The sequence below is a fragment of the Magnolia sinica genome, chromosome 19, assembly GCF_029962835.1.
Source record: "Magnolia sinica isolate HGM2019 chromosome 19, MsV1, whole genome shotgun sequence".
Taxonomy (NCBI): domain Eukaryota; kingdom Viridiplantae; phylum Streptophyta; class Magnoliopsida; order Magnoliales; family Magnoliaceae; genus Magnolia; species Magnolia sinica.
The window spans coordinates 22867258-22939346 of NC_080591.1; the positions used below are offsets into that span (position 1 = coordinate 22867258).

The 72089-nt window shown below is 41.7% G+C and overlaps 1 protein-coding gene across 3 annotated transcripts; it reads right to left on the reverse strand.

Annotated features, from left to right (window-relative positions):
- Positions 1-26332: 26332 nt before the first annotated feature.
- On the reverse strand, positions 26333-57094 carry LOC131234760 (uncharacterized). Of its 3 annotated transcripts, XR_009165772.1 has the most exons (6): positions 56807-57094; positions 44965-45100; positions 43905-44660; positions 29022-29193; positions 27589-27688; positions 26333-26810 (listed from the first exon to the last, which is right to left on the reverse strand). XR_009165772.1 is itself a non-coding variant. In XM_058231699.1 (5 exons), exons 1-5 carry the CDS (start codon positions 56881-56883, stop codon positions 26785-26787), a joined length of 1167 nt encoding a protein of 388 aa, XP_058087682.1. In that variant the 5' UTR covers positions 56884-57092; the 3' UTR covers positions 26333-26784. The 3 variants fall into 3 exon arrangements, 2 of the variants coding, with proteins under 2 accessions (XP_058087682.1, XP_058087681.1); XM_058231699.1 differs by lacking the exon at positions 27589-27688 and having other exon boundaries at positions 56807-57092; XM_058231698.1 differs by lacking the exons at positions 26333-26810; positions 27589-27688 and adding an exon at positions 26897-27217.
- Between the last annotated feature and the right edge of the window lie 14995 nt (positions 57095-72089).

Below are 72089 nucleotides of genomic sequence, written 5' to 3' on the forward strand. Positions count from 1 at the left end.
TGCTTAGTTATCTTTGTCAAAGGTTAGCTTTAGCCCATTTCGTAGTCTACCGCAACCACAACGAACTTGGTCTGACCTTTGCCTGTTGGGAGAGGACCGATGATGTCGATTCCCCACTAGAAAAATGGCCATGGCCCGGTCATATGAGTGAGTTCTTCGGGAGGCTGCCGAGGTACATTCACGAAACGTTGGCATTTGTCACATTTCCATGCGAACTGTTGAGCATCAACCTGGATTGTCGGCCAGTAATTTTCTTGCCAAATGACCTTGTGGGCTAAGGCTCGTTCTCCTGAGTCGTTTCTGTAGATGTCGTCGTGGGTTTCCCTTAGGACGTACTCTACTTTGTCTGGTCGGAGACATTTGAGATATGGGAGGTAGAGGATGTTGTTGACCATGATGTAGTGAGCTGCTTTGGTCCGTAGTTTACGTGCTTCCATTCGGTCTTTGGGTAGCTTATCTTCCCAGAGGTACTTGACGATTAGATCTATCCAAGTAGGTTCCATGCTTACAGAAAGAGCTAGGGCGAGGTCGGCCTCGTCAATGCTCGGTTTAGTAAGGAATTCAATTGAAACAAACCTTGGAATATTGTCTTCATCCGCAGTGGCTTGCCTTGCTAACATGTCAGCTTTGGAATTTTTCGTTCGAGGAATCAAAACTATGTGAAAATACAATCTTCCAATCAATTCTCTTGCTTTCCATAGATAAATTTTCATGCTTTCCTTCTTAGCTCAATATGCTTCCGTTATTTAATTGAGGACTAACTGGGAGTCGCTGAAGACTTCGAGGTATTGAGCTCTCACGTTGGCTATTAACCTTAGTCTGACGAGCAAAACTTCGTATTCTGCTGCATTATTAGAGGCTTGAAATTCGAATCTTAAGGCATATTGTATGCATATATGACATGGGGTCTCCAAGACTATCCCGGCCTCACTTGCCTTAAATTTGGATGAGCCGTCAACGTATAGAGCCCACTTGGGTAGGACGAGACCAACTTGGGAGTCGTGTGCTTGATTGGGTGGAACGTCCCAAGTGGGTTCTAACCTAGGTGGGTCAGTTTCTTGTCCGGATGAAGGAGTTAGTTTGACAATGAAGTCAGCAACTGCCTGACCTTTAATAGTTGTTCGGGGTCGATATTTGCCCATTTAGTCAGTTTTCCCGAAGCTTCCGGCTTTTGGAGTACTTAACGGAGTGGTTGATCAGTCAAGACGATGATGGTGTGAACTTGGAAGTACGGCTGCAATCTTTGAGAAAATATGACTAATGCCAACGCTAATTTCTCTAGACTTGGGTATCTGGTTTCAGCCGAAACTAGGGCTTTGCTGACGTAGTACACCGGAAATTATTTTCCTGTTTGTTCCCAAATTAAGGCCAAGCTAACTGTTGCATCGAAAATAGTCAAGTATAATAATCAAGATTCACCTTGCTCAGGTTTGGAGAGTAGTGGTGGCAATCCTAGATATTGCTTGAGCTTTTGGAAGGTTATCTGTAACGCCCCGAAAATCGAGGGTCGAGTAGAAGCTCAACTCCCGAGTTTCAACACATCACTTATGCAACATAGATAATAATGATTAAATATTGTTCATATTAGTGCATTAAAGATGAGTGAGATTATACTAAAAACAACATATCAAACTCCAGAGAGAATTAAGTTAAGCAAGTGGAAGACTGAGATAGGTATATAATGCATATAAGCAGTTATAAATCCCCAGAGTATGATCATGTCACCAGGCTGAATACATACATGTCTGTTCCAAAATATATAAAATACAAAATGTGAAAGTCCAAATAAATCATATAATCCATGTAATCTCATCGATCAGCACATGGTCTACATAGACCCGCCTGATAACTTCATATAGGAGAACTCCTCCTCATCATCGCAGAAGTCAGGCTCTGCTTCGTAAGCCTCGCCATCATCTGCAGCTAATACAGAGTCTGGTTGGTGTTTTAAAACACCGTCCCAGAGTGGGAGTGAGTAATCAACTCAGTGGTACTATAAGGTAAAGGTTAACATGTTATCAATTCAGTCAAGCAGTAATAATAAAGTAGTACAACAATCATGTCCTAAATACTCTTGTTAATGTAGGAATGATATGCTATAATGATGCATGCCCTCGCCTGCACTCCCTCAGCGACACCATCTCACGGTCGCACATGCTACTCCCATTGTGCCTTCATCGCCAAAGCACAAGCAATGCAGTGCATGCACGTGTTAGCCGAGTTCTTGATTAGGCTTATTTATACAGCAAATTCCGAAAGCTAATGTACATCCCTTTATATCATTTACCCAAATAATGATCCATCTAGGGTCGTCAATCCTAGTTAATCACATACAATAGGCAAGTTATAGGGCAACATCACCCCTGATTGAAAAGCAGTGGATAGGCAAGTTCAGGTCGCTACAGGAGGCTCGTCACCTCGGCGTAGGCCTAGTTTATACTCGAAGTCACTACGGGAAGGCTCGTCACCTTAGCATAGGCCGACAGCTCGAATACAGTGTCCCATACCACCGTATTCGACTCACGAGTTTGAATTGCTCACTAGACACTACAGGGAGGCTCGTCACCCCAGCGTAAGCTGACAGCTCTACCACAGTGCCCCATACGACCATGCCCGGCTCAAGAGTCTTAGCGGATCGTGGTACCAAGGTTGAAACGGGCTTTACATTGGTAAGTGGTACCTTAGATTCAAGCAGTAACGTCTATACATGGTAAACACACAATAAGCCAATCAGGTTACTTAACAAGTTCGATTAGTACGAGCGCATGCTGAATTAATCGACATGGAATGCATGAGCACTCCTCGTGGCCTAACCACTGTCGATAATCACCGTACGGCTCAGATTCACAGAACATATCCCTTGTAGCGAGACTAGTTCGGCCACTTGATAGAAATCTGTTACTAATTGCCTGGACCACGTAGTAGTCAGAATCAAACTCAAATACAATAGGTAATCACATGTGATAGTCATAACAGTAACTAACAACCAATTCATATATGATTCTCATTTGAGCATTTAACAAACATATTGAACATGTTATCATACATAGGCATTTCATCCATAAATCACGTAATAGCAAAATAGGTTACATGAAGGAAACTGTAACTATAGATAAGGCAATTGAGAATCCTATCTCAACACCCTCATTAAGTACATTTCAACAAGCAATTTCTCATTCAGACATTTTATCAAACACTTAGACTACACATCTCAACATGTGTGTAATAAATTAGTTATAACACATTATGGCAAACCTTTCACAAAGGAGTTGTCATACGTACAACAAACATGCAATATAAATTAATAATTAAGGGAAGCATAAATCATAATTTCTTATTCATTCAAACATTTCAACGAACACATAGAATGCATTTTAGTATACAACTTAGTTATACACATACATGTTATATCGAAAACATCGTAACTAAGATGATATGGCAGCAATCAAGTCAGACATAAATTATTGCTAACATTGAAAGCCTTGAAAACCATAACCTAAACGTTTATAGTCCGCACCTTTCGTCGGTATGCTCGTTACAAACTCGGTTCGTACACCATATCTTTATCTACGGCACAACGGCTACCTAAACATTGAAATAGGTTAGCTATTTCACTAGTTCCTTTATTTGGATTATAAGAACGAGATTAGGGTTAGGATTTCTTACTCAAATCGAGGAGCAGTGAGAATGAATCCCAGTAACGATCTCCTAAACTCTCTCTCTTCTCCTCATTCATTTCTTCTCTTTTCTCTCTTCTCTCTCATAGGGTTAGAAAAATTCGTATGGAATGAGAGAGCAGTGGGTTAAGGTCCTTATATAGGCCCAGAAGTGATGTCAATGGCCCTAGGGCCATGGTGTACTTAGGTTATAGCCAAAAGGCATCTATTTCCGGCCAACAGAGTTCATCTGGAGGCCCATTGCTCGCATACGGTCTGGAGAAAGTTCCCTGACCATGGATCTAAGCTAGGTTAAGGTTTCGGTTCGATCAGATTAGTGGATCGATCGTGGAGGACCTGTTTCAGTTTAACGGTGATCGTCTCTCGATCAAGGCCACAAATATACCAATTAGTGTAGGAAAATTTTTCTAATCCAAGGGTGTAGTTGGGTCAGAATCTGACGGTTTAAAACCTTAAGTTTAGCCTGTAAGCAAACGGCCCAATTCACTTAAGTTTGAGTTCATTTTCTAAAGATATTCGTGTTTCTCACACACTTCGCTCTAAGCTCAAGTTGTGCGTTTCTGGATACTACTTGGACTCGATTCCTGCATTGCTTGTCAAGCCCAGTAAGGTGGTCATAACCTTATAGTTTCATAGTCATTGGACTTTCAACGCATGGTCCAGGCCCGATACCGAGTTTCAATGTACTCCCAAAATCAACTGAGTTTTGAGATTGATCCTAGGTTTTTAGGTAATGTTGGGTTAGCGATTCTAATGGTTTTAGGTCTTGTAGTTCATATAAAAAGTGGTTGGAGCTAATTCTCTGATTTATTTAGTTTAGTACTTAATTAATTTTTACTTAATTTCTAAAGAATTCGGTCCTTAGTGATTTTTGCCTGCAGTCATACTCGGGTCTTTATACAATTTTTTTCGAGACGTTACACTGTCTCACATTCTTCTGTCCAATTTACGACCTCCTTTAGCTTATTAAAGAAATGGAGAGATTTGTCTGTAGCTCGGGACACAAAGCAATTGAGTGCAATGATTCTTCCTGTAAGTCATTGGATGTCTTTGATCATCCTTAATGAATCCATATCAAACAGAGCTTTGATCTTTTCAGAGTTTGCTTCAATTCCTCGTTGGCAGACCAAGAAATCAAAAAAAATTTCTGAGCTAACCCTGAAGGCACATTTGATCTGATTCAACTTCATCTTATATTCACGGAGAATGAGGAACATTTCCTCGAGATCAGAAGTATGATATGTGGCCTTGATGCTCTTGACGAGCATATCATCAGCGTAGACTTCCATTGTCTGCCTTATTTGATGGGCGAACATCTTATTGACCAGCCACTAATAAGTGGCTCCGGCGTTTTTCAATCCAAATGGCATGACCCGATAACAATAAGACTTTTGTTAATGACAAATATTATTTTTGCTTTATCATATAGATACATTGCAATTTAATTATAATCTGAATAAGCATTTATAAAACTAAGTAGTTCATGCCCTGCGGTGCTGTCGACGAGCTGATCAATTCGAGGAAGAGGGAAACTATCTTTGAGACAGGCCTTGTTCAGGTCTGTATAGTCAACACAGACCCACTATTTTCCATTGGACTTTTTGACCAATACTACGTTGGCTATCTAGTCCGGATAGTAAACTTCCTCAATGAATCTGGCCTTAAGAAGTTTGTCGACCTCTTCTCTGATCACCACATATCCTTCGGGACCGAGTGCGCGTTGCTTTTGTTGAATTGGTCGGTGGTCGGGGTCGACATTCAGGCGATGCGTGATGACTTTTAGGTCAATGTCGAGCATGTCTTCATGAGACCATGCCAAGACGTCTGCATAACATTGAAGGAGGGCTATCATTTTATCCCGCAGTGGAGGTGTCAAGGACGACCCAATTTGGACTGTTCTTGATGGGACGGAATCGTCGATTGGGATGAAAACAAGGTCCTCCATGGGAGACCCTCTTTCTTTAGAATCCTCACGAGGGTCCAGAGAGGCGACGTTCATCGGTTGGTGTGAAGCCCTTAGCGCCATAGTGTAGCATTACCAAGCTTTATGTTGGTCTCCCTTAACTGATCTGATGCCTTGGTCGGTCGAAAATTTCATCGCTAAGTAGTATGTCGAGACCGTGGCTCACAGGGCGTTGAGGGATGGATGGCCGATGATCGCATTGTAAACTGATGGGCAGTCCACTACTAGGAAGTTGATCTTCGTAGTCACCTGGTTCTGCCCATCTCCGGCTGTTAATGGAAATTGTATTGATCCTTCTGGTACGACCTTGCCACTAGAGAAACCGAGCAGTAGAGTCTTGACAGGTCCAAGTCTAGACTGACCAACTCCCATTTTATCAAATGCCTGTGTGAAGAGGATGTTTGCCAACGATCCAGTATCCACAAGGATTCGGAATACTTTACGATTGGCTATGGTCAAGGTGACCACAAGCATGTTATCGTGTGGACGATGGATTCCTCGGGCGTCCTCTTCGGTAAAGGTCAGACTGCATGTCTCCACCTTTTGCTCTTTCGAAGGTCGGTTGGTTGTGAGGATCTCACGTTCTGAGTCGGAATGAACGATGTTTTATGCGTGGGCTTTCCGAGCCTAATTCGAATCTCCTCCACCCCCAAGTCCCCCGAAGATAGTATGGATTTCCCTCGCTGATTCGTTGTTGACAGGAGGCGCTTCTTTTGTTGCGGCTCATTCTCTAAGGTGAGCGCTATGAATAAGTGCCTCGATTTCCTGTTAAAGGTCAAAGCAATCACATGTCAAATGACCGTAATCCCGATGGAAGAAGCAGTATTTGCTTTTGCTCCTTTTATTAGGGTCAAATTTCAATTTGCTTGGCCAAGTAAGGATGTGCTTGTCCTAAATCTCCAACAAGACATGTTCGGGCGTTTTATTGAGAGGAGTGTACATCTTGAAACTGTTGTCGGGTTGTTTATTCGGTCGATGGTTGTTGCGTGATTGGTCGTCCTTCCTCTTCCTGTTCGTAGTGGCCGAACTTAGTTCTGCCCTCGTCTGCTGCTCTTTGGTCGGGGGAGCTTTATTCTGGATAGTCTCTCATAGGACATGGGCTTCTTCGGCATTAGCATATTTCTGCGACCTATTCGGTAAATTAGCCATTGTCGTTGGAGGGTTTTTGTCTAATGAGAAGAGGAACTATCTGTCTCTTAATCCTCCCATGATCGCGGTTAAGGTGAGCTCTTCAATATGCTTTGGGACTTGCAACGCTTTCAGGTTGAAGCGTTTGACGTAATCTTTCAATAGTTCACCATCCTTCTAAACCACGTGTAGGAGGTGGGAGGTTGGTTTGAATATTTTCTTTCTTCCGAAAAAGTTTGTGACGAAGACTTGGTCGAGCTGGGAAAACAAACTAATGGAGTTCGGCTTCAATTGCTTAAACCACAATCGGACAACTCTGGTTAAGGTCAAAGAGAAAGCTCGGCACATAACTATGTAAGACGCGTTGTGGAGCTCCCTATAGACCCTAAAGGATTCTAAGGTGATCTGAGGTAAACAGAACCTTTCTGGCAATCGTGCCTTCATGATGTCTACAGTAAATGGAGGCTCGGTTTCCTCCATTAATGCTTCCATTGGGGTCGGTGCATTTGTGCGGCAAGCTTCTCGCATGTCTCATATCTGACTGCACAAGTCCTTGAGCTCGGCCTCCCAGGACTCGTCGCTTTCAGCAGTAGCTTCGACTGGGGCTTTGCCGCGCTTCTTTCGGTCTAGCTCATGGCATAGATCGAAAGCAGGCAAAGTTGTTGTCCTGGAAACATGAGTTGAGGCTGGTTCGGTTGAGCCTTGCCTTTGGCTCCTCTGAGAGGCAGCAGGTGTGCTCGAAGGTTGAGGAGGATTGTGGCCTGTATGTTCATCTTCCCTGTTGGTCTTCTTTACGTGCTGAGGTTGCAGTTGTTTCAACAACTACCTCATGGAGTTCATGTTATTGTTCAACATTTCAACTTGTTGTTCGAGGGAGTTCAATCAACCTCCATTGACACAAAACCGCTGACCTTGCCTCCCAAGGCTAGAATCAGCCTGATGTTGGGAAAAGGAACCCCGATGACTATCAGGCTGCTCCGGGGGTGATGTTAGATCAGGCGCAACTAGGGAGATCTGGGTTTTCCTCTTCCCTCTGGCCATTATAGTCTCTTTGGTAAAGTAGGAAATGGCTCTAATCTCGTTTCCCACAGACGGCGCCAAACTGTTAATGCAATTTTTCAGTAGACCCTCCTTAGTTGACCCTCGAGAACTTGCACAAAGAAAAGAAAGAGACAAAGGAGACCCTGACTAGTACAGGGGACCCTCTGATGCCTAAGTCAGGACCTTAGGTCTTTGAATGAGATGATCTCTCTAGAAAAGAGTCACCAGTCATGTTTTAGATAGAGAATACGTACCTTTCACTGGTTAACGGCCTCCCTATTTATACAAGTGGGAAGACCGGATACGTCGGAGATCTTTCCGTGTGGATCTATGGCTATGTCGGAGATCTCTACGAGATTACGGACGTCTGAGATCCTCGGGATCCGTTCTTATCCCCCGAAGATCTTGGGAGAGATCCTCGGGCTGGTAGAGAGATCTTCGGGTCAGTTGTTCAAGTAACGGTCGGTAATGGCAAGTGATACTTTAGAGGTAAGTAATACCGTGCTGTTACATTCACCTGAGGTCTCGAAAGATCAACATTCACTCGCTGTCGATATCGCCTACCGATTCTATCGGAGGATGTGCCGAGCTATGGCCGACTTGTAGCTTTCCTATGCTTATGCTAACCTATAGCCGACCTATAATTGAACCGGCCTACTAGGCTTGAAAGTCGGGCGGGTTGGATTGGGTTGGTGCTCAACCCTAGCCCAACCCAAGGTTCCTATACCTCAACCCTAACCCAACCTCGGGTTGGGAATTCTTAACCCAAGCCCAACCCAAGCGCGCTCGGTCGGGTTGGCTGGATTGGTCGGGTAGATATATGCTAATATTTTCATTATTATATTAGTCTATTATATTTTCAATACACATCTTATTTTTTGTACTTATAATTTTATTAATTATATGTGTAGTTATTTATCGTTAAAAAAAGTTAATTTTTTCTAAACAAACAAGCTAAAATATACGACAACTACACTTTTAAAAGTCGTATTGTGTATCAAGCAATCTATTTGGGAGAGAAATATAGCGTATCTTGTTAGCTTGGGTCATTGGAAATGACGTGGACCAATGAAACCCGACGGCATTGGAATTTCCTATGCCTTCAACACAGACGATCCACACTCAATTGTAATTAATTTATAAGGAACTTATATATTGATTGGGTTCGGGTTGGGTCGGGCAACCCGAAACCTCAACTCGAGCCCAACCCAAGTTTTATTGGGTTGGTGTTTGTATGGCCCAAGCTCGAAACCAAACCTGATACATCCTACCCAAGCCCAACCCAATGTCGGGTCGGTCGGGTTGAACCCGCCCAACTTTCAGCCCTACGGCCTACTCAATAGATCAGCCAGTAGTCATGTGGACCTATGACTATACCGGCCTATTCTGTGGTCGAACTTTCTTTGCTAGTAGGTACCTTGTGAGCAGCTTGACCCATTGGGTCTACGCCGGTTGTAGTGTCGACCCTTTTTATAGGTCGTTCCATTTTGCCCCCGACAATTATCATTTTTAGTTTATCAATGGTAAAATAATAATAATAATAATATTTTATTATTTTAATGTCAAATTATCACATTCTTGTATTATTGTGCCAGTTTGGATTAGAGATTTTTATAGTAATATACTTGAAAAGTAAATTGATTATAAGTTTCTTTATCTCCCCTGAAAACATTTGTATTTAACACTAGACACCCCACCCAAGTTGAGAAAAGCCATTCCTTGAATCATTGATTGTGTTTTGATAAAACTGTCCTTAAGCCACTCGACGACCATTAAAAAATCGGTAAATATCGAAGACAGGACCCTTGGCAAATCGGGAAAACAACCGTCAGACCCAATTGAGAGATCCCTAGCCTTGGAAATCATAATCGAAGCCAATAAACTCACTTATTCCAAAAAATTGCACACGTATGTCATCTCGACAAAACAACACATGGACACTAATAGAAGCATGGGAAACCAATAAAAAAGGGGAGGGAATAGAACCTGAACACCCCTGAAGACACATAACAGCTTTAATCAGGCGATCCTAGACCCTGTAAACCTGAATTCAACTAGGAAGTAAACCCTAAAGGATAACAACCCCCCTATTCACAACCAGGAGCAAAGGAAAGATAAAAGTAGGTCGTCGGCTCGCCGCACACTGATGGACACCTGACATACTTTTTACTTAATCAAGATCTCACTCCCTTATCATAAATGTTAAATCGGTGAAAAAATGACAAATGTCACACCATTGGCCCGCCATAAGTCGACTGATTCCTTCTATACATTCAACCCCATAATAACCATTTAGGGGGACCCAGAGACAGAGGGCATGGAGAGAGTAAGAAAGTCAAAGAGGGTCGGTGAGAGGAATGCATTAGGCTGGTTCTTTTCTCCGAAGACTTTAGAAATTCCCGATTGGTGCCGAGGCCCTACCCAATTTAGGAGATCAACTCCGAGAAAAATCGTCTATAAAGAAGCCAGTCGAATCAGGAGCAAGGTTAGAATCGAGACGTTTGATCATCCCTTTTGAGTAAAAAATTGGTTCCCGATTTTCCTTTTTTTTTTTCCCTAACATTTCAGTCAAACTCATATTGCGTTCTAACTCCACACATTCCCTACCTGCTCCTAGTATTAATTCAGGTTTTGCACTCTTATTCTTACACTGCCTTACTTTATTGTATGTGTCTGTCCGAGTCTTAAACCTGCGAAGAAAGGTTAGTTGCACATATCATTTGATTAGCTAAGCCTTTATTATTATTATTATTATTCCACTTATTACACGCCTACCCAGGGTCACTTGACCTCACAAAGTCATGATTTTTTATTTTTTTTAATTTTTTGTTTCGCCTACCCAACCCCTTTCAGGGGCTATACAAAGCATGGCTAGTCATAAAACGCCACAAAATAATTAAACTTTCCAAAAAATATTGTAAAGCCAGTGGAATAAAGACCGCACTTTATGCAGGTAGAAGAGGATGCCTAATTCATTTCTCTTTTGTTGTCGAGACTCTTATCCAAAACTTACAGTTGTAGACCAACCATATGAGTCACTGAAGTCAAAAAATTTTACGATTCCCCAATTCTTAAGTGATTTTACAGTTTCTAGCCAGTCATGAATTTGATAGCTTGATTGGCTAGTGGCAACTTTAATTTTCAAAATGTATTCCTTACCTACCCATTTTAAGTAATTACACAACAAAGACAACAAGAAGGCATCCAAATCAAACCATTAATATCTCACACTTCCAAAAAGTGACATGCACAGGAGCATCCTCTTCCTTCCTCTTGACTGACCAAAGCCTGCAGGCAGCATTCACATTAACCACCGATTGTTTTGTTTGGTTTAACAGTGGTAAAATCCTAACGATGACACATTTCCATCATATCATTGTATTAATCTTCAAACCAAACCAAATCTAGAAAGAAATTTGAAGAAATAGAGATTGGTTGTCACTACTCATCCATTGATAAAATTGAGTACAATGTGAGATTTTTTAACGCAAACATGCTAATTTATATACTTACTTGAAAATGAAATATTTGATAGAGGCAAATAACACCATTCAACTATACACACACACACACACACATGTAGAAATTATAATTATTTTAATCTTATTTTTGTGTAATATATAGATGCATATGAAACTGTATAATTTTTTCCACTAGTTTTTTTACTCCAACCTATATTAAAGGCGAGCTTCTCATCTCTAAAATTTTAACCAATTGTTATTGAATTATACATGAACATTACCTATATCATTTTTCGCCGTTTGTCATTTTTCTAAATGATGCAGTGGCAATGGTTGTTACGAAAGCTTCAAAACTGTGAATTTGAAAATCCATGAACCTACAAAATTCATGATATTGCATTGAATTTGGCAAATTCCAAATTCTATTGTTTGAAAATCAAACTATAAATTTTTTAATTTGGCAAGCATTTGTTGCAAAGAAATTATTTCTTTTTTATTCTTGTTTCGAGGATACACCTAAGTCTTTAATTTTTTTTTGTGGAAATTTGGATTTGCCTTGGATCCATAGAATTTTAAGGTTGTAGATTTCAGAAATTCATAGATTTGGCAAATCCCCATGAAAAACAATAAGGGAGATTTAAAATCCATGGAATTCCCATATCCCCTAACCACAAACAAATTTATTTGGAGTAAATAAATTATTAAAAGATATTTATTATAAAATAATAAATGTTTTTAAAATTTAGAAAATATAGCTATAAAATTATATATTTATCATAGCTTTTAATCATTTTTGTATTAAAATTGCAATAATTCATCAATAAATTCATGAAAAAAAATTAAACTTGGGAGATTCTGAAACCCATGATATTAGTGTGATAATATGTATTTTATGATATTAAATAATATAGTGAGATTTACAAAATTTCAAAAAAATTTGTCATAATGGTTGAGATAAGTGATGTGAACATTTGTAAAATGATCAATATAAGTGGTTTAGAAAATTTAAATTGCCTGTTAAAAATGACTTTTACAATGATGGACTATTAATGGTACAATTTAAAAAAACTTGTCAAAAACAAAATATTATATTTTTATTATAAATTAATAAATAATAATAATTATTTTTTAAATATAGGTATAAAATGATTTCATCAAACAATTATTTCTCAAAATCATGATACTCAAGTTTTGCAATAATGACTTTTACAAATGATGGACTCCTAATGGTACTATTTGAAAAAAAAAACTTGTCAAACATAAAATATTAAAATTTAATATAGGTATAAAATGATTTCATCAAACAATTATTTTACAAAATCATGACACTCGAGTATTGCAATACTTGGTAATTAAATACTTTGATCATCCAAAACCAAATTCACAAATACGACAGCCTTTAATATTTTAATATCAGAATTGGGCGTGCACCAACATTTTTTCATTTTTAAAAGCTAAAAGGCGTTTGGTGCGCACATATCTTGCAATATTTAAACTTGGCGGGGATCTAGGAAGCATTTCAAATACGATTTTTCAGAATCCTGTTTCAAAATGTGTGAGATCCCAGCTTTCCCAAATGATATGGATTGTGATGTGAGGGCTGGCGCTCTTATTAAAAACAGCTTTATTTTAGAGATTTAAAAATATCACCCTCACATTTTGCTATATACCGAAAATCATTTTCCTTCTTTGTAATGTCAAATAAAGCCTCTATTTTATATCATATTATAAAATATTTCATTCTTGACCATCATCAGTGATTTTCATTTTAGGTGTGATCCAAATCACTTGGTTATGTGGGCCCCAACATGATGACATGATCCAAACCGTCCAAGTGGTGGGTCATTGATGGCATTTAATTAAAACCATTAAAATAAAATCCTCCAAATGTTGTGGACTATCAATTTATGTTTACATGGGTGTATAATGATTTTATTTTATTTTTATCTATATAAAATTAATGACAAAAGTATCATTTCATGTGATTAATAGTTAAATTTAATAGTTTATTTTATTTTAACAATCAACTTTAATGAAAGTTATATACTTTTTTAAAAATAATCATAAGGAGAGAAAAGGATTCTTTGGCAATACTAAAAGAGAGGGGGTTATTTGATATGTAACTAAGTTAGAGGATGCAATGGGACAAAAGCTCTTTATTTTAATGGATTAGGTAATGGGACGGCTTTAAGAAGTTGAAAGATGGTTGGGGAAGCGGATTGGTGTACCACACACATCCACCTGGCTGGTGTGTTGACGTCACCAAGTTCGGTAGGTCCCATCATGAGGTATGTGTTATATCCAAACCGTCCGTCTCGTCATGAGGCTTGAGCTGAAAAATAAGATATATTCAAAGATCAATTAGACCATATTGCAAAAAGAAGTGGGAGATTGAATGTCTACCATTAAAATCCTTTTGGGGTCACAGAAGTTATGATATTTGCTTTTCCTCTTAATCCACGTATGTGTGACCCTATGAACAGATTGGATGGAAAATAATGTTACGGTGGATCCTACAAATGAGAATCATTGTCCCATTTTAATTTATGGTGTGGTCCACTTGAGCTTTGGATATGACTCATTTTTTATCTTATGCTATAAAATGATCTCGTCAAATGGATGAACAGTGTGGATATAATAAATACATCATTGTGAGGTCCATGTAACTTTCACCTCCTTAGAACCGTTCGTACAACTCAGAGCTCGAGTCTTCGTACGACACGTAACCACACTAGCCAGGTCGGTGGTGTGTGGTACACCAGCCAATCCGCTTCCATGGTTTGGGTCATGTATCACTTGTTTGCAGAGGCCAAGGCCGTCTTTTGGGCCCAGATGACATGATAGGGCCCATAGAACCGGTAACATGGTAGAGCCATCTCTCCTCATTAGATCACACGTGTGGCTGGCTAATATATCAATCAGAACCATCCATCTAGTTATCCATACCGTGGATTGAAAATCATTCCAAATCCACATCCATCAGATGACTTGGGCCTTCTGATCAATGACCTTCAAAGCAATGGCAATAGATAGAAATGATCAATGGCCTACATTTAGTGTCAGAGTGGGAAGAAAAGCTGGGTAATTGTTTATTGGAAAAAAAGAAAAGCGAGGTTATTGTTTATTGAAAATAAGAAAGTGGGGGTTATTTAATACAACAGCTGAGTGTGATGGTTCATATGCATGCACTTAAAAATTATACAAGTGGCATAACTCGAGCAAAACTTTCTAAATAGTGGGGCCCACCAATCTTAATCATGATTTGTAGACACTTGCCTCTGAATTCACATCATTGGCTATTTTTACATCAAAACCGTCCATTAAATGTCCATCGATCAACTGATTTGAAGTGATCAAATCATTATAACTTTCGTTTATGATGTATCAAAAGTGAGGCTTATAATCTGAACAGTTTAATTTGAATTAGTTATATCACACACACAATATCTTAGTATATGTGTATCAACCATCAGTAGGGGTGTACATGGGGCTGAATCGAGTCAAACTGGGCTCAACCCGGCCCGGCCTAGTCACCAGCCAAACCTAGCCCGAACCCGACCCAACCCGGTCACCGGGCCAACATATCCAGCCCGAACTCGGCCCGGTCAGCAATCGAGCAAGTTTAGGTCAAGTTCGAACCTTACAACAAGTTCGTAGGAAGGGCTTTGATAAGTTCAAATGGTTAGGGTAAGGATTTAAGAATATACACACACACACACACACACACACGGAAATGCTCACCTGCGAACCAGTTCGTACGTACTACGTACAAACTTTTTTGAGAACCCATCATATGTGATGTGGATCCAAAATCCGAACCGTTCATATGAAGCAGCACCTTGTGAAACCCCCTGAGCCCAAGTTTTATTTTGATCTAAAACTTTAATGGGCCATGAAAAATGAAAATAGTTTCCTCCCTTGATTTGCATTTCTCTTTACTATGGCCCACTAGAATTTTCGATCAGGTGAAATTTATCACATGGGGTTTCATGGGATTCCGCATCACATGGACCATTTAGATTAGACACCCATGACACATGTGCAAAGGTGCGCATGTGCGTAGGTGCGCAGGGGAGCATGACTTTCTTTATATATATATATATATATATATATATATATATATATATATATATATATATATATATATATATATATATATATATATATATATATATATATAAACGCCGCCATCTCTTTGTAGATGAAGCAGGCTCAGTTTCGAGCCGAAAAAAATGGTTCGTCTTGGATTGAACTCAGTTCCGGGTCGGGTCGAGTCAAGCGAGTTAACCGAGCTAGCCCGGTTCGTGTACACCTCTAACCATCACAGTCCGACAAAGTATCAAAGCTTTTCCCCTCGTGAACATGGGCGCAGATTGGGTACTATGCCCACCACGGCTTAACTAGATACGGACGGTCTTGTTACGGGCTCTTTATGATATATATGTTTTATCCACGTTGTTCATTTATTTTGAAATATCATTTTAGCCCATGATCCCAAAAAGGAGGTAGATTGAAGGTTCAATTGGGCCACACCACGGGAAATAGTGGGGATTAAATTCCTACCATTGAAACTTCCCAGGGGCCCTGTGATGTTTATTTGTCATCCAATTTGTTTTTTTTTTTTTGAGGCTCATAACTAAAATAATATGCTAAAATGGACAGATAGTGTGGATAAAATGTATATATCATGGTGGGCGCACATAGCTCCTAACCGGGGGTGTACATGAACCGCGTTAGCTTGGTTAGCTCGCTCGGCGCGACTCAACTCAAAAAAGATCGAATCCACTTGGTTTGAAGTTGAGTTCGAGTTGGGTCGACTGATTTTTTGAGCTCAAAAAAATTTCAAACCGAGTTCAAGCTTGTCCGAGCTCGACTCAACTTAGATCAAACTTTTGGAGACTTGGTTACCTTTATATTAATGTTGCTCAACAAGTGTTCAATGAAATGACTCAACCAAGTGTGGGCTGATGGCAAGGAAGGTAAGTATACGAAACAAATACCACTTTTTCTTGATTTCGATGTTGCTTACAAAGTTTTTGATGAAATACTTGTTAACACCTGCTGCTGATTTACATACAGCCAAAAATTGAAAGTGCACATAGCATGTGTTTGCGAAAATGCCGCAGAGGCTCAATTTTGATTCGAACTCAGTTCAAACTGGCCCGAGTTGGCCAGTCAAGCTCGAGGATCGAGCCAAGCCGAGTTTGAGCCAGGGTTAGCTAGCGGCCAAGCCAAGTCGAGCTGAGGCCAGCTCGACTCGGTGTACACCCCTACTCCTAACAGGACCGTCCATCTCTAGCTAGGTGTTAGTGGGGGCCGCACCCAATACAGGCCTCATAAGCATGCATGACTTTCAAGACATGGACCATCAATTATAAGTATGGATGACAGGACGACCTCTCTAGCTATGTGATGGTGGGGGCAGTACCCAATCTGCCCCCATGAACATGCAGAACTTTTGAGACATGGACCATCAATGACAGGTATAGATGATAGGACCATCTGTCTCAATCCGCAACCCACGAACATACGTGACTTTAGATACATAGACTATTAATGATAGGTAGGAATGGCAGGACCGTCTGGCTCTAGCTAGGTTCTGGTGGGGCAGCACTCAATCAGCACCCTATGAACATGCATGACTTTGAGAGCCATGGACTATCAATGATAAGTACGGATGGCAAGACTGTCAATCTCTAGCTAGGTGATGGTGGGGGTAGCACCCAATCCGCGCACCCCATCAAGACGAATTACTTTTGAGACATGGACCATCAATGATAAGTACTGATGGTAGGACCGTCAATCTCTAGCTACGTGCAGGTTGGGGCAGAACCCAATTGGCACCCCATGAACATGCATAACTTTGAAGATATGGATAGGGGTGTACGCTAACCGAGTTAGCTCGGTTAGCTCGCTAGACTCAACTTGAAAAAGCTCGATTGGACTCAGTTTGAAACTGAGTTTGAGCCGAGCCGAGCTGATTTTTGAAGCTCGAGTTTGACTCGACTTGGATTGAACTCCAACTCGATTCGAACTCGGATCAAACCAGTTCGGTGACTCGGTTATTTTGATATTGATGTTGCTCAACAAGTGTTTGATGAAATGACTTAACGAAGTGTTGGTCGGTGGCGATGAAGGTATAGATATGAATTGTACCTTGATTTTTTATGTTGTCTACTGCGTGTTTGATGAAATACTTGTAAACTACCTTGTTGACTGAACCTAGCTGAGTTGGCCAGTTAGGCTCGAAGATAGAGCCAAGCCGAGTTTGAGCTAGGGTCAACTAATGGCAGAGCCGAGTCGAGACGTGCCAAGCTTGACTCGTGTACACCCCTATTGATGGTCCATGCTGCATGGACCATCAATGATAGGCACAGATGGCAGTGGGTAGGATTTGAACTGGATTAGGCCCAGGCCCCATCTGACACTTAAGACCTAAGCTCAAGCCCAACATGGACCAGGCGCAACAAGTCAAAGCTCAACCCACCCCCCCCCAAAACATGCACGCAGAGTGGGTATTACGCCCACCACGACCTAACTAGATACGGATGGTCCTGTTAGGGGCTCTTTATGATTTATATGTTTTATCCACGTTGTTCATTCATTTTGAAATATCATTTTAGGGCATGATCCCAAAAAGGAGGTAGATTGAAGGTTCAATTGGGCCACACCAAATAAAATAACTAATTAAGGATTAAAATGATATTTGTTAGATATAACAGTTGTACATATAAAGTGGGGTCCAGCTGAGTGGGCTGGTTAGAGTCAAATTAAGTTAAATTGATTTTAGCCCAAGCCCAACTAGACAATTGATAAGACATTGCATGTGAGGCCCAAGCCCAGCCCATGGGCAAAGAAAATCAGATTATTGGCCATCTAGTCTTCATATGGTGTGGCCCATCGATGAGTGGTTGAACCTGTTTTCTGTGCTATGTGATGGAGCCCACCTTTTGGACAACCAGGATGTTGTACACGTGTGACACAAACTTGAAAGTAACGGATAAGATTGTCTAATAGGTTTTGTTTTTGAAATATAGGTCATCCATGCTATGGCTTAGTAGATGGATGGAACAAAAAAAGTCACGTGGACCACATAATTTGAAATAGTATATATAGGGTAAAGTTCACCCTCCAAACTATTTCTCTTGGTGTGGCCCACCTGAATTACGAAAGGGCCTAAATTTTGGGCCTCGATCCTATGTTTTAGTGTGACATCTGATGGTTGGAGTGGATTTCATATAATCATCACGATTGGCCATGTAAAAATCAAGGGTGCACATCTGTGGAACTTTGACCGCACGCGAGCGGGTCAGTCCACTCCTACCAATATGGATCATCCATTTCCCTCAAGTAATTTTCAACGGTGGATGGGCAATTAATGTTGGGATCACATGATGAATGATCTAGCTCAATGTTTGAAATAGCCTTTTGCCTTGTAAGGAATGCTAATTTCCAATGCCCACAAGCAGAAGCTATCTGGGGACCCCAGAGATTCCTGTGAGAAATCAACTACGTCCATTAGTTTCTCAAGCTCATAATAGGACAGGAGTCCAAAAATTAGGCAGATCTTTTACTCAGGTGGACCACGCCACACGAAATGACAGGACTGAATTCCACCATTGGAACCTTTGTGGGGGCCAACAAGATTTGGATCAGGATGATATTTGTAGTTACAGGTGATCCCAGTGGTAATGACCTTATAAAGGGTTTGGATGGGATGTAAACATCGTGGTCGGCTCTATAAGGTTCCAGGAAGGTTTCAACAGTGGATGTTTCCATTTTCATTGTTTCTTGTCGTGTGGCCCACTGGAGTTTTGGATCTGCCCGATTTTTGGACTCCAGTCTTATTGTGAACTTGAGAAATTGATGGACAGAGTGAATTTCTCACAGGAATCTCTGTGGTCCCACAGAGGTGCCGACCACAGGAACTTCGTGTGGTGAGGTAACAGTGTAACGTCATGGATTTTCACTGTTTTGGATTTTGAAAAATCCTTGAATTTTTTTTATTAATTAACTTAAAATATCACTTAATGACCATTAACACTCAATGTTAGTTTATACGGGGGTGGAACCAGTAAAGAACCGCACAACTCCAATTAATCAATCGAAGGTAGGCAACGAATCCGCCGATCACTTGAACATCGAGTTTAGTCCCATGATTTACTCACATAAGGCCCAAATCTAATCAACCCATCGCTAAGTAATCAAGACAAGCATAACTAAATTAAAGATCTAACCCAAGCCGAGTCAGATAAGGTCCGGATCTTGAGTAATAGACCAAATTAACCCCGTTACTTTTTTAGCCTAAAACCGACGGTTTAGAGTAATCATGACCAAATCTTTACTTTCACTAGTTATAAATAGTCCACAATATAAACATAACTAATCCAAAACCTAATCATTGCCCATGAGAAATCTCACTACCAAATTCACTCCAAAAATGCCATGATTTTCCGAACAAGCTCTAGACAGCTCGTTAGTGGGTCACTAGTTTCAAAACTATAGAATAATGTCTGTCTTACTGGGCTTGACATCCATCACGGGAGTCGGACTTGGTTACTATCCAGAACTGCTCAACTTAAGCCAAAGGACGAGTGCATGAGAAGTGCAAATACTCTAAAGAAAGAAGCTGAAACTTAAGTGAATTAGGTCGTCCACTCTTATGCAAAGTTGAGGATTTCAGACCGTCGGTTTATGACCAAACTTCACACGTGGAGTAAGGATATTTTTCCGCTCATATTCGTAGAGCCACGGCCCCGATCGACTATCGGTGACTGTTGAAAAGACTTCTAATCATATCTGTCGATCGGCGCATCCAAATGGCGGGCCGATCATATCCATACGTAGATCATCATTAGGGCCAACTATCTTATGGTGTATATCGACATGTACTCCCCATAGTGGGCCTTAGAGGTTAGAAAGAACCTCACATAGGGCTAATATGGTAAAAACCTAGCCATTGGGGCAATTTACACCAAATCTGGCACTATAAAAGGGCCTCATTTGGGCACCCCTTCTCCCCATACGAATTTGCCCTAGAGAAAAGAAAGAGAGAAAGAGAGAAAGATGAGAAAGAGAGAAGGAGAGAAGGAAGAAAGGAGAGAAAGGTGGGCCCAAGGGAGGTGAGATCTAGAAAGCCCTCTTCCCTTTCCTCAAGAAACCCCACATTCACAAATACCAGCGATTTCCATCCAATTGGGGAGGTAAGCACCCATTCTTTTTGTAATCCTTTGTGTTGAGCTAGGATTTGTATGGAATCCTAACATGCAAGTGCATTGTCTTAGGATTCCGGCCGATCAACATCGATTTCAGCGCTTTTAGGTCGTTTTCCAAGATCTCAACGATGTATAGGTGCGGACTATTATCCTTAGGTGGTCTAACACCAATTATACTATGAGTCTAATGATTTTGATTGCTTGGATGATGTATTTGGAAAATCTAGAGAAAACCTAAGATTTGGATGTTTGTTTGGGGATTGTATGTTTTGTTTAGTTCTCATATGATGTTGTTCGTGCTTCTCACATGATTAGGTTACAATGGATGATTACATGCTCATGTTTTGTTTGATTTTCTCATATGGTGTTGCTTTGTAACATGTACGATTCGTTAACTCTTGTGCATTTGATCTACGAGACGTAGGAAATGCTTAACTTCCTCACTAACCCGCACAACACACATCCACCTTTGTCCATGATAATGTTAGCTTTGCTCGTTAAAAGATTTGAATCATATGTTGAGAAGTATGAAAACATGATATGGTTTATGCCAGTTGATACATTGATAATCGGCATGTTATGGATCACCATCAAAACCCTTGGGTTGGTCAGGAACATAAGAAGAGCGAAGGTGGTCCCGTTGGTAGGACTATTCTGAGGCTAAACTCATGGATTTGGGCAGGTGCGTGTAGGCGACAGTAGTTAGACTACATGGGTCGCCCGTACCCGATGTCGTCTGTCACGTACTTGCCTGGACTCGTGCGGTCTAGTCTACTGACTGACCAACCTTATTTGCTAACCCTGTTTACTCACCTATGTATGGAACCTGGAACACCCTATAACCGTGGTAGCCCATTGATAACCAATTGAAGCCGATCCACCGACTCGTGAGCCGGATATGGTAAAATGGGACACTGTGGCCGAGCTATCGGCCTACGCTGGGGTGACGCGCTTCCCCGTAGTGACCGCGAGCGACCCCTTTCTTAGCACTCCCCATGTGCTTGAAGTCGGGGATGGGAACCCGACGGGATCAAGGATCGCGGTGCCCTGGCCTCACACGTTGAGAGGCCTTGGCATCACAACCAGTTGAGGGCATTGATACGTGGGGTGTATCAGTTTTCCCAACCTGCTGGATGAATGGAATTAATTAAGAACTCGGCTAACATTATCATCGCATCGCACTAGCTAGGTTGGCGACTCGGCAGTCGAGGTCGCAATGAGGGAGTGTTGTTCATGCGCGATCGTTAGACGGAGTCGCTTGAGGGAGTGTTGTGGCGAGGGCATGCATCATATCATCTATCATGCATATGCATTAATAAGATTAGTCAGGTGTTTATGAATGATTGTCTTTCATTAAGTTCATAATATAATTGATGTCTGTTACAACTTAAGACAAATAACACCCACTGAGTTGATCACTCACTCCCACTCTGGGACGGTATTTTAAAACACCAACCAGACTCTCTCGTAGACGTGGGTGATGCAAAGCATGAGGAGCCTGACGAGGTGAGTCTCGATGAGGAGGGCGAGCTGTCCTACTTCCAGTTGATGGGCGGTTCTCCATCGGCTTAGGAGATTGGATCCTGGATTGTTGAGTCGTGAGCTCAGCGCACCATTCTTTTGGACATATGATTCTTTTTGTGATTTGGTTGGGCAACGCCTTATGCGACTCGTTTATATTCTTTTGGACCTGTATATATTGATCTCTTTCAGTTTAGTAGACTAGTTATGGATGTGCCTCATGCTTCAAGTAATTCCATGCCGTGCCTTTAAATCTGATTAATCGTAATTCAGTAAATCGGTTATAAGTGACACACAGATCTTTGCCATCTATAGACGCGCATGCCGTGTGGTACGCTACACAATCAAGTCCGTTCCGGAAGGTATCGGTCTTTCCTGGAAACTAGTCTATTTTCTGGGAACCGGTGCGGGAGGGACGCCAACAGTGATATTTTATTAGGTCACACGTTAATGTGTACATGAGATCAAATCCGACCATTATATGTGTAATCAAATCCAACCATTAGATATGTAATTCTATGGTAAGATAGTATCCAAAAAATCAGGATAATATGTTATTAATTTGAGGCACACAAAGGAAAATAGTTGGAGAGAGACGTCCACCCTCAATTTTTACAGGGCCCACTATAATGTGTATGTAAAATTGATTACACCCATTAGGTGAGAAACCAAAAGATTGGCTTAAAGGTTGAAAAATGAAGCTCACATGTGATTCAAGTGGGTCACATTTAGGGTCAGATTTTCCAATAAGTGTGGCCCATCTGAAATAAAGATGGGCAGATTTTTTGACCTTGGGTCAAACAAAGGGTGACTCACTTGATGGTTGGGGTGGATTTCACTTTAACACCACATTGAGGCCCACCCAAGCTGGGTACTCCTTTTGCAAGCTTCTTTCCGCACGAGATCATTTATGGACATTAGTTAATATGTAAATTAGGCTATGGATGTCAGGAGAAAATGGGATGAATTAGGAAGCTGCACACATGTGACATATTTATGCGGTGTAGTAAATGTATAAGAAATCTAGTCCATTAATTAGGTAGGATTTTTTTTAAAATATGTGAAGGACATAAATTATTATTTTTAATGATTAATGATATGATTTTTATTTACAAGAAAATGGAACTATTAGAAATTCATTTTAGTTGTACAAATTCAACTTGAATGCGTGGCTTCATTGATGATGATCGTATATTAAATTTTAGCACATAAAATATAATTAGTAGGCTCTATTTAATGGACAAACCAGATCTTTGACGTATAATTTCTATCATACTTATGTAAAACATGATATTACATATCCTCACATGTAGTATGTTACTTGGGATAGAAAAATAATTTTTTGTTGTTTAATACCAAGCTAGTTGGACCAATTTTTTTTCCCACACACACACAATGCAGTCAAGCTCATGGGAACTTCTCATGCTGTATGTCAAGCATCAACACCGTGCATTTGATGGTTCCCCTTTAAATTATAGGATATCCCAAAATTCAGCCGTATACGTAACTCAAGTGGGCCACCATCTAAAATCATGTGAAGACATGCCTAAAACATATAAAAGCACTTGGTGGGGCCCACATGAAATTTGGATGCATCTGAAACTTGTTCTGACCACTCATCCAAGTGGGACACACATAATGGATGGTTTGGATTTATGAACCACATCTTGGTGGGCCCAATAAATGATTATAAATGTTTTAATGGAGGGTAACCCCTCTCAACTATTGTATGTGGCGTGGCCCACACAAGTCACGGATTGACTTGATTTTTAAGCCCTAAGCCCACCATGGAATGGTGCATCTGACTGATGGGGTAGATGTTCGACATACATCATGGTGGGGCCCACACAGCTCGACCGCATAGAACCTTTTCCCGTGTGTGTATCCAGAATTTTATACCAGAATTTTATATCATGGTGAAAATTTGTCCCTTGGGGTTTCATGGGATTCCGTATATCACATAGACAACTTAGATTAGATGCCCATGACATGTGTACAAAGGTGTGTAGGTGTGCAGGTGAGCATCACTGATTTAATAGGAAAAGACCAATTCAACAATCAATTCTCTCATCGGGCATTGGATTTGGAGGAGCATGGTTAAAAAGTATTAATGACCCTATTTACTGCACATTATCACGTTATTTGGTAATCCAAACACGCCCTAGTATAGATATATTGAAATAATGGAAAATGGAGTTCAAAATTAAAAAGAAAAAGAACAAACGTTCTGTACCATAGTTCTAAAACTCAGTGACTCGACTCAAAACTCGACCGAGTCAACTCAACAGGTTTTAAGCTCAGATGTTGAGAAACTTGCTGAAAGTGGAGACCCGATCTTTCCTGACTGACCAAGACTCGTTGAGATGGATGGTCGACTGGACCCAACTGGGTGAGAGTTCCAATCACTCATTTCAGTTAAATGGCTTTGAAGAAAAATAAAAAATAAAAATAAAAAGCTGAGTTAAAGGCCCAGGCTTGGTGGGTTAGGACCCTTTTCCAATCCGGGGGGCTATGTTAGGGTCATATGATCCCTAAGTGGGCTCACCATACCGACCGCTTTTCAAGCCATTTCTCTTGGAAAATCACCAAAGAGCATGACTCCATCAGGACGACTTGACAGGAATCATCGACTCGACTCAACTCAAAACTCAGTTGACTTAATTGGGCTATGCATGACTCGACCGAGTCACTCACCCAGTCAACTGTTTGACAATTAGAAAAAATGATATGATGATTGACAAGATTCATCGAGTTGACTCGAAAGCTCAGTTGACTTAATTGGGCTACGCATGACTCGACCCAGTCACTCACCCAGTCAACTGTTTGACAGTTGGAAAAAATGATATGACGACTTGACAAGATTCATCGAGTTGACTTGGAAGCTCAGTTGACTTAATTGGGCTAGGCATGACTCGGGCGAGTCACTCACCCAGTCAACTGTTTGACAGTTCAATATATATATATATATATATATATATATATATATATGGAAAAGGTACTATGCGCTCGACCTCACGATAAGCTCCCGTGAGGTCGAGCTGTGTGGGCCCCACCGTGACGTGTGTCAACCATCAATACTGTGCATTTGATGGGTCACCTCTAAATTATGGGATATCCCAAAAATCAGCCGCATACGGAACTCAGGTGGGCCATACCGTTAAAACATATAAAAGTACTTGGTGGGGCCCACCTGAGTTTTGAATGCTGCTGAAACTTGGTCTGAACCCTCATCCAAGTGGGACACACATAATGGATGGGCTGGATTTGTAAACCACATCTCGGTGGGCCCAAAAAATGATTATGAATGTTTTAATGGTGCACGGCCCCTCTCCACTTCTGTATGTGGTGTGGCCAACACAAGTCACGGATTGACTTGATTTTTGAGACCTAGGCCAAAGGTGGAATGGTGCATCTGACTGATGGGGTAGATGTTCGAAACGCATCATGGTGGGGCCCACACAGCTCGACTTCATGGGAGGTCTCGTGAGGTCGAGCGCATAGAACTTTTTCCCATATATATATATATATATATATATATATATATATATATATATATATATACTTGCAATAGGATTCAAACAGTTAAACCTCAATCAATATAGATTTTCTCCCCTGCCCACTTTGAATTTGATTATTAAAATACCGAGTCGAATCTATAAATAAAAAGACTCAGGAAGGCGGTAGAGCATTCGAGGTGACTCGATCTGGCCGGACATCAAGTCAAAGTGAAGTTTCTGAGTTTGAACAATGGGTATAAACTAAATAAAGAGAAGTCACTACAAGTTATAGTGCTCACAAGTTCCTTTGGGAAACTTAGACAATCCGATCCATCGATCCAGATTGTTCATTAGGACCAGAGCACATTTGATGCACTAGCATGCAAAGATCATGACAATCCGAGAGCCGTTATCCTTTTCATCAATGGCCTTTAATATGGACGGTCAAGACCATTTACACAAAAAAAGGGTCCAATCAGCAGGTTAATCCATCTAGTTAGGACCCATGATGGATTGCTTATGATTCTAAGGAGGATTGCTTTTGTAAGGCAATAGTAACTATCCCAGATAGAAAAAAGGCCAAATCAAGGATGGATTGGATCATCTGATCAGTGCAATTTTCGCATGATAGCTCATGAAATGTGTTCTGGACTTAAATGGACGGTACAGATTGTAGACCAATGCAACTAGGAGCACCGTAACTCATAATGCTCTGAGAGCATTGGAGCATCTCTCTAAAATGAAAACCCAAGTATATATCACTTTGAGAAAAACACACATACACACATCCATGGAATCAAAGAGGAACCCAAAACAAAACAAAAGGAGATGGAAAAAGGGAAGAGAGATTTGAATCTCAAGCTTCCAAAAAGATCACAAAACAGAAGGCATTTCCAAAGAAGAATAAAAATACAAAGGGTATGGCATGGTCATCAAGAATCACTCAACTGCCAATACAAATAAACACTAGAGACCTTTAGAATCTGTCGAAGAATACTTACAGCGGGACCCACCTCCAACACCAGGTCAACAACATGCATATGCCCAGAAGCAAATCACCACACAGCTACAAACCATCAAATAGCCCATTTTCAGTTGCCATCTATTCTGTTATTTTTCCCCTTCCCCTTTTCCATTTTCCTTTTTATCAGATAGGACTACTGTTGGAGACAGAGGTCTTATGCTTGGGACAATGGCTTCATCTCGCACAAAATTTGTTAGATAGCTCAGCAACTCGACTGGCCAAAACCCACAAATTTGCAGGAAAAAATGCATCATTTTTCAAGCGGCGCGAAAAAATAAGAGGCCTGCATAGAGAGGACAAACGTTGTGACTTGTGAGACTCAGTGGCAGGCCATGAAGTAAGTTTGATTCCTGGATGTATACAAGCAATAAAGGAATACCGCAGCGATTCCCATGAGGAGAGATTGAAGTGACGATTCACAGCACAAGTGAACTGGTCAAGTGGGAGCTGTATACGTGAGTATAGACCATTGGTTGTCGTTATTCTTTCCATCCATTTTTCTCATACAGGCATGGTCTGCCTGATAAGCAGACCTCTCCGATTTTTGGGTCAGGGCACGTTCAAGGGGAGCCCTCACCTGGCAAATGGGCCAAAGTATCTCACACATGCTACATAGCCATATCTGCCGTGAATAGCCTCTTCAATCACTCCTCCTTCGCATCGCCACAGCACTTGAACGCTCCAGTGGTACTGGCCCATATAATGCATATGTAAAATTCAACCAATTCATCATTGCTGACATGTTACATCCAGGGCCCCAAAATCAGATGGATCTGTGAATTAGGCAGGCCACATGACAGGGAACAAGTTGGGAGGGAACATCCACCCTTGATTAGCTCGGAGGGCCCAAGGTGATGTATATATGAAATCTAGGCAATTCAGACCCTTCATCTTGTCTGAAGGAAGGGTCAGGCCAAAAATCATGTTGTTTGAAAATTCAGCTATGCCCTTGTGGAAATGAAGGGTGGGCATCCCCTCTTCAAACTGTTCCATGTTGTGGCCCACTTGAGTGTTGGATCAGGATGATTTTTGGCCCCTGAGGATTATATGAGGTGACGCACCTGATGGATGGGTTGGATGGCCTTCATACATCATGTAGATCCAACATCAACCCAGTACCACAGTAAGCTTACGGTGGTACCAGTACCACTACAGCATGCCCTACATTAAATATAGTTTGAATAACTCCCTGTATGCTTAGATACATTATATATGCATTTTAAATGCCTCTACATGTCAGGAGGAGATCCAGTCCACCTGGGAGATGTCCTCCCAAGTTTATATAATACACATGGCATATGCTTACGATGCTCTGAACCGTCCATTTATCAAAAGGCTCCAAAAATGGAACACAGACCAAACTCACAATGTTTGTACAATCCTAACCTTGTAAAAGTTATCATTAAAAATCACCAACCAGATCTTAGAGATTTTTGTACTCCATTTTTTAAATGGTTAGGATTGTTTAATGACAGTGATCTCTGGTCCATGAAACCATACTTTTCCCAAATGAATGAACATATGCCACATGTACAGTATAGGACCTGGGATGATGAAAATATCATTGTGCCAGCTGCACCAGATCTCCAATAAAGCTTTGAGAAGTGCATACTCAAGTGCAATAAAGATCATGTACACACTACACATATGCCTGCATGGTACAATAGGTCTAAGATCCAATCCATCCATCAGAAAGGAACCACAAGATTGATGTCCTAGCAAAAGAATCAGGTTGACCCATTATTCAGGTGGGTCACAGTTTGCAAAACAAATGTATGGCCTGAAAAAAAATGGCTGAAGTTTTCTAACCCATCCAACTATTTCCAATATTGGGGTCCACATGCTCAGTGGACCAGATTGATTTTTGGTAAAACATGTAGAAGGTCAGACCAACCTCCTGATGGATGGATTGGGTCTCGCACCAATGTGTGATGCTAGCACAAGTTTGGCGTGTACAAGAGCTTCATTGCACATGCGTGCTCTTAGCAAAGTTCCTCCAAGCATACATATATTTATCTTTTTGGGGCAAAAGATCCAGTGCTATCACTTGTATCGATGTTTTTAAGCACTGTTATCTCCTCAAAATGGCACACATGTAAGAGATCCATGTAATTCTGCTGGGGGCCTACAGTGGCACACCTGCAACTATGTAAGAAGTCTCAGAGTGACAACTGAGGAGCAACTGAAACAATTTTTGGGGCATGACGCATCCATAGCAGGCCCCAACAGATGAATGGTCAGGATCTCATACATGGTATAAATGCTCAGCGTCTAACTTAGATATACATGTCTAGCATGGGATCCTTTCCACATTTATACAGGTGGTTTTTGTGCAGACGCAGGTCCCCTTAGACATAGATTTCCATCAGTGATAGGACAAATCACTTTGATGGCATCCCATCATGTCGCTTGCACCCATCAAACTCGGAAACCAGAAAACCAAGCGTGCCAGATCATTACAGGCCCAAACTGGAAGAAGTAAAGAGAAGCTCACCTAAAAGTATTAGTGAAGCAAATATCACCAATGCTAACCGCAAGGGAACTCGGCTGTATCGGACAATATATTGAAGCCTTTGAAATATCCTCCGGAAAGCTCCAAGGTGGCTAGATGATTGCATGGCGTTTCTCGATCCGTCAAAAGAAAACCCCAACCTAGTAGGTTTACCCTGAGAAACAAAAGAACAGGAATAATTAGCAGAAATGTTGCATTTTTAATGGCCAAGTAGACCTTTAAGTGATATGCGATGCATCTAATATCACATCCCTAAATGATGACGATGACAAGAATTGCTACAACGTCAAATTCATAGGAAAGAAACGCAGAAGGTTGTGGCATTTCACAGTGGATTCTCATCACATAATGAATTCAATGCGAGAGAAACAAAGGAACAGGAATAATTGGCAGAAATGGTGCATTTTAACCCCCAAGTAGACCTTTAAGTGCCATGTGATGCATGTACTATCACATCCCTAAATAATGATGATGACAAGAATTGCAACAATGTCAAAATCATAGGAAAGAAATGCAGAAGGTTGTGGTATTTCCGAGTGGATTCTCACCACACAATGAATTCAATGCAAATTCAATGTGAAAATCATACAAAAGCAATGAAAAAGGACACAATATTTCCCAGTAGAAATTTGCTCCTAGGAACTGGTTCTCATGAGAACCCTTTGAGAACTCATCCCATGTGATGTGTGCACAAAATCCAAATCTGTCGACTAGATGAGTCACCCCATGAAACTTCGTGCAGAAGTCAGCCCGATCCAAAAATCAGGTGGGCCACAGGAAAGTGGGAAGGATGCCCACCCTTGATTTTCACCAAGGCCCATCTGAATTGCAAAACAATGTGATTTTTTGCCTGACCCTTCATCCAAGCCAGATGAAGGGTCTGTATGGCCCGGATTGCATGTGCACATCACGTGGGATGAGTTCTCAAAGGATTTTCATGGGTTCTCATGAGAACCGGTTCCTAGGAGAATTTCTCTAGATGTCGATGTCTGTGCATGCGTTTGTATCAAGGTGTGGGAGAAGGTATATGTGGCAATATGTAGTATGGTATATGTATACAAGTGTCACAAATATCACCGACACTTTGAAATCTCATGATAATATCGCGAGGAATACAAAACAATATTATCGCGAGATTTTCAAAATATCGGCAAATTTTAAAATATCGTGATATTAACTTGAAAAATAGTAAAAACCTTGAGGAATTTGGTATACAAACATATATTTAAAATTTAAATTTATTTACCAATTTAGACTAATTTACAATAAATAATTTTATTTTTGGCAAGATTTACCCGATAATATCCCAAGAAAGACCTCAAATTTTGAAAATTGCTCGAGAAATTGCTGATAGCAAGATTTGTCACTATGATGTATATGCATCTATGTACTGATCAAGTGAATATGCATCTATGTACTGATCGAGTGAAGCTGCATTCTTTTAAAATGTAACTTCTATAATAAAAGAACAAGGAATGCAAATAACAAAACGAACAACAAAAAGATGGATGATAGGAAATCACCCTGACGAGAAAGGCACTAGTCTAAACCCTAGCTAAATAACTTCCTCATACCATTGGCCGTGAGAGGCATTTCAAACATTTAACCCACTCAGAACCCTTTCGCCCTCCTAAAGACTGCATTCCACATCTCCGACTTCTTGTTAAAAACTTGTTTGTTGTGTTCTTAAAAATCGACCACAGCCCAGCCAAAGACAAACACCATAATGAGCTTTGCAGATTACTTCCACATACTCCCTCCCAGTCTACAAACATCATCAAAATCCAACCTGACATCACCTGGGCAGTCTCCGACAGATCGAAATAGCCCCTCCAAATTATCATCATCATCAAAGCCTTATCCCAACTAATTGGGGTCAGCTACATAAATCCTTTTTTTCTGCCATTCCATTCTATCAAGGGAAAATTGTTTGGATTCATGTTGGAAGTAATGTTAAAAGTTTGACGTCGGCAGCCAACAAGATGCGACCCTCCATCTAGGCTGGGATCAGCAATGAGAGCACAAACTCCCATAGGTGCAATGTAATATAGGTTGATTACAATCAAGTGCTATCTAATAGTCTATTATATAGGTTGATAAAAATCAACGAGTTGAAATGACCCCTCCAAATATCCCATGCAATGCATGATACACCCATCCCCAATGAACATAACATGTTTCTCATGTAGTCAATGGGAACACCTTGTTTTCCACAACAAGCCACCACCTTATGGGGGCACTAAACAACCATATCTTGGACATTGGCGCCTCCAACTCTATCTCCGTCATCTCCAAGGGTACAAGTAAAAAAGTTTAAGAGTGAAAAGCACATAAGTTACATTCCACAAGACAAAACAACATTTTTAGAGATTACATTTAGTTCCTATTTAGAGAAAGGTTGTGAAACTTCTCCATTTGGCTCGTGACTCACTGGGGTCAATCCATGCTGAGTTCAAAAGTCTAAAGGTTCATCTCTATGGGCTTATAATTCCATATGACATGGATTTCATGCTTCCACAATGCCTCAGTGAAACTTTGCATTGGCTAGATCACATGGGTTTAACAGCAAAAGGGGGGAAACGCATCAAAACTCATCTCAGAGAGTGTTGTATTACCAAAGTAAGGTATCTAGCATGGCAAAGGTCATCTACATGATCCTCTAAAATCCAAGTTCTTGAGATAAGACTGGACGGACCGGATGCAATCCATAAGTACAGACTGGGGGTCCAATCATTGGCCATTGATCCTTGAAGCAGTTCATCAGAATTGGGGACCGAAACCATTCAGATTCAAAATCTCTTGGTAGAAGATTGAAGGCTTTTCGCAACTAATAAAGGAATGGTGGTCTGGATTCGAAGCGGAAGGATATGTGGGATATAGATTGAGCTACAAATTGAGATCTTTGAAGGAAAAGATCAAACAGTGGAAAGCAAAGGACTTGCGTAAAAGGGAGATGGAAACGGAGTTGATTCTAAACGAGCTTCAGTCGATTGATGTGAGAGTGGAAGAAGGTTTAACAACAACGGGTCTTTTGTCCAAAAGAATTCAACTCATTCAAGATCTTTCCAGTAGAGTGGCAGAAGATGAAATTTCTTGGAGACAACGATCGCGGTCTAAGTGGATTAGAGAGGGCGACAAAAACACTAGATTCTGCCATAGTGTAGCGAGTGCGCGTGCTAGACATAACAGAATCAGCAGCATTGTTGTGAAGGATACCCGTATCGAAGATAAAGATCAAATAGAGGTAGAAGCAATCTCTTTTTTCAGCAACTTGTAACGGGGAGAAGATTGGGAGAGGCCTGGTTTGGATTTTCTCCATGTAGATAGACTGTCGGAAGTCGATTCTTCATATTTAGAGACCCCCTTCACGTTGGAAGAAGTAAAGCTAGCGATAGAAGCTTTGGGAGGAGACAAGGCCCCTAGCCCTGACGGGTTTCCAATCATTTTCTTCCAGACTTTTTGGAAAGTCATTCAGGGTGATGTTATGGAATTCTTTAAGGAATTTCATGATAGAGGGCGTCTGCCTAAAGGCCTTGGGTAATCCTTTATAACATTAATTCCAAAGTTCACTGGGACAGCAAGCTTTAAAGATTACAAACCGATAAGCTTAATTGGAGTGCCATATAAGATTCTGGCTAAAGTTTTGGCAACTCGTTTAAAGAAGGCGATAGGGAAGATCATCTCTGGTAATTAAAATGTGTTTATCCCGGGTAGACAAATTATCGACAGTGCCTTGATAGCGTATGAATGTTTACACTCCAGCCACAGATCCAGATCAAAGGGAATTCCTTGCAAACTCGACATTGAAAAGGCTTATGATCACGTGGATTGGGGTTTCCTTCAGTATATGTTGTCGCGTATGGGTTTCGATGATAAATGGAAAGGGTGGATAGGAGAGTGCATCAGTTCTGCTCACTTCTCCATTTTGCTGAATAGATCTCCAAAAGGATTTTTCAAAAGCTCTAGGGGGTTACGGCAAGGCGACCCATTGTCTCCTTTCCTCTTCCTTATCGTTGGGGAGGCTTTGTCCAAAATGTTATCCAAAGGTCAAGATAAAGGGTATGGACACTCCGATCTCCCATATTCAGTTTGCGAGTGATACATTGCTCTTCAGCGATGCATGTCAGGAGAAGGTAAGCAATCTGCGTACTAAATCCACTGCTACGAGGCGGTCTCCGGGTTTGAGAGTAAATATGTCTAAGTCCAAGATGTATGGGGTGAATCTAGAAGAAGAAGACATTAGGAAATATGCCGACCTGTTTGATTGCTCTATTGGCCGTTTCCCGACCTCTTTTATTGGTCTTTCATTGTGTATTGGTAAGCCTCCGTTATCTCTATGGGACAAGGTTATAGACAGATTCAAGAAGTGCCTTGCAAGATGGAAATGCAGATATTTATCTCTGGGGAGACTTTTAACTCTCATTAAGGTGGCTCTATCGAATCTCCCTCTGTACTTCATATCTCTATTCAGGTGTCCAGCGTCGGTCCTGGCTATCCTAGAGAAATTAAGACAAAATTTCCTATGGAGTGGTAAGGAGGAGAAAAAGAAACTCAACTTGGTAAAATGGAAGGTGTCGTGCAAGCATTTTCAAGAAGGAGGTGCAGGGATAAAAGATCTTAAGACAATGAATCGAGCTCTCTTAGGGAAGTGGATATGGAGATTAGGGACTGAAATTAGGAATCCTTGGAATGTGTCACTCAACAAGTATGGTGGTTCTAAGGGAGGCAGGTGGACAAACGACTCATCATCTTATAGAGCTTTAGCCCTCTGGAGGGATGTTCTATCCATGAAAAAGGAGGTTCTCAAAGGCATTGCTTATGATATTGGTAAAGAAGATAAAGTTCGATTCTGGGAAGATATATGGGTGGGTGACACGGCTTTGAAAGAAGATTTCCCAAACATTTTCCGAATAGTTTTAAACCCAACCTCATCAGTAGCTAGTTGTTATTCTCTAATTGGCGGTGCGTTGGTTTGGGACTTGCAATGCAAAAGGTACCTACATGATTGGGAGATCTCAGAGTGCGTCGCCCTTCTTGATCGGATTTCCAGAAGAAAGCCGAACCACATCAGTGATGATACTTTGTTTTGGAAGATTGATAAATCAGGCTCTTTCTCGGTCAAGTCTTTATATAAAGGCCTGGGTCGTAACGCTTTCCCTAAAGTAGAATCCATGACTAATCATATTTGGAGCTATCCAATTCCTCCTAAGATTGTTTCCTTTGGGTGGTTGGTGGGAAAAAAAAAAAAGGTTCTTAGAGTTGAAAACTTGAGAAAAGGGGGGATGAATCTAGTAAATGTATGCTTATGCTGTATGGCGGATGAAGAGACTGTCGATCATCTTTTTGTCCATTGTTCCTTTATTAGCCAAATCTGGTCAAAAATGTTTAGTCTCTTTGGAATCAAGAGGTCTTTCCCTGATTCAGCAGGTCAGCTCCTAAAGGCATGGCACAGAGTCAGTTTAGGCAAGCAAAGGAAAACTTTATGGAGAATGGCTCTCCTGGCTATTTGGTGGTCTGTGTGGAAAGAGAGGAATGGGAGATGCTTCAGGGATGTCTCCAATTCGGTGGAATTCCTAGTGCGAAAGGTCAAAAAGTATGATAATAGAATGGGCTTCTAATGTAGATAATCTCAAGGGTTGCAATTTGCTTTTTATTGGAGCTTAGGCGGTTCGCTTTCTCAACGGTCCCACTCCTCTTGTTTTGTTCCTTTTTCTCCTTAATACAATTCAGTGATCTTTCAAATAAAAATAAAAAAATTTGACTTGTATGACTGGAATTCAAAAGCCAAGTGGATTTGGAGTTTCAAGTCCCGGGGAACGACGGTGCCTTGTCCAAGTCTTGGTTGCATAAACCTTCTAGGTGCTGCTCCGCTTTGAACTGTTCTTAAAAATTGTGCTCCAGCTCCCACTTCCTAGCTGTTTATACTTGCCAACTTTTTTTTTTTGAAAGGTTACTTGCCAACATTTTAACACAGACAATTACACTTATCCTCTCCCACAACTGAATCCGTTGCTGCTTAGCTTCATACTTCCTGCCACTATAATTCAAGTATTTGAGTTGGAGAGCTCTGCTAAGACCACACGTAGCTCATGCACACACCACATATATGCCATCCACTGTAGGTCCGAGGTCCAATCCATCCATCGGAAAGGTTCCATTATGCTGATGCCAAACCCCAAGAATCATGTTGATCCACTGGTCAAGTGGGACAAAATTGGCAAAACAAATGGACGGCTCTGAAAAACTTGGCAGAAGTTTTCTGACCCATCCACTGGTTTCTGATATTGGTTCCACACGCTGATTAGAACAGATTTTATTTTTGGGAAAACATAAGCTTTATTGCACATGCATGTGCACTTAGCAAAGCTCTTGAGTTGGATCCTGCAATTATAGGAACAATCTAAGTATCATATCTACCATGCAGTGTTGATGTAGGCAGGACTGTTGGATAACCACAACTAGCTCACAATCTCCTTCAAAATGTAATCAGAATGACTTGTACAATGGTCGAAAACCTCCAGCGAAGGGATCTCATCCTCCCCAACATCTGTATCCTCTGCATGGAGGAGAAAACCATCAGTCGTCTTTTCCTCCACTGCCCCTTCACTCACAGAGTGTGGTCTGCCATTCTCTCCAAGTTCAAAGTTTTCTGGGTAATGCCTCAGTGTCAGCTTTGCTCTATGCCTGGCACTTCTTCAGCACTGATAGAAGCCTCTCCAAAGCTTGGAGGCTTCCGATGTTGGTGACTCTCTGGGCGATTTGGCAAGAGAGGAACAGTCATTGCTTTCGTAACATGGCCTTGCCCTTCAGAACATCAAAGTCTAGATGAGTGTGCTTTCCCCAGCCGACTGGTCGTTGATTTCTCATCAGTTGGACTAGTGTGTTTGCTTCTTTTTTTTTGTGTTTCCAGCAGGCTATTTGTCAGCTTGAGTTGCCCTTTTCAGGGTTCAGTCTCAAGTTGTATAGCTTTCCTAGCCCCTAGGGTTTTTCTGTTTTGTTTTGTTTCTGGTTACGTTGTCTTGCTTTGTTTTGTTTTTAGGGCCTGCTTCGGTTCCTCAATAAAATTTTCAATCTTCAAAAAAAAAAAAAAAAACTTGTACAATTTAAATAATCAAAACAACTAAGATTACCAACTAGAATTCACCGCACAAAATATACAGTCATGCCATTCTGTTCTACATCTCATGCCCAAAGGATCTTGCAAAATCACTTCTTGGGGTGCAAAAGAATCACTCCCAGCAAAAATATTCAAAAAACTATATAAGAACTACCCATACATACCTCTTTATGGTCACAATCCTCCCTCTAATCATATTTATTTCTTTTTTTCCAACAACAACTAAAATCTCTGTACCTTTTTTCTCCCAACGACAACTAACATCCCTCTATGTTCGATTAAAACCCAAACTACTAGATAAGCAATCAAAAAGACTTGATGAATAAGAATCATGATGCAATTAACCTTCTTTGACCCAAAATAGACCCTAAAGGACCCTAACAGTTCATCTTTTGTTTTTCTTTCCCTTTTGTATGCCGTGCAAGACCCCTTTTTTTTGGTGGAGGGGCAACCATCTATAAATATACCAAAATGAAAATCTGTTCCAACATGGACACTGCCTATGTGGCAGCCCTCTCCTCTTCTTTGTATTTTTCTTATTTTTTAAGTTTTTTTTTTTCACTTTTGCCAATGAGGCATGCAGAGTTGTACATGCATGTAACTGCCGGGTGAACGTTTCATGCACAGCACTACTAACACTTGAGATATGTGAGGCCCACCATATTTTCTGTGTAATCCACTCCGTCCATCAGGTAAGCCCTTTTCTATTACATAACAGGGTAAAAAATATGACAGATCAACAACTCAAGTGGACCATAACAAATGGAACAATAGGAAGAGGACACTGAGCATAGGTTTGTGTATGGGGCCCACCTAAGTTGGGCTGCAGTTTTTTATTTCTATGTACGGTGAATATAATGTGCCTCTGTCAGATGGATTAGATTGCACACACAGTTAACTGTGGGCCCCACAGGACATGGGTGTTGAACATGTTGCACTCAATGTTGTCAAATGGTCATTCTTCAAAAAAAAAAAAAAAAAAGTTGTCAAATGACATAAGCGATCCCATGTGACCGAGGGGAATTGTGCGCATATGAGACCACATAGTCGCATGTGGGGTTGCACAGCCCCCTGAACTTCTTTTTATTTTTATTTTTTTTCAAAAAAATAAAGAAAAATAAAGAAAAAAATTGAAAAAAAATATAAAATACTACAAGAGTAGGGAATTGTTTTTATTTATTTTTATTACTAATGTCATTAAAATTTTGTTATATTTGTTACATCCATTAGACTATTAGACAATAACAAGTCAACTAACAAGTACTCAAATAAATACATATACTAAAAAATATGAAAGAGTGAGAGCCTCCTACTTAGCCTCATAAACTTATAGTCTTTGATAGAATGAGAGATAAGAGTAAGAACAAGGTATACAAAAATGGTTACGTTACGGCCGTTATGTAATGGTAACAGCCATAACCATTACGCGTTACGGGGCCGAAACAGCCGTTACAAGAAAAACTACCTGCAACGGCCCCGTAATGGCCCGTAACAATTTCGAAACAAGTTTTGTCAAAAAAATAAAAAATGCCATAATGGCCATTACGGCCCCCTAACCGCCATTACAGCCCGTATCATAACAATAACAGCAAGTAGCAACAGAGTCTTCAATGAGATCAAAGGTAAGGTTATCCAACTTGGGCCGCGTCCATTACAGCATACCAAAATAGTTAAATAATGGTATCGGCTGGAACTGTTAAGCGATTCGGGATTGAATTGGTCACCAATGAAAAAAAGTGACCATAACAGCCATTATGGAACGTAACGGTCATTACCCCCTGTTACGGCCGCCTACCCACCCTTGTAACAGTCGAATGACGTCATTTTATTTTTCTAAAACCAAGTCAACGCCCGTTTTTTCACTTTTCTTCCAATTCTTTTCATTTCTCCTCATTCTTAGAGTGATCGTAAGGCAATTCCAACCTACTTTGTGCACAAAAAAGGGATTAAAACTCTTAATTAAAGCATTTTCGATGAATCAAAGCTTTTTAGGCCATTTTGGGGAAATTTTGAAAAAAAGAGGTAACTGCTCTTTAAAAAAAATATATTGTTGCTAGAAATAGTTTATATGAAGATTAGAAAACCAAATTTGACCACATCATGCTAGATTGGTGGTTGATTTGGTACTTCTTTTATAATTATTTTTTATATTATTGTTGTTTTTACATAAGAAATAGCAAAAAATAGTTATTTTATAATATATTTGAGTGTTGCGCCCAACAAATGTAGGATGGTTACATATACAATACCATACCTTGGATTTGTAATGATAACCACTTTTTTTTTTTTCAATTTTTAAATTTTAGGTAATTTCTGGATGAATAATGAACTGTGAGGAAAAACCCCAACAAAATATTTTTCCGTTTAATAATGAATGTGGATGCTTCCAACAGATGTAGAATGATTAGGAATGTTAATCTCATTTCAAGAAAAAGCTCAAATTCAAGGCCATGTCCTCTCCAACCACGGGAGATTGATGCAAAATAAAAGAGGAAGAAAAGCACTGGGAGGAGATCGAGAGGAAGGAACCAACGAGGGCCCAGAACAGTCCCAATAGGGACCCGATATGCAGCCCAACAGTAGGAGCAAGAGACAAAAAATTGCACAATGTGCTTGGAGGATTTACATGCGACCTGACATCAACGATTTGCTCTTCTTCTCTCTCTTTTTTTTTAATTTAAGAAAATGGCATTAACAAGTTGATGGTTTCAGCAACTTGTGGAAGCGGAGTGGCAACTTATTCAGGTGCAGGAGCAGCAATTCCCAAAGAGAAAATTGCTGGCATCAGCAATTCCTAAAATAGTTTACAGCCGCATGAAGCGTGAAGCAGAGTGGCAACATATTCAAGTGCAGGAGCAGGGAAGCGTTTATTTCAAAATGTTGGCGAGTATAAACAAATAGGAAGTGGAAGCGGGAGCTCAACTTAGAAGCATGATTTGAAGCGGGAGTTGCACCTGATTAAGATTGTGTAACTAAGAAAAAGCTCCCTCTGTCATATTTTTAGTTTGTTTGACTGGGTAAAAATCTTTTTTTTAGAAGCCCAAATTTGCACAGAATGTGGACAACTGCTTTAAGGATTGGTTCAGCATGTTTTATTAGATTGCAATTTCTTTTCTTTCTTTCTTTCTTTCTTTCTTTCTCTTTTTTTTTTTTGGAGACTTCGTAGGCTGTACAAACAGAAGTTACAAGTTTTTTTACCACCACATCAGTCCATATGTGGACCCCAATTGTGGTTTATGAAAGATTCAGTTTAGGGTTTCTTTTTGCTTTGTTCTTAGTAAGTCGGGTACTTTTTTTCTTTGTTCTTCTTAGTAAGGCAAGGGTTTCTTTTTGCTTTGTTCATAGCAAGTCAAGCAAGGGTTTCTTTTTTGCTTTGTTCTTAGTAAGTCAAGTATTAGGAGTCAGCAAAAATGGATCTATAACCACAGGACCTTTCACGTGTGTGGTGCTTCATGCTTTGCCGTTTGTCTAGCAACTACTCCACAACCCCACTTTGCCTGCTCACCCTTTCAGGTGGTGCATGTAATAGTTGGCTGGCAGTCAATACTAGGCAAGACCATGTTGGCATATGAATGGTGTGAACCTTTGCCATGGCCGGTTCTGAGAACCAGACCAAAAACGAAAGGTTGATGACTGTGAGACATCATCACCATCATCACATCTAACTTCTAAGCCTTATCCCGATTAACTGGGTTGGCTACATGAATTATGTTCCACGCCATTCCACTCTATCAAGGGCCATACCTTTAGTTAAACCATAGGTCATCAAGTATTTTCTTACTAACTCGATCCACATCCTTTTGGGCCTTCGCCTTGCCCTTTTAGAGCCTTTAACTTGCACCAACCCACCCCTCTTAACAGATGTTGTTCTTGGTCTCTACTACACATGACCATATCATCTAAGTCTACTATCCCTTATCCCATTACCTATTGGTGGTACTCCTAAGTTCCCTCGGATGCATTCATTAGCATTCATTTCTAATTCTATCCTTCCTCGTCTTGCCACTCATCCATCTCAACATCCTCATTTCAGCTATACTCATCCTATGAACATGTTATTCCTTAACTGCCCAATATTTTGTCTCACAAAGCATGGCTGGTTTTACAGCCATCCTAAAAAAATTCCTTTCAATTTTGAGTGGTACATGACGGCGATCACATAAAACACTAGGGGTTACATCTCTATTTCCTCCACCTAGCGTAAATTCTATGGGCAACATCCTCCTCAATTTCTCCACTCTCATGAATTATTAACCCGAGGTCTCGAAAGTGGTCATTTTGGGAAATTTCTTGATCAACAATCTTAACCAATTCCTCGTTTTCACTCCTATTGTTACTAAAATTACACTCCATATACTTTGCTTTTAGTCCAACTAATTTTAAATCCTTTACATTCTACAGCACCCCTCCATAAATCTAGCTTTGTGTTTACTCCCTCCATTTTGTCAATCAAAATTGTCATCTGCAAACAACACAGACCATAAGATCTCTTCTTACAAATGCCCCGTTACCTCATTCATAACCAATGCCAAAAGGGCACGGGTTCAATGTCGACCCTTGGTGCAAGCCTACAGTAATTAGCAGCTCACTTGTCTCTCCACTAAAACTTTTTTTCAAATCTACCATTTAAAGCCAACCCCTAACTGTTAAGAAGGCTAAGATGATGATGATGATGATGACGACGACCTATTAGAAGTCTTCGCAATTAAAAAATGCAACGGCCAAGATTAGCCCTAGCCAAGTGCTGAAATTGGATCAGGGTTAGGGTTCTACTCATATCCTATAATTGGGCTTTAATTCACACATATGAGGAGTTTTTCAGAATTGTTACTGATTTTACTTTTTTTATTTTTATTTTTCCTGGAGACTAATTGAAGGAAAGATTTGGAGTTTCGGGGCTTGCAAACCCTTGGGGCTTGTTTGGAACATAGGATTAGGAATTGCATTAAGTCCAATGTAAATTCCATCCGCCGTTTGGAAACCACGGAAAGGATTGGATTAATCTAGGTATCATATCATCCAGTCCCAACAGGAGATACAGTAGGATTTCTGGTGGATTTCGAAATCCACTATGTCTATGTGCCCCACATTGATGCTTGTGTTTTATCCACACCGTCCATCCATATGCGCCCTTTACACGTGACAATCAAGTTGTATATGCATACATGTGATTGGCATCAGTTGTGAAATCTTGTCCATTGATTACAATTCCATGGTCCTCCAAACATAGGCTTTACTTGCTACAATGTTTTTCCCAAAGGAAGAATTTGATCCCAAACATGGGATAGGAGTGTCAAAATACCATGGTATTTCCAGAAATATAATCATTGTGCAATAATGGTGTTAATTTCACCTAATGCAATTACATACTATTTAATCCCACGTTCCAAACAGGCTCTTACGTTCTTGAGTTGTGGCTTATAGGTTCTTCTGCCTTCTTGTTATTGCTTGTGAGTGCATCTGGAACCTGCTAAACAATTTTCTGATTTTGGAATCTTACAATGGTTGCTTAAAATTTTCTGAAATCCTTTCCTAGTCGCTGGAAATTCCATCTAGTTGCTCAAAATCAATTTCTAACTGCTGGAAATTGTGAATAGTTGCTGGACTTTTAGTTTAAACGCTGATTCCATTGGATACACTGCAAGTACTTCATAGTTTATGTCAGAAATCAGAGTGGGGCCCAACCTCTGCTGTTGGTCATGTCCAGTCGTTTCAAACCAAGATCAATCCACATCAGTCAAATGTGCACTGCACATTTTTTTAAGGAAAAGTAAGTGATTACCAATGCCAAATGCACTGCCTAGTGGTCCATTAGAGTCCAAAAGAGGGTCTGAGCATAATTGTGGCATGGACATTTGGTCCCTAGGATGATTCAAATAAGGAGAAAACCTCAACTTTAAGAAGGATCTACCTTAGGAAGCTGAATCAACGAAAGTTATATCCCAAGGTAATGTTTTCGTGCTCGTGAATTTGTTCGGCATTGGATGCTCGAGACCATAACTGTTTGCAAATTCTCCTACTTGGGTGGCATGCAATAGTTGGGCTAAAGTGTAGTGCTGGGCAACATGATCATGTTGGCCTGTGACGGTGTTCAGTAAACATCTATGAATGGGCTACATGCTACTCTTTGCAGGCAACTACTTGAGCTTGTCCTTTCCACTTTGGTCAACAGCCGTATACATGTCATGTGTGTCTTGGTGGCAACTTGGGTCCCTATGTTTATTACAATATGAGAGACTTGTTCACATATGTGTGTGCCTTGTGCACAGCATTATGTCTGGCAACTACGCCTCCATGACCCTCTTTTGTTTGCTTGCCCTTTAGGTGTGCGTGTATCAGTTGGAACAGGGCTTGGCACTCCACCTTGGACACCAGGCAGGTGGGCTATCAGATAAGCTAAACTGAAGGGAGGAAAAAAGGCAAGGCAAGAGCAGCCATGTAAGATATGGAAAACCAATGCATGCATTTAAACTAGTTCTGCAAGATCGTGATGGTAGAAAGAGGGCATTCAGTTAAGAAGTACGCTCCAATGACACTCATACCACCGTTAAGCTTACAGTGGTACCGAGAAGATGTGGGGCCCACATGCCATATATATCGCATCCAACACGTCCATCAGATGCGTCGCCTGAATAACCCCCCAAGGCCTGAAACTCAGCTTGATTCAACACTCAGATCTGCCATAGCGAAGGGAACAATGTGGTAGGGAACGCCACCTTTGATTTTCACCAAGGCCCAAATGAGTTGCAAAACCACATTCCAATTTGCCTGACCATTACTAGATGAAGGGTCTGAACAGCCTCGATTTCATACACACAACATGATGGGCTCCCCACGAAAATCAAGCATGGGCATCACCTCTCACCTTTTTCCCTGTTATGTGTCCCACCTGGGCTTTGGATTGGCCTAATTTTGGTACCGGTGACGCATCTGATGGACGAGTTGGATGCCGTTCACACAACATGTGAGCCCCACTTCTTCCCAGTCCCACCACAGCTTGCAGGAGTACCGGCACCACTGGAGTATGCCCATTCAGTTAATTAGTCTACAGGTTCAAATACAGTTGGTAACCAAAATATCAGTTTATAGACATATGACGACTTGACAGTGATAAATCAGAACCAGGAGCAAGCACAATTTCATGCACAATACTTAGAGCATACTGTCTAGTTTAGCAAAATTATATGAAGTTCTTCTCAGGTAAAACCTCTAACGAAGCATATTTTCCCAGTTGCCGTAAGCAACCAGTTGCAAGTCCAGCCAGGTAATTGAATCTAATTAAAAGGGAATCCTGAAGAGGAATGCTACAGTCACCCATGCACACTAGTGTACATGATGCACCTGTTTACAGTAAACAGGATCATCAAGTTGGCAGACCCCCATGTACATGGGCCACAACCAGAAAGAAAGCCTATCAAATGATGGTAGTCACTGAATCAGTGGCCTGAAAAATGATGGTTAGCTTAAAAACTGAAAATGGTTCCATTTTCAATGGGCCCAATTCTACAGGTCCACATTCAACAGGCAGAACTCACGACAATCAGAAGGTCAGAATTCTCTATCATTATGATTTTTGGCCAATGACCCACCAAGATGGCAGAACACCACATCAATGGTCCAGATCAACCATACATGTTCAATAATGGTAAGGCACTTCATAGCTGTATGCAGTCACATCATAATAGCATTTCTCACTCCTAAAAATATAATTTGAATTGCAGTCAGTTCAATGGAAAAAGGAAAGTTACCTGATCAGCTTGCGACGCATCGAGAGCTGAAGTTAAATGACTTCTTTCCACATCGAATATACAGTCATCCATCACCTCTCCATCCTTTCTCCTCTTTGTAAAACTCCTAGCCATCTTACTCCCAGATGCTAACCAGAACTTGTTCAGGAATCCAAAAATATCAAGCCTGCTGCATGACCCTTTTGACCTGTTCTTGGAAGTCCCAACTTCCAGATCACGGCCCCCAGAACTGGTGAATGAACTTTCGCACTCTCTGTCTCCAGTTAACACTTGGAGGGAGACTGACGATTCAAAACCCAACCGTGCGGAACGCGATCCCACTTTCCTCAACTTATTATCCTTGAAAGAATCAAATGCTTGGTCCAAATGCTCAATGCCATTCATCTTCGAGTGTTCCGGTTCTTCAATTTTGAGCTCCACAATTTCATCGCTCTTCTCATCATAACTTGAGGCGGCAGCTGAATCAAGGAACCTTCTCATGATACTACTTTCCGAATCGTAATGAACAGGATGGTCTGTCGAATCGGCTCCAGAAAGAAATAAAGCAAACCCATCTCTATCCTGTTCGTTTAAGTTCACCCATGGCATGTTTTGGTCGAGATCTCCAGCGGAAGAATTCTCAATGCTTTTCTCCACCAAAATGATTTGCTCCCTTATTGCCCTGACAAGTTGCTTATACCTAGATATAGCATCTTCCCTCAAACCAGACCTATCCAATAAAGCAGACGAATTGACAGCCCTCTCGAAATCCTCCAACTAATTAGACAAAAAAACCCACATAAGATAACTAGTATTCTCAAGCATCATGCACACCAACACGCACCAGCTGAAACACACAACATACTTTATAACCGGACCAGCACCCAAAAGTGTGCACAAGCAAACTGCCACACCTACACAAACACACATGCATTCACACTTGCACAACCACACACGTACTACACACCCACCACATGCACACATGCACATCCACACACTATGCACTCATGTGCACCCCACACCCACACATGCACACACTCAAAAAGAGAGAGATCCCCAAAAGGTTTTATGTTTTAAGTACCTGCCATTTAGTTGTTCCAAGAGCAGTTGCAAGATCACGTCTATGATAATCAACTGAACTAAGTAGCTTTGGGTCTGAGGGGTCACCTTGAAGAAGACTCTGATCATGTAGCAACATTCGGTAAATGGACATCATCCTGATAATTGAGCAAAAAAATCAGTTTCCAATATTTTTGTTTATCTCTTAGGATATTTATATATTCATTGTCTCATGAATTTTAAAAACGGGGCATCACATCCATACTTTTGGATACTTCAACACAAACTGGAAATATCTAATCAAACCAAGAACGGAACTACAAACAAAGGTAAAATAATCTAAAATCACATCAACATTGAGAGGAGTAGAAAGAGGAGAATATGTTAGACTTCTAGCACAACTTCTGATGCAGGACAATTAACCATTTGCTCTAAAAAGCTCGAACTGTTTGAGCATGGCGAATCAATCCATTTATCTCATAGCCCAGGCCCCACATCTCATGCGTTAAGACCTCGGCCGAACCCCCCTCGTGGGCCCCAAATCACATGGATACCCCTCACATGAGCCATCTGCCCCACATGAGCCACCCGCCTCACACGAGCCGCCCACCCCGAGTGTGCCCTTGCAGCCCACAGGCAACCCCACTTGAGCCCGGTGTGGAAATGCCCCTGCACTAATCACTCCTAGTGAGGAGTCTCGAACATGAGACCTCTCGCTCTGATACCATTTTGATGCAGGACAATTAACCATTTGCTCTAAAAGCTCGAACTGTTAGAGCATGGCGAATCAATCCATTTATCTCATAGCTCGGGCCCTACATCTCATGGGTTAGGACTTCGGCCGAACCACCCTCATGGGCCCCAAATCACATGGGTACTGCCTCACACGAGCCATCTGCCTCATACGGGTGGAGCCCGCCTCACACAGGTCGCCCACCCCGAGTGTGCCCCCGCATCCCACAGGCAACCCCACTCGAGCCCAGTGTGAAAATAGCCCTGCATTAACTTCACTAAACTTTTTTTTTTTTTGAAAGGGTAATTATTTTATTATGAGCAATAGATGAGGAAGCTAACAAAGGAAGATAAATCAAAAGGCCAAAAAATACAACACACTTGACAAGGAAAAATTAAATAAAATCTACGCAAGAGAACATTTGAAAATGCACTTATGCAGGACAATTAACAACTTGCTCTAAAAGCTCGAACTGATAGAGTATGGAAAATTAATCCCTTTATCTCATAGCCCAGGCCCTACATCCCATGGGTGAGGACCTCGGTTGAACACCCCTCGTGGGCCCCACTTCACATGGGTTCCGCTTCACATGAGCCACCCACCCTAAGTGTGCCCCTGCATCTCATAGGCCACCCCACTAGAACCCGGTGTGAAAATGCCTCTGCATTAGGTCTACAATAGACCGCCTTAGAATACTTGCCGCGATTTTGGAAACATCTATCCTTTCTCTATGCCCATATTGCTCATAGACCGGTAGAAGGAACAGCCTCCACCACTTCCTTCCCACTTTGTCCACAATTCAACCACGCTAAGCAAGAAACATCTTGCTAATAGCTTCGGGCATCACCCATTGCATCTAAAATTGACTTAGGAACCTTTTCCAGATTTTCTTAGCAAAAGCACAATGGATGAAGAGGTGGTTGAGCAACTCGGCATACAGCAAGCAAATTATGCAAATATTGGAGATGATCAATTGTCTTTTCTGGAGATTGTCAATCGTGAGAATTCTGCTTCTACCACCTAGCCCCATGAAAACCGCAACTTTAGGGGTCTACCATAGGACCATGTAAATTTTGTGGGCACTTCCACATTTCTTTCCCCTGGATCACAAATTGCCACATAAAAGGAACTAATTGAGAATTTTCTCGACTTTTCCCATCTCCATTCCCACCAAACCTTGTTTTGAGGAGATAGATTCTAAGATTGAAGCAAAGACATCAATCCCATCACCTCCTCCAGTTCTTCCTCTGACAGATTTCTCCTACAAGGCAGAGTCCAAACTGTGATGTTGCCTCCTAATACACCACAATGAGACACAAGGATATTCATATCTGCATCTAGCCTGGCCAATCTAGCAAAAGCCTTATTCAAGAAATTGTCATCACACCAAACGTCCTCCCAGAATCTAATGCGAGAACCCTCGCCAAGCACGAAACCCACACCTTTCTTGAAACTTCCCGCCACCCTCATGACCAAAAGAAAAAGGCAATAGGCACTAGTACAATACTCATAAGATCACCAATCAATCTGGATCAACCAATTGATAGGTGCAGCATCGAGGGTGACCAAATGGCCACATATTGCATCGTCTGGGTGATTATTCAATCTAATATTTTATTGGGCCATGGTTGCAAATTTTTATTCCATCCAAAAAGCCCTGGTCTTTTCATTGATAATAAACATTTTTTGAAGAGGCAAAATATACAATAACCCATTGAGATAATGAAGACAAGAACCTTAAAAAAAAAAAAAAAGACGGTTCTAAGAGACACCCTCCTTTGCAAGAGCATTGGCCTAGAATGGGCTTCTCTCTTCACTTTACTAAACTTGAACCTTAAATAAGAACATCTTTCTACTAAGTCATTTACAATAAAGACTGCTTCCAAGTGGGCAACTGGTCATACACTTTCTGGAGGCCCAAAAAATAGCATTTCTAAAATCACTTTCAACAATAAGGAGTCTGAGGAAGTTCTCAAAGAAGAGCTGCTTTAATTACCCTAAGGTTGGCTGCAGGCGCATCACCGAAACCTGCCAAACCCAATAATGTTGAGTTTATCTCCTTATGGTAGTTACTGATGACACCACCAATTCTAGAGTTTCCGCAATTCCCCGAAGAACTCCTCAACATTCGCTCCACCAACCAAAAGGAGGGGCTGGGAAATTGAACTTTTCATGGCATAAGCAGCTCTCCCTTAATATCAACTCTCCAGCATCTTTCAAGACATGGCTATTCTCACCCTCTTAACCTCTTTGGCAAAAATAGCCTGACTAATAAGAAGTGTTTGGCCAAATCAGAGAGGGAGTAGAGATTCCATCGAAAATTCTTCTATTTTCCTTTCCAAATGCCCCACATTATTGCCAAACGAAGCACCCTCCATGGAACTCTACCCCTTGGCCTAAAAGGACCGCCCAAAAACCTTCAATGAGCCCACCACCAAGGAGGGGAGCACCCATGATATATTAAATAACTAAAAGAAAAAGACCCAAATTTCCGAAATACTTCACACTGAAAAACAAATATGGTCCACCGACTCCTCGTCTTTCAAACACAAGGCATATATTTTAAAGGGAAAATTCCTACACGCAGGGGATCCAACTTGAGAATATTATTTGCTACAGATTTCCAACAGAGCTCCCACTCAAGGATGGACAACACTAGAGCCCCATTGACACTAGTCCTTCAAAGTTTATTAGTGAAGGCCAATGAAACCTATAGTGCCCAAGTCTAGGCTCAAGCCCCTGCCCATAACTCGCTTGCAGCCCCAGATAACCAGGGAGTAAGAGATATTTATTAAAGAAATGTAGGTATTAAGAAGGTTGTTGGGTTGAGAAGTAATTGAAAATTGGACTTGAATGTAGACTTCAACAACATGGTTGGGGAACTTGTGAAGGTGGACTTTGACGACAAGTGGCATTGAAAAGTAAGTTGCCTAATAAGAAGTGATTGCATGGGAAATATAAAGTAGTTGATTTCTTAAATTGACTTCTTCTTCTTTTTTTGGAAAAGTAATGATAATATTAATCAGAGAAAGATGAGAAGCTACCAAGACGGCAACCAGAACTAGCCACCAAGAAAGAGAAGGTCATAGGCCTTCAACACTTGTGACTGGGCGGCCCATTCTACAATGAGGCGCTTTGCCTTTGAGGCTACACTAGAGGAAAGAGAAGCTGTGTCCTGAAAGCATCTGCTATTCCTCTTTTCCCAAACAGACCACCACACAGCGAGGACTACCATACGCCACAACCTAGATCTGTGCTTGTCGAGCTGAACTCCATGCCATGCCTGGAGAAGGTCTGCCGACACCGGGAAACACCAACAGATGTTGAAGCGGGAGCAGAACTCAGCCCAAATGGGATAGATGAAAGGGCAATGGATCAGGAGGTGATCTATAGATTCTTCGCTCCTCATGCAACACAAGCATATATTAGTCAGGGTCATCCCTCTTTTCCTCTAATTATCCATCGTCAAAATCTTCTTTTTTCCTACCAGCCAACCGAAGACACTAATCTTGTGGGGGGGGGGGGGGGGGGGGGGGGGGGGGGGGACCGTGTACTTCCATATGTGTTTGAAATGAGGCCCTTGCATAATGGAAGGCCTCTCCAGCTCCCTATAGAGGGATTTGACCAAGAACACATTAGATATATCCAAGCTCCAGAGGAGAGTGTCTTCAGCTGAAGGAGTAGGCACTGCTCTATAGAGACAGGCAAGAAGGTTCACAAATTCCTGGGATTCCCAATTTTGGAGGTTTCGCCGACACTCCACATGCCAAGCGAATTGGCCGTTAGTGAAAGAGTAATAATCAGAGACTAGGACTGCTTTGTTAGGGGCCATAAGAAAGATGTTTGAGAATTTTTCTTTTAGGGGGGCGTCGTCCACCCATCTGTCTTTGCAGAACCGTATTCTATCACCTTTACCTAGCTCGAATCTGATTCCTACTAGGACCTTTTCCTTCATGGAGAGAATCCCTTTCCATAACGCCAAGGACCGATAACAAGAGAAGTCTTTTGTCCGCCAACCGCACCTTGATTTGCCATATTTGCACTTGATAACCGAATTCCAAAGGCTCCTGTCATCTGTCCCTAATCTCCAAATCCATTTCCCTAGCAAGGCCTGGTTCATGAGCTTCAGATTTTTTACCCCCACTCCACCATGTTGGAGCTGATTACAAACAGTCTTCCAATCAATGAGATGGAATTTGTTTCTCTTCGACTTCCCATGCTAGAGGAAGTCCTATCTCAGCTTATTAATGAATTTGATGACTGAGATGGGGCAGCGATAGATGGACATGAAGTATAGGGGGAGGTTGGAGAGGTAAGCCTTGATCAGGGTAAGGCGGCGACCCAAAGAGAGGAACCGGCATTTCCATTTGGCCAGATAAGAGCCTAACCTATTCAAGACCTTATCCCAAGCTGACTTAAGGGGAGCTCCTATGCACAAGGGGAGACCGACGAAGGATGAAGGGAGGGAGGTCGCCGCACAGTGAAGGGATGTGGCCCAACGCTCAATTTCTTCTTGGTCCATGTTAACCCCGATAAGTTTGGACTTTGCCAGATTAATCAATTGGCCAAACACTGCCTCGAAGCATCGAAGGGTCGTGCGTAGATTATCAACATACTCCTAAGAGGCTTCACTGAATACCAAGGTGTCGTCAGCAAACTGTATGTGGGAGATTGGAGAAGGGAGACCTTTGATGCTGATACCGTTCAAGATGCCAGCATTCTGGCCTTGGTGGAGCATTCTGGAGAGGGCCTCTCCGACAAATAGAAATAGGAACAGAGACAGAGGATCCCCTTGCCTCAGCCCTCTAGAGGTCCGGAAGAATCCTCTCGGCGTGCCGGATGGATAGACGAGCAGAGCCAATGCATTCGCCTATCCACGATCGCCATTTGTCAGGAAAACCCATACGTTTCAGCGGGTACTGCAAGAATCCCCAATCGACGTGGTCGTATGCTTTTTCAACATCGAGTTTACAGAAGAGAAGTTTCGACCCTGATAGATGGCTTGAATACAGACATTCGTTGGCGATTAGAGCACAGTCAATGATCTGTCTCCTTGGGACGAAGGCGCACTGATTTGTTGAGATAATCTTGCCGATCACCTTTTGCAGCCGAGCAGCCAATTGCCAAGATTTTATAGGGGCCCCCAAGAAGGCTAATCGGTTTGAAGTCTTTGAAGGCCGCAGCTCCTGGGAATTTGGGGATGAGCGCGAGGAAAGAAGCTCTGAGGCCTTTAGATAGCCTGCCCCTGGCATGAAATTCATGAATGAAGGTCATCACGTCCTATTTCAAGATCTCCCAAAACGACTGGAAGAAGAGAATTGGGAAGCCATCAGGACCAGGGGCTTTATCCCCACCTAAACCGACCACTGCCGCTTTCACTTCTTCCTCAAAGAAGGGGGACTCTAGCAATAGGGCCTCTTCCTCTGCGACTGAATCAAGGGGGAGGTTATCCAGTCAAGGACTATGCCAACCATCAAACTGGAGGAGCGAGCAGAAATGGGCTACTGCGGCAGCCGCTATCGTATCTCTGTCTTCGACGCGAACTCCCTCTATTACGATGCTGCAAATCTTATTGGCTCTAGGGTGCACGCTTGCTATGTTGTGGAAGAATTTGGTATTCTTGTCTCCCTCCCTTATCCATTTAGCCTGAGATTTTTGTTTCCAAGAGATCTCATCTTCAAGGACGCTAGATGACAGAGATTGGATTAGGTGGATTCTCTTGGGGAGGATATCCAGAGAGACCACCCCATCTTCAATACCCACATCGATGGCAGAGATCCGGGCCACTATATGATCGAGATCGATTTGCCTTTTGGACAGCACCACTGTCTTCCACTGCTTTAGCTTTTCTTTTAGCATTCTGAGCTTGGAACATAGTCTAAATCCAGGGAAACCATACACTTTGAAACTACCCCACCATTCAACAACCAGGGAATGGAAGCCTTCGATTTTGAGCTAGGATAGATCAAACCGGAAAGGTTTCAGACCCCAGTTGGACTCCTCTGCAGAAAGAAGGATGGGACAATGGTCTGATGTCGTGCGTGGCAGGGCCGACTGGGACGCAAACGGAAAGGCTTCGAGCCACTCCGAGGATAGCAGGAATCTGTCCAATCTGGACATGCAGGGGGAGGCCCTCCTGTTGGTCTAGGTGAATCGGGAACCCAGTAGCGGGAGATCTACAAGATCTTGATCGTCGATCTAGGAAGAGAACGCCCTCATTGTTACGGAGGACTTGTTGCCATGAGATTTTTCCTTGGAGGCTTTTATCATGTTGAAGTCGCCTGCTAAACAGGAAGGCCCCGAAAACTGCTGACGAATCGAACTGAGCTCTGCTAAGAAGTCTTTTCGTTTGGCTTCAATGTTGGGGTCGTAGACGGACACGATGAGGCACTGAAGATCGGAAGAGGCTTCTTGCAAGATGACTAACACCGAGAAAGATCCTACCCAGCTATCTATTAAGGACCATCTAGTTGAGTTCCAAGCCACGAGGACTCCTCCGGCGCTACCACTGGCCTCGAGCGCTACCCATTTCGCATCTCTGACCTTCCAAAGAGAACCTATAAGGTAGTCGATGAACTGGCAAATTTTAGTTTCCTGTAAGCAGAGGACATTTGGATTCTTGATACCGCTGGAGAATTTGATAAGCCTCCTCTTCTGCTTTGACCCCACTCCCCTAACATTCCAGGAAAGCACCTTTATCGGGAAACCGACCTACCCCGTCTACCATGGTGGATGACCTCTGAAGTAGAGTCTTGGATCGTCGCGGGGGGCCACTCTTTGCAGTTGAGCTCTCTGTTGCTTTCTGACCTGACCTGACGGTTGATGGGGGATCTCGGAGCCGAGAGGGGGCGGCCACGAGATTCTACGCATTGGAACAGGGCAATGAAGTCTTCGGGGCTGTCTCCAAAGGAGAGATCGACCGTTCTACGAACATGCCCGAGGGCATCTCAGATCCACTTTTTCTTGTGTATCGAGTTGACCAACTTTGATCTCACCCGATCCTCTTCCGTCTCTGTTGCGATGATTTCCTCCTGGTTCGAGGATTGGCCCATTCGCATCTGCAGCGGCTCTGCTTCGATGATCCCGTCAACTGTGCCATCCTGAAAGAGAGAGACCAGCGCCAAGTCTGGCCATTCCTGGTGAGAGAGAAGGGAAGAGGTAGAAGAGGGGGGGTAGGCGGATTCTCAGAAGCCCATGACTAATTGTCTAGATCCATGGCAGCGGTTCCCGCATGAGGGGATGGGAGGCTGAGAGCTCGCTCGAGATCCCTCAGCTCCCGCTCCTTCACAGAGTAGGGGATAAAATGAGGGAGGAAAGGGGAGCGAGAAAGAGGAATGGATACTGCAAGGACCAAGGCTGGGATAAGAGACCGCAGGGGAGGTTCGCTGCCCGAAGCGTCCGGCCCCACACGCGTGTCGCCTGCTGAGATTACATCGGGCACCTCCAAGCCAGCGTCAGGTTTTACGAGACCCGAACCAAACAAATCTAGACCAAAGCTGCCACGTGGCTACTGCGTTGAACCACAGTCGTTTTCTGCAGGATGTATGGCGTCTGATGTATGAGGCTGATGACGTGGCCTTCTCTCAACTATACACACCTGGTCAAGGCATCCTCGACTCTCACGTGGATCGAGAGAGGCGGGCGAGAATAAAGGAACCTCGACACACCTCTCCCTAGGCAGCGGGAAGCGATGACGTGTCCCTCTCTCCTCGACACGCGACTGGTCGAGGAGTCCTCGGTTGTCACGAAGCTCGAGAGAGGCAGGCGAGGAAGCGGAAGCGTCAACACGCGTCTCCCTGGGCTTCGGGACGTTGACATCGTCATGATTTCGGGCGGCTGACTGACGCGAGAGATTTGAAGCTGCTCCGCAAGAGCATGGTGGTGGAACTCCTTCGTTCTCGATCTAAGGTGGGGGCAACTCTTCAGCCGCGAGGCGAGGATCCTTTGTTCTCCAGTAGTCGCCTCATCCGGGGTAGGGGTCGCTAGCAGGCTCCAGTAGGACTGGGAGGGATATCAGTTTGTTGTCAACGGAGACGGTGATATGGGATGGAAGGGGGTCACCTTTGCTTCTTCTCACCCGTGCCCTAATCACCCCCAGCTCCTCGCCGATCTTCGTCTTTAAGTCTAACTCTAAGAGTGATCCGAGCGCAGATGTGGCGTCGATGAAGAACTCGTCGAACCACAAGTCGAGATGGATTCCCCATATGAGAACCCATACATTTTCCTTGCCAAAGATGGAAAACTCCTCCCACTTCTGGACTTTGAGGACAGGTCTGTCAACGTGCAAGACACCCGCTATAAGCAACATGTCTGGTAAAAGGCCCGGGCACAGCTTGATCCACAAATCGTTACACCCGATCGGTTTTATGCAATATTTAGCAGGATTGATAACGCAGCATCCGTGAATCCACTGCCGGACTTGAGCTATGGAGATTCCTTCCCTCGTTGACACCACCAACGAGTCTTGCAGGTTCCTTTGAGACCGATCCAACAAATCTTGCTGAACTCGGATAATGCCATCTTGTTTATACTCTGTCGGGTCGTTGTCCTTTGCTGAGTCCCGGACCTTACCGCTACCACTATTGCGATTGGGAGTAGGGACCTGATGAGGGGCCCGCACCTCAGAGGGTCCTCTGGAATTGAGTAGAACCTCCTTAAAGGAGGAGCCCTTACTCTGGGGAGGACGGGTCTGAGAGCTACTGGGGGGCCTTATGGTGGCCGAAGAGGACCCCACCAGATTAGCTTTTTTGTGCTTGTGCTCTGGTCCAAATCTCGCTCTTTGGACAAGCATTTTCATCCCTCCAAAACTCTCTCCATGGAGCATCTCTACCGCCCTGGCTAATTCATCCTCAGAGCTCATCCTCACAAGGGCGAAGCCTCTGTAGCGACCACTGGTTCGGTCTTGTGGCATTACAACATCCATGACTGCTCCTGCCCTGCCGAAAACCCTAGACGGGTTGACGGGAAGCCAGCCCAGAGGGTAGCCTCTGACGAACAACGCCGGGAGAGAGACAATGTCCTGCCTACTTCTCTCTCCGTGGGACACTTTTCCTTTCCGGGAACAAGCCCGGACCTAGTCCCCTTCCTTTAAGAGAGAAGATTTCTTAAATTGACTATTAATTGTATGTTGCTTTTTACCAAGTTTCCTCCTCTATAAAAGCGATGTAAAGCTCTCTTTTAAGCATGAAGGAATATAAATAAAAATTCACAGCACTTGTTTCTTTCCTTGGTGGTGTGAGTCCATCAACCCCTTTGAGAGATAAGACGCTTCTGATCAATTGGATTTTTTATTTTTTATTTTTATCTTTGAAAGGTAGAGAATTAAATTAAGAGAAAGCCAACAGGCAAAGAATACAAAAGGAGAAACAAGACTGAAAAAAGAAAAACCTCCTAATGAGGATCACAATCCCTTAAAAGGGAGAACACCTTAGCTACTACCACCGAGGGGGGACAGCTCATATTTCTGAAACAGTGGTTATTCTACTCCCCCCAAATGATCCATAGGGCCGCAAGCATAGCCAACCTCTACTTTTTCCTAACGTTGGCCACTGGCATTCCAGCGTGCCAAGACCCAAACAAACCTTCGATGGTGTTAGGCATGACCCGTGGGATATGAAAAAATTGCAGAATGCTGGCCCATATCTCAATAGCATGGAGACAGCCAATAAAAAGACGATCAATAGATTATGCATCCCCTTTACAAAGGAGACGGATATTGGGAATGGCTTCCTCCTCTCCCTATGTTTCTCCATCAATTGTCTAAGTAGGAAAATAGCTTCAGTGGTAGACCTCCCTTGCATGAAACCAAACTGATTTTCTAATATATTCAGCTCATGCCTTAGTCTTTGCTCAAATGCTCTCTCTCTTAAAGTTGCATAGCATGGCTCATAAGTCTAATCCCGCAATAATTAGTGCCACTATGTTGGGATTAACTGTATGAGCCATACTATGAAACTTTGGGAGAAAACAATTAAGCAAAGACTAAGGCATGAGACAAATTTATCAGAATATCAGTTTCATGTCATGCCAAGGATTTTTATTCCTTGTTATGGATTAAATAGTAAGGAAGTTCAAGTTGGCTACAAGACTACGCCATAGATTGAAGGGTCCAGATCCACAGGTATGTGCATCAATCCAACTAGTTCGGACCTACCATTTACTAAATGGTACTAGAAGTGCACCAAATCCTAAACCAAATAAAGCTCATCATAAACCAAACAACCGCAAATTTTCCAGATAGAGCTAAAGAGGAAAAACTATTCACGGGTGAATCAACAATAAAAGCAGAGAAAATAACAGATAGCCATCAGCAAAAGCAGTGATTTGTCCAAAACCCAGATACCAAATAGCAAATTCAGTAATGTGAAACTATGATCTACAAAAACCAAAAAAACAGAAGCCCTTTTTTTTAAATTCATCGCTGCAATGGGAAAGAGGAAAAGAGGCTGAAACAAACGAGTTAAATGCAAATGCAATGGGAAGAAAACAAGAAATGCCCATGAAAAGGAACTGTAGTTACTCCAACATCCAGAAATCAAATGCATTGATGTACGGAAAATAACAAATCCTCATCAGCAAAAAACCATGATTTATACAAAGAATCGTTAATCAATGATGGCCCGAATTAACAGAGTTTCCACATGCCAACGGTTCACATGAGTGCAGCACAGTTATCAGTGATGGACAATGGACACAAAAGTCACTCCTAACAATCCAAGCCATCCAATTTTTGGACTTCTTCCAGTTTGCATATTGACTGACTGCAGGATCTATTTTCATTTTACCTTGTCCATTCACAGGCCAGTTTCCACAAGGCTAACATCATCCGTGGGGTGTGTTTCATCCACCTTCGCCCATCCATGGCGTGGCCCAACGAATGAACGGAATGGATAACTAATAGGTGGTCCCTACCTATTAGCAAAAATGGACAGAATGGGAATGCCGTTAACTCAGGCATCAAAAGCTGAAACTCGATAAAATTTCCTTTGAGCTGTTAAGTTAACAAAAACCCATTAAAAAAATCATGATTTCTCTAAAACCCAGGAACCAAAACCACATTTCAAATTCATAATCGCATTCCTAAAAGTTTCAGAATCTTGAAACTGGGAAAATATATTTTAAGAAAACTAACCTGTCGGCAGAATCTTGAACAACTTCCGCCGCAGAAAAAAGAGGATCCGATTCCCATCTACGGAAATTCTCCGCCATCTTCCCAGAAAAGAAATGACAAATCTTCCAAATCGCAATATACCTCTCTCCTTCTCTTCAATACAATTGGAGAAAACCCAATTCAAATTCAACCCCAAAAAGCTTAAAAATCCATAGAAAAGGTGATTTTTCTGTAAATTATTGAAGTTTCAAGGGTTTTTCTTCCCTCTCTCTCTCTCTTCTATAGAGGGCCGTGATTTTTTGGGGTTTTTTTTTTGGCGCGGCTCTGTTTTGTAGATTTGAATAACAAATAGAAAGAAGAAATTACAGAAATGGGATTTCCCTCTCCTCTCTCTCCCTCTCTCAAGAGAGGTTTCGATTTTATTTTATTTTTTTCCTTTCTATTTTTAAGTAGGAATCCGCAGACAAACAGATATTTAACGCTTTTTAGAGGAGATGCATGAAAAAAGGTTGCAGAGTGGCTGCTGTACCACACACCAGCTATATTGCTGGTGCAGGTACGTGTTGTGCGAAGACGAGCGCTCACGCGGACGCGGTTTTCCTGCGGAAGCCTTTCGCAGGAAGTTCCTGCGCAAGGATGCCGGGTGGGGCCCACCTAGATGTTTTTGAGAAATCCACCCCGTCCATCATAATTTATAGCTCAATTTAGGATTTGATATTGAAAATTAAGTGTATCCAACACTCAAATGGGCCACATGAGAGGAAACAGTGGTAAGAACTGTCGAGGCATTCTCGTGGCCGTAAAACTTTTGTATCATGCTATATATTTTGTGTTTTCACTTCATCTCATTAGGTATGACATTATAAACGGTTGGATAGCATATAAACGTCAAGGTGGAGCCTAGAAAGGTCTCAACGGTATGAATTTCTTTCCCCAATTTTCCCTCTCGTGTGACTAACTTTCGTTTTGTATCCACCTAATTTTTGATCTAACGTACTAAATTGAGCTCTCAAAACGGATGAACGGAATGGATTTCTCACCTACGTTGTAGTAGGCCCCAACCACCATCCTTGCGCAGCAACTTCATGCGAAAGGCTTTCGCAGGGAGAAATTTACGACTGTCGATCCCACCTTTTATCCATTGGATATTCTTGAAGCAATACAAACTTAACATACGCACTTGGACCTCCTCGTACGGACGACAAATTCCAGGACGAAAATACCCCTCCTTTTCACAGAAACGGACTGGGTACTCCGCTTGCCACCCGCCAATGGCGGATCGTCGGTGGTCTGTGGGCCCCACCATGATGTATGCTTTTCATCCATGCCGTCCATATATTTTTCCGGATCATTTTATGGTATGAGACAAAAAATGAGGTATATCCAAATCTTAAGTGTACCACATTACATGAAACAGTGTTGAATGAGCATCAACCATTAGAAATCCTCCCCCGTCTAAGTTGGGGCCCACTGTGATGTTTGTGAGAAATCCTCCCCGTATAAGTTCATTCATAGGGTCACAAAGACCTGGATGAAGAGGAAAAACAAATTTCATAATGATCCAAAACTTTTGTAACCCCTAAAAGGGTTTCAATGGTAGACGTTCAATTCCCCACTGCCTTTTACAGTGTGGTCCACTTGATAGCTAGATCTGTCTTATTTTTCACCTCAAGCCTTAATACGAGTTCGCCAAATAGATGGATGGTTTGGATATAACACATACCTCATAATGGGACCCACAAAAATCGATGGGGATTACAATAGAAAAAGAAAAGAAAAGAAAAAAAACGAAAACGAAGCCAGCGAGTTGGGGTCGACCGAGTTCAAACCCGGTCGACCGGGTCAGAGAACAAAAAATAAATAAAAATGCAGCCAGCGAGTTGCTCTTTTTTATTTTTATTTTTATTTTTTACATGGAGAACATTTCCCCCCTTACATTTTTCTATAATACATAATTATGTAAATATGTATATATAAGTATATAAAAATATTTTTCTATCTTTTAATTCATTTCTTTGTCTATTTATTCAACAAGCATATCTCCTAAACTAGAATGATTTACTTAAGTTACCATATATGATTTTGGGGTAGGAGATGCTAATTTAGCCAACCAACCTAGTTATTTTCCAAGATTCCATCGGGTCGATGGTCGAAAATCTTATTTCATTCAGTTCGTGGTCAATTTCAATCACTTCGCGGTCGGGTTGGTTCGGGTTGAAAGTCGGGTGGGTTGGTTCGGGTTGGTGCTCAACCCTAACCCAACCCAAGTTTCCTATACCTAAACCTTGACCCAACCCAACCCAATCTTGGGTTGGGAATTCTCAACCCAAGCCCAACCCAAGAGGGCTCGACGGGTTGATTGGGTTGGTCGGGTGTATACGTGCTAATATTTTCGTTATTACATTAGTTTATTATATTTCAATATAAGACTTATTTTTTGTATCTATGATTTTATTAATTATATACGTGATTATTCATCATAAAGAACTTCATTTTTTTCTTTTAAAAACCAAGCTAAAATATGGGACTACTCCTTTAAAAAGTCATGTAGCATAGCACGCAATCTATTTTGGAGAGAGAAATCCGGCATATCTTGTTAGCGTGAGTCCTTGGAAATGACGTGGACAAATGAGACCCGACATCACTAGTGTACCTTCTACATAAACAATCCACACTCAATTATAATTTATAAGTAACTAATATATTGATCGGGTTCGAGTTGGGTCGAGCACACGAGACCTCAACCCAAGCCCAACATAAGTTTTATCGGGTTGGTGTTTGTATAGCCAAGCTTGAGATCGGACCGATATATCTCCTGAGCCCAACCCAATGTCGGGCCTGTCACGGGTCGGTCGGGTTACCTGCACAACTTTCAGCCGTACATGAAATTAAGCGGAGGAAATTAAAAAATCTGGGCAAACTAGAAAATCAGGGGGCAAATTAGGAAATCAGAGGCAAACTAGAAAATCAGTAGGCAAACTAGAAAATCAATGAGGCAAACTAGGAAATCAGTGAGTCAGCGGGGCAAACTATGAAGGCAAACTAGAAAATCAGGGCAAACATGAATTTGAGCGGGCAAACTAGAAAATCAACGAGGCAAACTAGAATATCGGTAGGGCAAACTAAGAAATCAGCGAGGCAAACTAGAAAATCAGCTGGGCAAACTAGGAAATCGGCGAGGCAAACATGAAATTCAGGGGCAAACTAGACAATCAGCGGGGCAAACTTAACAGATAATTTTATAGCTTGAGCCGATAAATCTAAACGTATCCAATGTTCAAATGGACCACACTCATTTTCATGTTTACCCCGCTCATTTTCATGTTTGCCCGGCTCTTTTTCATGCTTACCCCGCTCTTTTTCATGTTTGCCCCGCTTATTTTCATGCTTACCCCGTTCATTTTCATGTTTGCCCCGTTCATTTTCATATTTGCCCCGCTCATTTTCATGTTTGCCCCGCACTTTTTCATGATTGTCCCACTCTTTTTCATGCTTGCCCCGCTCATATTTTTAGATATGAGTCATCGATCATAGGGCCCACCAGATGAACAGCCACGATTCGAAAATAACTATGCCACGTGTACTACACAGAGTTTGCTCTACCATATTTTGGTTCATCGTGATCTACTGTACATCTCCCCATCCGGAGAAATTTACGACTGTCGACCCCACCTTTTACCCATTGGATATTCTTGTACGAATACAAACTCAACATACGCACTTAGACCTCCTCGTACCGATGATAAATTCCAGGACGAAAATACCACTCCTTTTCGCATAAACGGATTGGCTACTCCGCTGCCACCCGCCAATGGCAGATCGTCGGTGGTCTGTGGGCCCCACCATGATGTATTCTTTCATCCATGCTGTCCATATACTTTTCCGGATCATTTTATGGTATGAGACAAAAAATGAGGTATATCCAAAGCTTAACTTTACCACATTACAGGAAACAGTGTTGATTGAGCGTCAACCATTAGAAATCCTCCCGTCTAAGTTGGGGCCCACTGTGATGTTTGTGAGAAATCCTCCCCGTCTAAGTTCATTCATAGGGTCACAAAGACCTAGATGAAGAGAAATTTCATAATGATCCAAAACTTCTATTACCCCTAAAAGGGTTTTAATAGTAGACGTTCAATTCCCCACTGCCTTTTACAGTGTGGTCCACTTGATAGCTACATCTGTCTTATTTTTCACCTCAAGCCTTAATACAAGTTCGTTAAATAGATGAACGGTTTGGATATAACACATACCTCATAATGAGACCCACAAAAATCGATGGGAATTACAACAGAAAAAGAAAAGAAAAAACGAAAACGGACCCGGTTGACCAGATCATAGTTGGGCCTATGGCTACGGATTATAACCGTAGCCATAACTGTAATGCTATGCACTTTTTTCTCTTTTTTATTTTTATTTTTATTTTTTTATTTTTTACATGGAGAACTTTTTCCCCCTTACATTTTTCTCTAATACATAATTATGTAAATATGTATATATAAGTATATAAAAATATTTTTCTATCTTTTAATTCATTTCTTTGTCTATTTATTTAACAAGCATATCTCCTAAACTAGAATGATTTACTTAACTTACCACATATGATTTTGGGGTAGGAGAAGCTAATTTAGCCAACCAACCTAGTTATTTTCCAAGATTCCATCAGGTCGATGGTCGAAAATCTATTTCATTCAGTTCGTGGTCAATTCCAATCACTTCGCGGTCGGGTTGGTTCGGGTTGAAAGTCGGGTGGGTTGGTTCGGGTTGGTGCTCAACCCTAACCCAACCCAAAGTTCCTGTACCTAAACCTTGACCCAACCCAACCCAATCTTGGGTTGGGAATTCTCAACATGTTGATTAGGTTGGTCGGGTGTATACGTGCTAATATTTTCGTTATTACATTAGTTTATTATATTTCAATATAGGACTTATTTTTTGTATCTATGATTTTATTAATTATATACGTGATTATTCATCATAAAGAACTTCATTTTTTTCTTTTAAAAACCAAGCTAAAATATAGGACTACTCCTTTAAAAAGTCATGTAGCATAGCACGCAATCTATTTGGTAGAGAGAAATCCGGCATATCTTGTTAGCGTGAGTCCTTGAAAATGACGTGGACAAATGAAACCCGACATCACTACACAAACAATCCACACTCAATTATAATTTATAAGTAACTAATATATTGATCGGGTTCGGGTTGGTTCGGGCAACCTGAGACCTCAACCCAAGCCCAACCTAAGTTTTATCAGGTTGGTGTTTGTATAGCCCATGCTTGAGATCGGACCCGATATATCCTGCCCGAGCCCAACTCAATGTCGGGTCGGTCACGAGTCGACTGGGTTGAACCCGCCCAACTTTCAGCCGTCCAAGATTTCATCGGGTCGATGGTCGAAAATCCATTTTAGTGGGGTAAACAAGAAATTGAGCAGGGCAAACTAGAAAATGAGCGAGGCAAGCATGAAAAATGAGCGGGATAAGCATGAAAATGAGCAGAGCAAACTAGGAAAATCAGCAGGGCAAACTAGAAAATCAGTGGGGCAAACTAGAAAATTAGCAAGGCAAATTAGGAAATCATCGGAGGAAATTTGAAAATCAGTGGGGCAAACATGAAATTGAGCGGGGAAAATTAGAAAATCAGCGAAGCAAACTGGGAAATCAACGGGGTAAACTTGAAATTGAGCGAGGCAAACTTGAAATTCAGCCGGGTAAAGTAGACGATCAGCGGGGCAAACTTAAAAGATAATTTCATGGCTTGAGCCGATAAATCTAAACGTATCCAATGTTCAAATGGATCACACTCATTTTCATGCTTGCCCCACTCATTTTCATGCTTGCCCCGTTCATTTTCATGTTTGCCTTACTCATTTTCCTACTTACCCCGCTCATTTTCATGTTTTCCCCGCTCATTTTCATGTTTACCCCGATCTTTTTCATGTTTGCCCCGCTCATTTTCATGTTTGCCCCACTCTTTTCATACTTGCCCCGCTCATTTTTATGTTTGTCCCGCTCTTTTTCATGCTTGCCCAGCTCATTTTCATGTTTGCCCTGCTTATTTTCATGTTGTGGACAATTTGCATCCCTTTGGATTATAGGGAATTCATATAACCCTAGGTTACAGGTAAGTTGCATAGCTTTGAGACAATTTAGTTTGCATATGGCTCAATTGAGTTTCAAAACTCCCTATTTGAGTAACTTAGTTAGAGTCGAACAGCCTCTAAAAGAGGTTTTTGATAAGTTGTGTTCAAGCCCCACCAATTCATGTAGATACCCTTGTTGAACAATTAACAAAGCTCATGAGGAAAAAAAATGCTAACAAGTTCGGTGACCTTTTCTTCATGACAAACGTTAAATCAAAATAAATAAGGTTTATTTTTCATAAATGAAAATGAAAAATGTCCGGAGATACGGGCCCTATCCAACAGTGTAGGCTATTCTCATTGTCAAGAAACTTTTAGATGCCACACCCCTCGCGCATGTAGGTAGCCCTTCATGTGTCATTAAGGGCCCTTTTTACTATGTAGAGCATCCGAATTGCGGGGCCCTTCACGTGTCTTTAATACATAATTATGTAAATATGTTTATATAAGTATATAAAAATACTTTTCTATCTTTTAATTCATTTCTTTGTCTATTTATTAAACAAGCATATCTCCTAAACTAGAATGATTTACTTAACTTACCACATATGATTTTGGGGTAGGAGAAGCTAATTTAGCCAACCAACCTAGTTATTTTTTAATATTCCATCGGATTGAAAAACCTCTTTTGACTCTTCTTTTCAACTATAAACGATGGAATTCTCCATTGCGATATATAAAAAATGATTGCTTTGAGAAAACATTAAGTGGGGCAAATTAGAAAATTGATGAGGGAAACATGAAATTTAGCAGGGAAAACATGAACACACACCCCCACACACTCACACTAGTGGAATTTCACCACCTACAGATACTCGAACGCTTGACCGGGTGTTGAAACTCCTAAGAGTCTACCATCCGAGCGGGGCAAACTAGAAAAATAATGGGGTAAACTGAAATATGAGCGGGGCAAACTGAATTATGAGCGGGGCAAACTAGAAAAACAGCAGGGCAAACTGAAATATGAGCAGGGCAAACTAGAAAAACAGCGGGGCAAACTAGAAAAACAGCGGGGCAAACTGAATTATGAGCGAGGCAAACTAGAAAAACAACAGGGCAAACTGAAATTTTCGAATACCCAGGCCCACTGTTTTGACTCGGAGAGCATGCATAACGTCTCTAAATTTTCGAATACCCAAACTGCCTTCATGGAATGATAAACAGATTTTTTCCCAACTGATATAGTGTCTCTTGTTTCCTTACTCAGAAGCACCCCTAAAAAAATTTGCAAATGCGCGGTCGATAGATTTGACAACTGCTTTCGGAATGTTCTGACAGGATGTGAATAGGAATACTTGAAAGAACGTGTCTAATCAATACCAATCTGGCAGGTAGATTGAGAATTTTAACTTTCCATCCATCAATCTTGGTAGTAATCTTCTGAACCAGTTGTTGCAGCATCGGCCTCTTGATTTTACCCTTGGCGAGGGGAATGCTCAGATACGACATGGGGAAGAAGCCTTGGGAGAAGTCAGATATGTAGGCAAGACGTTAAGCTTTTCTTCTAGATATTTTCTTTAGAGCAATGAAGGTAGTTTTGGCTGCGTTGACCCTTTGGCCTGAAGAGCTTTCATAGTCGTGAATGAGGCTATGAAGGATTTTCATGTTAGCTATCCTGCCATTAAGGAAAACAATTGCATCATCAGCGAAAAAAAGATGCGTAATGATGGGGCAATGATTGGGGAGGTGGAAAGGTTGATAGCTCCCTGATGCAAACAGAGATGCGACGTCTCTACTGAAAGCCTCAGCTGCAAGAATGAAAATGGATGGAGAGAGAGGGTCTCCCTGACAGAGACCTCTTGTGCTTTGGAAGAAACTGATGCTCCTTCCATTGATGCAGTTTGCCCCGCTCGAATTATTTGCCCTCTTGTTTTCTAGTTTACCCGCTCATAATTCAGTTACTGTTTTTCTAGTTTGCCCTGCTCATAATGCAATTTGCCCCACTGCTTTTCTAGTTTGCCCTGCTCATAATGCAATTTGTCCCGCTGTTTTTCTAGTTTGCCCTGCTCATACTTAAGTTTGCCTCGTTGTTTTTCTAATTTGCCCCGCTCATAATTTAGTTTGCCCCGCTATTTTTCTAGTTTGCCCCGCTCATAATTCAGTTTGCCCCGCTGTTTTTCTAGTTTGCCCCGCTCATAATTCAGTTTGCCCATTGTTTTCTAGTTTGCCCGCTCATAATGAGTTTGCCCGTTGTTTTTCTAGTTTGCCCATTGTTTTCTAGTTTGCCCGCTCATATTTCATGCGCCGCTATTTTTCTAGTTTGCCCGCTCATAATTCGGTTTGCCCTGCTCATATTTCAGTTTGCCCACTTATATTTCTAGTTTGCCCTATTGTTTTTCTAGTTTGCCGTTGTTTTTCTAGTTTGCCGCTCATATTTCGATTTACCCCATTATTTTTTAGTTTGCCCATTGTTTTCTAGTTTGCCCGCTCATATTCCAGTTTGCCCTTTTTTTTAGTTTGCCCCACTATTTTCTAGTTTGCCCGTTGTTTTTAGTGTGGGCTACCACCTCAATTAGGAGGTTTTTGGATGATTTGTCCATTGTTTTCTAGTTTTCCCCGCTCATATTTCAGTTTGCCCCGCTCGGGTGGTAGACTCCTAGGAGTTTCAACACCCGATCAAGCATTCGAGTATCCATAAGTGGTGAAATTCTACTAGTGTGAGTGTGTGTTCATGTTTCCCCTGCTAAATTTTATGTTTCCCTCGATCAATTTTCTAATTTGCAACATTTAATGTTTTCTCAAAGTGATCATTTTTTATATATCGCAATAGAGAATTCCATCGTTTATAGTTGAAAAGAAGAGTCAAAAGAGGTTTTCCAATCCGATGGAATATTGGAAAATAACTAGGTTGGTTGGCTAAATTAGCTTCTCCTACCCCAAAATCATATGTGGTAAGTTAAGTAAATCATTCTAGTTTAGGAGATATGCTTGTTAAATAAATAGACAAAGAAATGAATTAAAAGATATAAAAGTATTTTTATATACTTATATATACATATTTACATAATTATGTATTAGAGAAAAATGTAAGGGGGGAAAAAGTTCTCCTTGTAAAATATAATAATAATAATAATAATAATAATAATCTGCCATTTTATTTTTATTTTTTTGCTCTGTGTCAAGCTCTGACCCGGTCGACCGGGTCCCAGCCTGGTCGACCCCAACTCGTTGGCTTCGTTTTCGTTTTTTTTTTTTTTTCTTTTTCTATTGTAATCCCCATCGATTTTTGTAGGTCCCATTATGAGGTATGTGTTATATCCAAACCGTCCATCTATTTGGCGAACTCGTACTAAGGCTTGAGATGAAAAACAAGACAGATCTTGCTATCAAGTGGACCACACTGTAAATGGCAGTGGGTAAGCGAACGTCTACCATTCAAACCCTTTTAGGGGTTACAGAAGTTTTGGATCATTATGAAATTTGTTTTTCCTCTTCAGCCAGGTCTTTGTGACCCTATAAATAAACTTGGACGGGGAGGATTTCTCACAAACATCACAGTGGGCCCCACCCGAGTTCCCCATCGCCGGACCGTCCGTCAGCGCTCGTCTCTGCACGCCAGCTAGAGGAAGGCAGGGGTATTTTTGTCCTCAAATTCGGTGGCCGTACGAGGAGGCCTAAGTGCGTATGTTAAGTTTGTATTGTTTCGTAAAAACCACTGGATAAAAGGTGGGGTCCACAGTCGTAAATTTCTCCTTTTGCAGGAAATCTGCGTCCAGCGCTCATGCTCCTCGAGCTCCGAGTTGTACGAACGGTTCAAAGGAGATCAAAGTTACATGGGCTCCACAATGATGTATTTATTATATCCACACTATTCATCCATTTTTTGAGATCATTTTAGAGAAATATTCAAAAAAATAAATCATATCCAAAGATCAAATGCTCCGCACCACAAATAGCAGCAGAGATAATGATTTTCACCATTAAAAATTTCTTAGGGCCTACCATAACATTTATTTTCCATCCAATCGGTTCAGAACATCACAAAGAGCTGAATGAAGAGGAAAAACAAATTTTATATTAATCCAAAACTACCGTGAACCTCAAAATGGTTTCAATGGCAAACGTTCAATCCCTTACTTCTTTTTTCAGTGTGGTCCACTTGATCATTAGATATGTCTTATTTTTCAGATAAATCCTTATGAAGATATTGCAAAATGGATGGACAGTTTGGATATAGCACACACCTTGTAATTGAACCCACAGAATTTGTTAACGTAAATACATAAGATATATAGCCCGTGTGTGATACACCAGCCGATCCCCTTCCATGGGACGCCTTTTTGCAGGAAGTTCCTGCACAAGGATTCTGTGTGAGTTCACTTAGATGTTTGTGAGAAATTCAACCCCTCTATCCATAGGCAGGAAGTTCCTGCACAAGGATTCTGTGTGGGTTCACTTAGATGTTTGTGAGAAATTCAACCCCTCTATCCATATTCAAAGACCGAAGACCATTTTAAGGCATGAGACCAAAATTGAGGATCCACGACTCAAGTGAGCCACACCAGAGGAAACATTTGGCCATGAAAGTTTTGTAATGGTCTAATTTTTTAGTGTTTTCACTTTACCTAAGTGACAATGACCTTATAAACAGTTTAGATGGCATATAAACAACAGGGTAGAGGCTTGGAAGGTTTCAACAGTAGGCATTCATTTCCCCACTGTTTCATCTCCTATGCCCACTTGAGTTTTGGATCCTCCTCATTTTTAGTAACATATTTTAAAATGAGGTCGAAAAATGGATGGACCGTTTTGATTTCTCACAAACATTGAAGTAAGCCCCACCCAGAAGCCCTGCGCAGCAACTTCTTACCAAAGGCTTTCACAGGAAATCCTCGTCCGAAGAAAAGTGGGGGCCTCTAATCGTGTGGCATGGATTTTATTTGTTAGCGTACACTGCCGAAATATGAACTGCAATTTTGCTCCCGCATTTGAAGTAGTGGTCGAGAGGTGGGCCACACCGTGGCCAGGCCAAAACAGATGGAAACGGATTGGCTAATCCCCCTGCCACCAGCCAATGGCTGATGGTTGGTGCTCTGTGGCCCTCACCATGATGTATGCGTTTCATCCATTACGTCCATCTATTTTTATAGATCATTTAATGGTATTAGACAAAAAATTAGATATATATCAATCTCAAGTGGACCACATTATAGGAAATAGTGTTGAACGAACGTAGACTATTAAACACGTTTTGGGGGCTATGAAAGTTTTGGATCAAGCTGATATTTATCTTTTCCCTTCATCTAGTTCTTTATGACCTAATCAACAGATTGGATGTCAAAAAAAAACAGTATAATGGACCTTAGGAAGATTTTAATGGTGGATATCCAATCATTATTGTTTTTCTGTGGTGTGGTACACCTGGGATTTATATACCTCTCATTTTTGTATTAAGCACTAAAATGATCTGTAAAAATGGATGAAAGGAATGGATTAAACAAATACATCATGATGGGGCCCACAGAGCGACCACCAGCCACCCGGCTGGTGTCAGGGGGAGTAGCCAATCCGTCTCCAAAACAGATATAACGCGATGCGGAGTGTGTTCGATTTCGGCTTTTAATTTGTACAAGTAGAGCCCATTGTTCAGTGATCGTAGCCGTTGATATTACAGATCTCACGGTGGATGGCCCATAGAAAAAGTCTCGGATTGGAAGATCCTAGCTATAGAAAATTGGGCGCTGTGGGTCCCACTATGATGTCTATGTCGTATACACTCCGTCCATCACCTGTGCCAACCCATGTTTGGAAATCTCTCTCAACATTTAGGCAGATTCGAAACTGGGCCATGTCATAAGAAACAGTGGGCATGGGAACTTACCGTTGAAACCATGTTGGGGCCCATCATGATGTTTGTATGCCATCCAACGGTTCATAAGGTGTAGGATTAAGGGAAAGCACAGATATTAGGAAGCGGATTAGCTGATGTACCAAACACCAGCGATCTGACTGGTGTGTTGACGTCACCAACTTCTGTGGGTCCCATCATGAGGTATGTGTTATATCCAAACCGTCCATCCATTTGGCGAGTTAGTCGTACGGTTTATGCCTAAAAATAGGACATATCTAAAGATCAAGTGGACCACACTGCAAAAAGTAGTGCGGGATTGAACGTCTACCATTGAAACCCTTTTGGGATCACAAAAGTTTTGGATCAATATGATAATTATTTTACCTATTCATACAGCTCAAAATAAAGGTTATGCTGGCCCTACAAATGTTTTAAAATGATTTCAAAAAATGGACGAACGGTGTGGATATAATAAATGCATCATATTGGGGCCATGTACCTTTGATCTCCTTTGAACCGTTCGTACAACCGCGTAGCTGGAGGAGCGTCGGAGCTAGTCTTCGCACGACACGTACGCCCACCCAATGGCTAGTGTTCGGTGCTCTTTGGGCCCCACCATGATGTATTTGTTTCATCCATGCCATCCATATATTTCTAAAGATCATTTTAAGATATGATACCAAAGATGAGGTATATCTCAATCTCAAGTGTACCACATTACAGGAAACAGTTTTGAATGAGTATAACCATTAAAAACATTTTGTGGGCCATAAAAGTTTTGGATCAAGCTGATTTTTGTTTTTCCCTTCATCTGGGCCTGTATGACCTAATCAACAGATTGGATGTCAAATAAACAGTACATTAGACCTTAGGAGGATTTTTATGGTGAATATCCAATAAGTATTGTTTTCATGTGGTGTGATCCACCAGATATTTATTTATTTCTCATTTTTGGGTTCAAACACTAAAATAATCTTTAGAAATGGATGAACGGAATGGATGAAACAAATACATCATGGTGGGGCCTACAGTGCACTGACCATCGGCCACGGGGCTGGTCGTACAACCGCGTAGCTGGAGGAGCGTCGGAGCTAGTCTTCGCACGACACGTACGCCCACCAGCTATATCGCTGGTGTGTGGCCGACTCGATTTTTGAACCTGCCTGATTTTTATGCAGGTCCTAACATGGGTTAGCCCAACTGATGGACGGAGTGGATATAACACAGATATTACAGTGGGTCCCACAAAGCTTAAACCCGGGTATCCTATGACTTTTGGCATTTGTTTGGTTGAATTTGCACCATTGGTACTTTTTTTCTATCTATTTGTTGGCCGCCTTTGAAGGGATAGGATTTCGCACCTTTGGATGGCCACACATCAACGGTTTGGATCACCAAACTATGCGCCCATCTATACAAACTGAAAGTCCGAACAGCGATTTACGAACCTACCGCCGGAGCATGCGGGTACTCTTGCGTATGCTCCGGCAGAGTACCCTGGATCAAACGCACATGTACCCCCTTACACGTGCGTACACGTATCTCATCCAAACCGTTCAAAGAATTCCCACTATCCCCAAAAAATTTACAGTAGCTGTCAACGATCAAAATTCAGAAAGCATCGGTTGATCAACGGTAGGGATTGCCCGTGGGCCTATAGTCATTATTGTGGACCGTTCAATCAATGGGACACATCCAGACCTTTGATCTAATGGTCCGGTCCCCAAAAACCTTTTGGATGTAACAACTATAGTCACCTGACATGATTTTGTACTGCGTCGCAGGTGGAACACAAGCCGCTTTTCTGAGTCGGATAATTGGGCCCGGGTAGTTTAATCAGGTCGGGTACATCAGATACCCATTCACAGCCAACCACTGATCCATTTCATTTGAACATTGTGCCCACTTTGAAGATTCATTGCACACTCAAGAGGTTGGCTGGCGGTATGGATTTGAATGTAGGTGCGTAAGTGGAGTTTCCTAAACTATAAATAGGGGTCCTTAGGGTTATTCTAAGGTATTTTAAGGCTTTCTAAAAGTTTTTCAAGGGTTCCTAAAGGGTTCTAGGGTTATCAAATGGTGTAGCAAGGGTGAGATTCGAGGTTGTTCGAATCAGGTAAGTCCTCTCTCTTGTAATTTCTATTTCATAGTGGATTTTTGTCACTTTGTGCCGTAGTTTTTTCCCACAAGGGTTTTCCACGTTAAATCTGCATGTTCTCTTGTGTGCTTAGTGCCATTGGATTGCTATCCTAGATTTAGATTTGTGTGATTCCGCAGCACAAAATCCCAACAAGTGGTATCAGAGCAATCGTTATGGCATAGATCGGAATCTGATAGATTAGTAATAATGGCAAACACTAGGTATGATATTGAAAAGTACTCAAGGAAAAATAATTTGAGTTATGAAAGATCAAGATGATCAGTTCCTTAATCAAGCAAGGCGAAGATAGTGCTCTTGAGGAGCGAAAGTTTACTATGACTGATGATGAATGGAATACTCTTGATAAGAAGGCTTGATCATCGATCCGTTTATGTCTTACGGATGAGGTTCTTTACAATGTCATGAGGGAGAAAACTGCGGCTAAGTTATGGGCGAAGTTAGAAAATGTTTATGCGAAAAAATCTTTTGAAAATCTCCTGCACTTGAAGTGGCAGTAGTATAACTTCAAGATGCCATGAGGTGGAGATCTGGAAGCTCACATTACAACTTTAATAAATCGGTTTACAAATTGTTGGATATTGAGGAAGTAATGAAAGATGAAGAACAAGCATGTATGTTGCTGAATTCTTTTCTGACATCTTATGAGTCATTCAAGGACACAATGTGCTCCACGAATAAAACTCTAAGTGTCGACACCGTTATCTCAGCCCTTCAACGAAAGGTTATGAGAAAGCTAAACGGTGACATGGGGACAACTTTTGATGCACTGTTTACAAAGGGTAAGAATTCTGAACAAGGTACAGGTTCTAATTTCAAATCCAAGGGCAAGGGCAAAGGAAAGGTAAAGTGTTGGAACTGTGGGAAGGAAGGACATGTGAAGAAGGAATGTAAAAATCCTAAATCGAAGAGAGAATATTCTGAGGCTTCGTACAGGGAGGTCAATGCTACCATGTCAGATGGATCAAGTGGATGTGATGGTAATGTTTTGTCTGTGTCTACGATCAGACGGCCATATGATCGTAAGGGCGAGTGGATTTTAGACACAGAGGCATCTTTTCACATGACTCATCATCGGAGATAGTTCACCAACTACAAGGAGTGCGATGGTGGACAGGTATTTATGGGCAATGACATTGCCTGTAATGTTGTGGCTATTGGTTCGGTACGCATCAAGATGTTTGATGGAGTGGAGCGTACCTTAAGCGAT

What these genes read in the sequence shown, in the direction of transcription:
- LOC131234760 (XM_058231698.1), bottom strand. Translation starts at nt 56,883, where the DNA reads ATGGCGGAGAATTTCCGTAGATGGGAATCGGATCCTCTTTTTTCTGCG. An exon ending in TTGGAACAACTAAATGGCAG is followed by an intron (nt 44,661 to 44,964) that starts GTACTTAAAACA and finishes TTGTCTAATTAG; the next exon opens with TTGGAGGATTTCGAGAGGGC. An exon ending in TGCTTCACTAATACTTTTAG is followed by an intron (nt 27,218 to 29,021) that starts GTGAGCTTCTCT and finishes TATATGGGCCAG; the next exon opens with TACCACTGGAGCGTTCAAGT.